The following is a 70,788-nucleotide window of genomic DNA, read 5'->3' on the forward strand; positions in this document are numbered from 1 at the left end:
TTCTTTTTTTTCTTCTTCTTTTTTTCCTTTTTTTATTTTTTCCTTTTTTTTTATTTTTTCCTTTTTTTCTTCTTTTTTTTTTTTTTCTTCTTCTTTTTTTCCCTTTTTTTTTTCTTTTTCTTCTTTCCCCATTCTTTTTTTTTCCTTTTTCTTCTTTCCCCCTTCTTTTTTCCCCCCTCCTCTCCTCCTTGCCACCAGACTGACAAACGTGGCCCCGTTTCAAGGGGCAGAAACAGAAGAGTCAGTTGGAGACGTAGCCAAGACATGCACTGCAAAGCTGAGGACCAGCCCTGCCAGGGCTTGTGGTTAGAAGCTCTTAACGACTATTGTAAGCCCTTAAACATAATCAGCTGTGTTTCACCTCCACCTAATGCACTTCATGTGTAGCATGTTTATCTGCTCGCCCAGGCCTTTCATGGGACTCAACAAACAGCCCTGTTTGCAGGAGCAAAAGCCAGAGGGTCCCCCCAGCTCTCCTCAATGAATGAGGCTTCTATCACAAGTGCCACGCCGGTGCCAACGTGGGGAAGGGAAATGGCTCCAAATTAGCCAGGGCAAAGGCAAAAAACAACCAACAAGAGAAAAAGAATCTCTTTGCCAGAAGTGGAAATTACGTGGTAATATCAAAAGGCAACTTTACTTAGACATAATTCCAGGTTTCTCTGCGAGTGTTTTCCTTGGAAGGAAGTCAGGGAAGGTTCAATCTTCTGCCGCTGTTTTGCTGCTGCTGCTCCCCTGTGCCCTTGCCGTGGAGGGGACTAGGGCCCCTTCCTCTCGTGGGCACCCTGCACCTTGGAGTCACTTTGCTGTCTCAAAGGGTGACTGAAAAGGTGTCATAATTGGCCCAGGAGGAAGAAATCCTTGTGAGCGTGAGAGAAGTTTTTTTTTCCTTTTGGGAGTGGGCAGGAACACCCAGAAAGTGCTGAGCCCGTAGGGAAGGAGCACAGGAGGGTCATGATCCCCCCTGGAGTGTCTCTGCGCTGATGTCTATTCGGGGCTTGTACCAGCTGGGAAACTGTGCCCCTCCTCTGCTCTACAACACCCCCCCCCCACCATTTCTGATGGGGTCAGCAGCCGCTCTGGAGGCTGCAGGATTTGCAACCAAAAGGTGCCAGGCTCCGCCAGCAAAACCTGGGGGAGAAACCTGGGGGTGGGCATGGGGACCGCCGAGGTTCAGGCACCCTCCAGCCCTCCCAGACACCTTTCACCGCAAGGAAACGCTGACTGGGGAATGTAAATAGGGCTTTTAGCCTGGAACGTTTTCCTTTTATTAGTTCAGCAGGGCAATAGTGGTTTCCTCAGGCTGCAGATCAGAAGCTGACAGGTCCTGCGAAGCCGCAGAGTCTGCACAGTAGCCTCCAGTCAGGAGCTGCTGCTGCCGCCTCTGCTATTTGCTCCATGGCTTTGCCACGGCTTCGCCTGAAACTTAAAACTGGGAAGGGAAAACTCGAGCTTGGAAAGTAAATAGGCACAGTCCTCTCTGTTAGGATGCAGCACCTGTTTCTTGTCCCCTGTCTTCTTGCTAGCGCTGGCAGCTGAAATGTATTTGCAGTGAAAGCTGTGGTGAGTAAATCGCTGCCCTTAGGTCAGACCTGCTGCCGCTGGGAGCCAGGGCAGAGGTGCCACTGGTGGTGCCAGGAACACCTCGGCTGGTATCACAGTCTCAGCTGTTTAGAAATCAAGGCCCCTCAATTCAGGAGAGATGTTGAGGTGCTGGAAGGTGTTTGGAGCAGGGCAGCAAGGCTGGGGAGGGGCCTGGAGCACAGCCCTGTGAGGAGAGGCTGAGGGAGCTGGGGGGGTGCAGCCTGCAGCAGAAGAGGCTCAGGGCAGAGCTCATTGCTGTCTGCAGCTGCCTGCAGGGAGGCTGTAGCCAGGTGGGGTTGGGCTCCTCTTCTGCCAGGCAAGCAGCAACAGAACAAGGGGACACAGTCTCAAGCTGTGCCAGGGCAGGTCTAGGCTGGATGCTGGGGGGAAGTTGTTGTCAGAGAGAGTGATTGGCATTGGAATGGGCTGCCCAGGGAGGTGGTGGAGTGGCTGTGCCTGGAGGTGTTGAAGCCAAGCCTGGCTGGGGCACTTAGTGTCATGGTCTGGTTGGTTGGCCAGGGCTGGGTGCTAAGTCTCCCCTCAGCCTCCTTTTCCTCAGACTGAAGACTCCCAGCTCTCTCAGCTGCTCCTCCCCAGCCCTGTTCTCCAACCCTTTCACCACCTGTGTTGTCCTTCTCCAGCAAATCATTTCTTATAAAGGCAAATGAGACCCATGTCCACAAGCACCTCAACCAACCCACTCTGGATTCGTTTGCATTCCACTTTACAGACCTCCTGGAGAAGTGGCAGTGCAGGGTTGTTTGGAAATGACATCCAGGTAGTGCCTGTTGCAGTGGTGAATTCACTTTTGCAGAAGAAATGATTTAGTTTTGCTTGTTAAATTATTAATTCCAGTAGAATCTTCAGAAACACCTAAAAAGGGGGAAAAATGAAAGAGTTTGGTTTATTTAAATCATAGAATCAGTCAGGGTTGGAAGGGATCACAAGGATCAGCCAGTTCCAACCCTCCTGCCATGGGCAGGGACACCTCACTCTAGATCAGGCTGTCCAGAGCCTCATCCAGCCTGGCCTTAAACACCTCCAGGGAAGAGGCTTCCACCACCTCCCTGGGCAACCCCTCCCAGGCTCTCACCACCCTCATGCTGAACAACTTCTTCCTAAGAATCACAGAATGGTAGAGGTAGGAAGTGACCTCAAAAGATCACAGAATCACAATGTCAGGGGCTGGAAGGGATCTTGAAAGATCATCTGGTCCTGCTCCCCTGCCAGAGCAGGATCACCCAGAGCAGGTCACAGAGGAAATAAATGGATATACCATAAATAAAAGGCACAGACAGATATATTCTTACAGATTCTTGTAGTTTATTATGTATTAGTGTATTTCCCAGAGGAAATAAATGGATACACAATAACTAAAAGGTACAGACAGACTTGTTCTTAGATATTCTTGTACTTTCTTATATATTAGTGTATTTCCTGCCTTCTGCCTTCATTTTTGAGGGGTTCAGGCCACTTGATATTATATATCTGCTGAAGACTGGCCCTCTTCTCTGCCTCCCAGAGCAAATCCCTCATCTTAGACTGATAGAATCACAGAATGTCAGAGGCTGGAAGGGACCTCAAAAGATCATCTGGTTCTGCTCCCCTGCCAGAGCAGGATCACCCAGAGCAGGTCACAGAGGAAATAAATGGATATACCATAAATAAAAGGCACAGACAGACATATTCTTAGATATTCTTGTAGTTTATTATGTATTAGTGTATTTCTTGCCTTCTGCCTTCATTTTTGAGGGGTTCAGGCCACTTGATACTATATATTTGCTGAAGACTGGCCCTATTCTCTGCCTCCCAGAGCAAATCTCTCACCTTAGATTCACAGAATGACAGAATGTCAGGGGCTGGAAGGGGTCTCGAAAGATCATCTGGTCCAGCCCACCTGCCAGAGCAGGATCACCCAGAGCAGGTCACACTGGAATGCATCCAGACAGCTCTTGAATATCTGCAGAGAGGGAGAGATGTGAGTGCTGGAGGGGGCCAAGCGAGTGCAGACTGCTGCCTGCAGATGTAAGCATTTGGATAAATATCTTGCTGAACTGGAATCTTTCTGGGAAGGGCTGGATGGAAGCACTGAAGTGCAGTGGGGGTTGTAGAACCCTTTTTTCTCTCATTGTTGTTCCTTTACAGAGCCCTTTCCCATCCAAGAGAAAAGCTGTAATGAGAAATGAATGCAGGCAGGCGATGAGCTGGGAAGAAATCGAGGTGAGGTTAGCAGAGGAGCTGGGGGAGAGCTCTCACTTCTGGTTGGGGCTTGGCTGAGCACAGACAGATTCTTAAGCAGGGATGACAATGTCAGTTTATTTTGCTAGCTCCTAATGAGATGTTGCCATCCACAGTGGTAGAGGAAAAAAAGTCCTGCAATAATTATGAAAGCTACACAGAAGTTTTCCTTTCAAGAAATTTTGGCTTTCCCCCCACCCCCTTTTCTCTTTTCTTCCTCTTTCTCTCTTCTCCTCCCTCCCTTTTTCTCTTTTTTTCTCCCTTTCTCTTCCCCCCTTCTGTATTTTTCTCCCCCTTTCTCTTTTCTCCCCCTTTCTCTTTCCTCCCCTTCTCTTTTCTCCCCCTCTTTCCTCCCCCTTTCTCTTTTCTCCCCCTTTCTCTTTCTCCCCTTTCTCTTTCTCCCCTTTCTCTTTTCTCACCCTTTCTCTTTTCCCCCTTTCTCTTTTCCTCCCTTTCTCTGCTTTTTCCTTTCTCTTTTCCCCCATTTTTTATCCCTTTCTCTTCCCCCTCCTTCTCTCCCCTCCCCTTTCTCTTTTCCCCTCTTTCTCTGTTTTTCCCCTCCCTTTTTCTTTCCCCTCCTTTCTCTTTTCCCCTCCTTTCTCTTCCTCCCTTTCTTCCCCCCCCTTTCTCTTCTCCTCCTTTCTCTGTTTCCCCCCCTTTTTTCCCTGTTTTTATCATTTTCTCTTTTTTTCTCCTTCTCTTCCCCCTTCTCTTTTCCCCCTTTATCTTTTTCTTTCTCTGTTTTTTCCCTTTTTCTTTTCTCTCTTTCTCCTCCTCTTTCTCCTTCACTTTCTCTCTCCTCCTCTTTCTCTCCCCCCTTTTCTCTTTTTCCCCTTTCTCTCTTCTCCCCCTTTCTCTTTTCCTCTTCTTTTTTCCCCCATTCTTTCCCCCCTTTTTGTTCCCCCCCTTTTCTCTTCTCTTCCCCTTTATCTTTTCCCCCTTCTTTTCCCCCCTTTCTTATTCCCCTTTCCTTTCCCTCCCTTTCTCTTTTCTCCCCTTTCTCTTCTCCCCTTTCTCTTTCCCCCCTCTTTCTCTCTTTTCCCCCCTCTTTCCCTCTCTTTTTCCCCTCTTTCCCTCTCTTTTTTCTTTCCTCTTTCCCTCTCTTTTTTCTTTCTTTCTCTCTCTCTCTTTTTTCTTTCTTTTCCCGAAGAAAGACCTTTCCAAGGCAATTTACTCAGACAATAACAGAAGAGTATTTGTGTAGCTGAAAAGATTAGCAACTCTCTCGGGAGAAAACAAGACATTCCTTCTCCCCATCAGGGAATGACTGCAGCTGGAGAGAGCCTTGTGCTGAGAAGAGCCCAGCTCGGCCCAGCTCAGCAGAGTGTCTTCTCCTGGCAGCTCCACTGCTAACCTTGCCTTGCCCATGTGATAGGCTAAGGCAAAGCCTTTGCACTGCAGAGGTGTTCAGTCAGCAGCCCATAAACTCATCAAGTGCTCTCCAAACAGGCGGAGGGGGCTTGGGGAAGTTTTCATCCCCAGTTGTTCCAAAGCCCCAGCCAAAAAATCCCAGTGGGATTTCCCAGAGGGATTGCAGATCAAGCACCAGGCAGCTGCAGCCAAACGCCAAGCCTGGGGGTTTGTGTGTTCTTCTTCTCTGGGCTCCTGGGATGGACTCTGCTTGTCATGGCTTAGCTGAGATCGTCACCAACCCTGATCAGCTGCTCTCACCTTAGCCTCCACATGGATCTGCTCCCCACTCTTTGCTGCCTTGGTGCATATTGCATTGCCTGGAAGTGATCCTCTAAAGGGTATTTTTTAAAAGCTCTGTGCCTCAGAGCCACTTAAATCATAGAATCATAGAATCCTAGAGCCATAGAATCCTAGAGTCACAGAATCCTAGAGCCATAGAATCCTAGAGTCACAGAATCATAGAGTCATAGAGCCATAGAATCCTGGAGTCACAGAATCATAGAGTCATAGAGCCATAGAATCCTTGAGTCACAGAATCATAGTCACAGAACCATAGAATCATAGACTCATAGAATCCTAGAGTCATAGAATCATACAATCATGCAATCATACAATCAGTCAGTGTTGGAAGGGACCACAAGGATCAGCCAGTTCCAACTCCCTCTGCCATGGGCAGGGACACCTCACTCTAGATCAGGCTGACCAAAGCATCATCCAGCCTGGCCTTAAACACCTCCAGGGATGAGTCTTCCACCACCTCCCTGAGCAACCCTTTCCAGGCTCTCACCACCCTCATGCTGAACAACTTCTTCTTAACATCCAGTCTGAGTCTCCCCATTTCCAGCTTTGCTCCATTCCCCCCAGTCCTATCACTACCTGACAGCCTAAAGAGTCCCTCCCCAGCTTTTTCGTAGGCTCCTTTCAGATCCTGGGAGGCCACAAGAAGGTCACCTGGGAGCCTTCTCCTGTCCAGACTGACATAGCCCCAACTCCCTCAGTCTCTCCTCACAGCAGAGCAGCTCAAGCCCTCTGATTATCCTGGTGGTTCTTCTCTGGACACCTTCCAGCACTTCCACATCCCTCTTGTCCCAGGGGCTCCAGAACTGGATGCAGTACTGCAGTTGGGGTCTCACCAATGTGGAGCAGAGGGGGGAGGATCACTTTGCTCACCCTGCTGCCCACACTGCTCTTGTCCTTGGCAGCTCAGCTTTTGTTTGAAAAGAGCTGCAGCAGGCCCTGGTGCTGGCAGGGAGTGGACTGCACCTTTGAACCTCTGGGGCTCCTAGAGGCCACATAAAAAGTCCCTAGTGCACACAGCTTGGATTTCAAGGTCTGGAGGGTGGAAGGCTAACGGTGCCACAAGGCTGGCAGCAGCCTAGGCGGTTTCCAGCTGAGCTAAGGAAGCATTTTAAAAGCACAGTTCCAACAGGACTGACTTTTCTCCTTCTGGCCCTTTCTCTGTGGAGCTTGATGTGCTTGTGGCTTGGCAAAGGAGCCTCTCTGGACCATCGCAATGCTTTAGCGGTGCCTATGCAACTGGGAGCCACAAACCAGGAGGCAGTTCTGATCTTCTCTCCCTTTCCTCCCCTGGCATGGGAGGCATTAGAGCCTTGGTATTTTCTGAAGAGGCAACAGAAAGGCTGACATTGCCTGGTATGAAAAATATGGCTAGAGAAAACAAACACCTCCAATCTGCTGCCTTTGGAGCTTAATGGCCCTTCCTAGGGTGGATGCCTTAATACCTTCCTGTGCTTGCTTTCTGAATCTCACTCTGAATGTAGAGGTCATATTAGGCCAAAGATGATTGTCCTCAGCCTGATTTTGATCTGCTTTCTGTGGTAGGAGAACAGGCTTCCAAGAGCTCCACTGGGAGGGTTCACCAATTTTCTGCAGCTTTCTCAGATTTGGGGCTTGTGGTTTTGTGTTTTTCTTTCTCCTCCCCCCTCTCCCCCCCTCTGTTTCCAGTGCTTTTAGAGGGTGACAGAAGGGTTTTTTTTGTCACTGACACAGGCAAAACGCCAACAGGCATGCAAAGGTGCTGAGGAGGGAGACAGGGAGAGGCTGACTGGCTTGAGAGCAGCCTTGAGGAGAGGGACTTGGTAGTGCTGGTGGATGAGAAGCTCAACCTGAGCTGTCAGTGTTGCTCTTGCAGCTCAGAATCAACGTGGTTGATTCTATGATTCCATGTATCTAGCATACCATGGAAAGATTACTAAACCACCCTGCAGGAGGGTTTTAGTTCACAGGCTCAGCACAGTTAATTCTGAAACGAATGCCTGAATCCCAGCTGTGAAGCTTAGTGAGGGCAGCTGCAGGATCCAGCCCTAGAACTGCCATGGGATTTCAGGGCTGGTCTCTCTGATGGGGTTACCCTGCTCTTGTTCCCCCTTCACAGACAAAACTCTTTGAGATCAACAGCTGTTGACTTCAACAGAACCTTAACAAGTCCCCAGCCAGAGCTGAAGGGTGGTAGAGCCCCTGCCAGCATGGCCCACACCCTGAGCTGCTCCTCAGCCCTGCTGCCACACTCCACAGGGAGCTCAGGATGTGCCTGCTGGGCTAGGATGAGACCCCCTGGTTAGAAGGGCTGTGGGCAGATAAACCCTCCCCAGCTCTGAGCAGCAGGAAGCAGCAACTCACCTGTGCTGAGGAGAACCCAAAACAGAAGGGCAGATGTTCATCCCAGATGCCTGCAGCAGCCCTTGCTAGGAAGAGCAGGCTCGTGGCTGTCGCAGCACTCTGGAGCTCCAAAGACTTCAGTTCCTCTCCTAACGTTTGGCCTTTGGGAAGTTGCTTCCTCCTCAAATCAAACTCCCCTCTCTGCAAATGGAAGAGAATTATTTCCCTGAGGAATAAGAGCAAAGCCTGGGGTGAAGCTCAGTTCCTCTGATAACAACTTCTGGTTTAAAGCCAAACAGAGAAACCAAACCTCCAGTGCAAACCTATAAAAGTCTTCTGAGTTTAAACCTGACTTTTGGTTTCCATACTTCTTGCTTGGAGCTAGAACTCCATGGAGAAGCCAGCCAGGGTGGTCCTAATGTGATAATTTTGGGTTTCTGGTGGCAAAAGGTTCCTTTTCTTTCCCAGAGAACAAGTATTTTTCCTAATGCAATGCAAACCAGCCACACCAAGACCAACCTTCCCCTGTGCTTGCCTCGAGAATGAAAAGAGTTGTGCTCATAAAAGGCAGATGATGGGCAGCTGCCCTCTGGCCACAAGTCAGCAGATCCAAAGCACTAACATATGTTATTTGAAGCAAACACCTACGTTCAGATCAGCTCTGGCTCAGGACTGCTTTTCTTAGCCATTGAGAACACAGCACCTTGTGCATGAGCCCTCAGCTCTAACTGCAGGCAGCTTCACAGCTGCCACAAGACCTCTGTGTCCCTTCTGACTTGATTTCCCTCCCACGTTCAGCTTCTCCTCTAGCTGAGATTGGCTGTTGTGATTTCCTTTCCTTTCCTTTCCTTTCCTTTCCTTTCCTTTCCTTTCCTTTCCTTTCCTTTCCTTTCCTTTCCTTTCCTTTCCTTTCCTTTCCTTTCCTTTCCTTTCCTTTCCTTTCCTTTCCTTTCCTTTCCTTTCCTTTCCTTTCCTTTCCTTTCCTTTCCTTTCCTTTCCTTTCCTTTCCTTTCCTTTCCTTTCCTTTCCTTTCCTTTCCTTTCCTTTCCTTTCCTTTCCTTTCCTCGCCTCTTTCTCTTTCTTTCTTTCTTTCTTTCTTTCTTTCTTTCTTTCTTTCTTTCTTTCTTTCTTTCTTTCTTTCTTTCTTTCTTTCTTTCTTTCTTTCTTTCTTTCTTTTCCTTCCTTCCTTCCTTCCTTCCTTCCTTCCTTCCTTCCTTCCTTCCTTCCTTCCTTCCTTCCTTCCTTCCTTCCTTCCTTCCTTCCTTCCTTCCTTCCTTCCTTCCTTCCTTCCTTCTTTTCTTTTTCTCTTTTTTCTTTCCTTCTTTCCTTCTCTATTTATTTTTCTCTTTCTCTCTTTCTTTTTCTCTCTTTCTTTTTCTCTCTTTCTTTTTCTTTCTCCTCTCTTTATGCCCACATTCTGTGGCTGCCAGTGACCAAGATGATTGTTCTTTTTTTGCCTACCAGGTGAGTCCCATTGTAATTGCTTGTTTTGTGTCAACAGAATTCACAGCCCCTGGAATGGGCTTCCATCCATCCACACATCCACCCATCCACCCATTCACCCATTCACTCATCCACCCATTCACCCATCCACCCATATATCCACTCAACTATCCACCCATCCATCCATCCACCCATTCACCCATCCAACTATTCACCCATTCACCCATCCACCCATTCACCCATCCATCCATCCACCCATTCACCCATCCAACTATTCACCCATTCACCCATCCACCCATTCACCCATCCATCCATCCACCCATTCACCCATCCAACTATTCACCCATTCACCCATCCACCCATTCACCCATCCACCCATTCACCCATCCAACTATTCACCCATTCACCCATCCACCCATTCACCCATCCAACTATTCACCCATTCACCCATCCACCCATTCACCCATCCATCCATCCACCCATTCACCCATCCAACTATTCACCCATCCACCCATTCACCCATCCAACTATTCACCCATTCACCCATCCACCCATTCACTCATCCAACTATTCACCCATTCACCCATCCACCCATTCACCCATCCATCCATCCACCCATTCACCCATCCATCCATCCACCCATTCACCCATCCAACTATTCACCCATTCACCCGTCCACCCATTCATCCATCCACCCACCCATTCACCCATCCACCCATTCACCCATCCACCCATTCATCCACCCACCCACCCACCCATTCACCCATCCACCCATTCACCCATCCACCTATTCATCCACCCATCCACCCATCCACCCACCCATCCACCCATCCACCCACCCACCCATCCATTCACCCAGCACTGCTCAGGCCCACATCCTTTAGGCTTCCAACACCAGGCAGAGGTGGAGCCGTTACAGCCAGCAATGCTAAGGCACAAATAAGATTAAGGTAATAAATATCAGATATCAAAGCAGCTTCCACACAGCCTATATCAAGAGCCATGGAAAGAAAGGATTTTTTGTTGTTGTTCTGATTCAGCAGCAGCCCCAAAGAATAATAACAACCCAAAAAAAAAAGAAACAAAAAAGCCTTTCTGACCACTTAAAGGAAATGTTTTGTTTGATCCCCCCCCAGGAACTGTTTGAGTTTGAAACTGAGAGTTTGGGGGGAAAAAATGGTTTCAGTTTGATTTCAAAGAAAATTGGAAGGCATCTGACAGGCAAAAGAAAAACATGAGTTGTTTTGTAGAGAATCATTGAGTCAGGCAGAGTTGGAAGGGACCACAAGGATCAGCCAGTTCCAACCTCCCTGCCATGCCCAGGGACACCCTACCCTAGAGCAGGCTGCACACAGCCTCAGCCAGCCTGGCCTCAAACACCTCCAGCCATGGGGCCTCAACCACCTCCCTGGGCAACCCCTGCCAGCCTCTCACCACTCTCATGATCAACAGCTTCCTCCTCACCTCCACTCTGACTCTCCCCACCTCCAGCTTTGCTCCATTCCCCCCAGTCCTGGCACTCCCTGATAGCCTAAGAAGTCCCTCCCCAGCTTTTTTGTAGCCCCTTTCAGATCCTGGAAGGCCACAAGAAGGTCACCTGGGAGCCTCCTCTGCTCCAGCCTCCACTCTTTCAGTCAGAAGCACTGACCAAAAGGTGAAATGAGGCGTTCCTGGGAAGTTTCAGTGCTGACAAAGATGCATTTTTCATCCCTCAGCATACTGATTTTGGGATGTGAACTGCTTGCAAGGATCTAGCATTGATAGGAAGCTGTTGTGTTGTTTTAAACTCTGTGGCATCATTCCCATGGAGTGCTCTGGTCCCAGTCCCCTGAGATGATTTAGGTGCCCCAGAGAGCTGTGAATCTGAAACTTGTCAGGTTGAGCAAGCTCCACTGTTGAGGTCTTTCTCTTCCTGAATGAACAGTAGGATGATGCTATCAGCATTTCCTCCTCCTCTCTTGTCATCAAAACAGACCTGTGTACAGCAGCCAAGTTGCTCTGCCTCATTCCTCAATCAGGCAGCAGTAGAGGAGCCACCTGAGAGCTGCATCTTGTGGCTCTCTGGGAGAAGGACACTGTTCAGAGGTGCTGACCTTTGGCAGCTCCAGATGCCCTTCCAGCGATTTGCCATTGGAATGGGCTGCCCAGGGAGGTGGTGGAGTCACCATGCCTGAAGGTGTTCAAAAGAAGCCTGGCTGGGGCACTTAGTGCCATGGCCTGGTTGATTGGCCAGGGCTGGGTGCTAGGTTGGACTGGCTGAGCTTGGAGGTCTCTTCCAACCTGTCTGATTGTATGACTCCATGAAACCAAACACCACTAACAATTGGTCAGACAGGATTATGTGACTGACAATTCCACCTGATAACAGTTTAAATGATCTGGTTCCAACCACATGGCATCTTCACACAGCAGGTCTCTGAGTGAATAACCTGTCACATCATGGGGTTTGATGGATGCTGTCAGCAGCCTTTTTGAAGGCTACAGACACCTTCAGAAATCAGTGGAGACTACTGACTGCATCCTGAACTGAACCTGTTTGCATGCACCTGAGTGTCCTGCTTCTGACTGCTCAGTAACCTGAAATTCTTGGTTTGCTGGATGATGAGATGCATGCAGAGAGAGTGTCCAGCTGCTTACTTCTAGCTGCAGATTGGCCAGGGCTGGGTGCTAGGTTGGGCTGGATGAGCTTGGAGGTCTCTTCCAACCTGCTTGATTCTATGCTTCTATGCTTCTATGATTTCCAGGACTGAAGCTGCAATCTGTCAATCATGCCCAGCTTCTAGGTGTGTAAAAAGTGAGAAGGAAGGACAGAGTGAGCCTCCCCAAATCCCCGTGCCCATGTGTCACCCTTTCATCACCCAGCAGCAAAGCACTCACAGTTAATCCCACAAACAAGCCTCTGAGTCAGTTGTGCACACAGCAGAGAACCTCTTTCCCCTCCGAAGCAGGGAGGTGTTTTTGGAGCACAGGCATCCAGCAACCCACTGGAAGCAGAGAACAATGGCAGGGGCTAGAGATTTTTACTTTTGTTAGGTTGCCTTTTGCCTCTTTGGCAAGGGGGAGGGTGGGTGGGGACAGACACTTTGGCTCCACGCTCACCTAAAAGCCCTTTCAAACGTTGAGCAACAAGGAGGCAACAGTTTCTGCTTTCGTTTCTGCCTGCTGACAGGGAGAGAGGGGAATCCGGACTGGATCAGCTCGTTTCCCCGTGGCCGGGCACGGTTCACATGGGTGCAGCAGTAGCGAAGTGGATGCCCAGCCGTGAGCCGGGGCTGCGGCGGCGGCGGCGGCGGCGCAGGGATGCGGCAGCGATCCCGGGACGCGTTCGCATCTGGACGAGCTCCCAGCTGACGCTCCGCATCCCGAGCTGGCTCCAAACCTGAGGCTGCCACATCAAAGGAAGGTGGAGGTTCCAAGCCTGGCTCGCAGCACCCTGCGAGGCACGAGTGGCGAGGCGTGGGAGCTCCAAGCCACAAGGAGGAGGGCTGCTGGCGGAGATTCCAGCCAAAACCACTTCCACGCAGCGCCTCTCGGCGAGCTCTGTGCCACCATGGCCTGCCCACCTCTGAGCTTCCCACCAGTTCTCAGCTGCAAAGGTCACAGAGTGCTGGAACAGGCTGGCAGGTGAATAAAACAGAGCCTGCTACGGTCTGGGGGGCTGAGCGTGATGCAGCCTCAGCTACTGACTCAGCCTGGCTGAGGAAGGGCTGGGGGGCAAGGAAGGGCTGGGGACAGCCTCTGCTCACTTGTGCCCTTCAGTAGGACATGAGGCAATGGATAGAAACTGCAGCACAGGAGGTTCCACCTCAACGTGAGGAAGAAATGCTGTAAGGGTGACAGAGCACTGGCACAGGCTGCCCAGAGAGGCTGTGGAGCCTTCTTCTCTGCAGACTTTCAAGCCCCGTCTGGATGTGCTCCTGTGTGACCTGCACTGGATTCTCTGGTCCTGCTTTGGCAGGGGGAGTTGGACTTGATGATCTATGGATCCAGACCCTTACATCCTGTGATCTTGTGAAGGAAAAGTTGTGTTACTTGTCTCTCAAAGTCGACTTTGATGAGTGTCCTGCCCAGCTGAAAAGTCAACTCCAGGATGCTGATGTGGTCCAAAGGAAAGAGAAGGAAAAAACTGTCCCCTGAGTGGAAAGCTGCAGCTTACTGCTTTCTTCAAAGACCAGTTTGCCACGATGGAAATGTTCTGGAGGCAAAGGGATTACACCAGACATGAACCTGTCCTGCTGTGTGCTGTAAAAAACTGGGTGTGTAGAGCAGGGCTGCCTCCAGGCACGTTCAGCCTGCAGAACCTGTTCACCTCAGTAGAAAATAGGATTTACTGCCCTCAACTGCATCACCAGAGCTCTGCTGCCGTGCAGGGGTCGGGTTGGTGTTGTCAAAAAGAGGATTTCCAGCCCTGCTTTAAAGTGTATGCAAAGTGGGAAGAAATGCTTTGGCCTGCCTGGGAAAGGATGGAAGAAAATCCTGAGCAGAGAGAGGTGTGAGATGGGACCTAGTTTCTTACACAAAACTCACACAGGATCACAGCACCATGCAGGTTGGCAAAGCCCCTCAGGAGCACCAAGGCCAACCTGGAACTCCACTCTACAGGATTCACCTGAAACCACAGCCCTAAGCACCACATCCAAACCACCCTGAAACACAGCCAGGCTGGGTGACTCCATCCCCTCCCTGGGCAGCTCATTCCAGTCCCTGACCACTCTCTCTGTGAAAAACTTCTTCCTAGTGTCCAATCTAAACCTCCCCAGACTCAGCTTGAGGCCATTCCCCTTTGTTCTGTCTCCAAATCCCTGTGAGCAGAGCCCAGGAGCATCCTCTCCACAATGTCCCTTCAGGTAGCTGTAAACAGCAATGAGCCTTCTCTTTTTCACACTACCCATCCCCAGCTCCCTCAACAGCTCCTTTTGCACTCCAAACACATCCAGTTGCCTAACCAAGGAAGAAGGTTTCCAACACTCATGCTATCTCCTTCCTAAAATCCCTGTGGAGAAGCTCTCTGCTGAGGTGAAGCTCACACTCTAAAGCTTTGAGCTGTTCTCTCTCCAGTTACCTGTGAGCAGAGCCCAGCAGCAGCCTCTGCACAATGTCCCTTCAGGTAGCTGTAGCCACTGGTGTGTGAGGCACAGTGTGAGCATTCCTTGCAAGCAGAGCATCTGCTACTGCCCATTTAAAGGCATAGAGCTGTGGAACTGTGGGATGGGTTGGGTTGGAAGGGACCTTAAAGATCATCTATCTCAAATCCCCCCTGCTGTGGGCAGGGACACCTACTAAATCAGGTCTTGCCCAGCCTGGCCTTGGACACCATCTTTCTGCTGCTGCCCTGTGAGGTCCTGAGACAGCAGTGCCCTCACAGTCCCTGCACAGCCTTGCCCCTGAGATGCTGAGGCACAGCTGAGCTCCCCATGGCACCGCCACCCATCTCCTCCTGGTGTCCATCAGCTGCTCAGCACAGGTCACCTCTCCCCTTCCAAGGCCATGTGGCTGCTATGGTGACTCACAGCCCCTGCCCTGTGCCAAGGGCCAAGCAGAGTCAGCCAAGGGTGGGAAGGGGTTGCAGGTGAGAGCACAGAGCACAGGAAGAAGGTTTGGGGCTGAGGTGTCCAGAGAAGGGCTGAGGGCTCAGGGCTGCCTTTGAGGGCTGCATCTCAGGCCAAGGCTGAGGAGAGGCTTTGGTGTCCTGCTGAGGGTGCTAGGCAGGGCTTGGGCTCAGGCCAGCTATGAGGCACAGGGCTTGGGCTGGGTCTAGTCTGAGGGCTTGAGTTAAGGCACCATCAGTGCATCCATCTGCATGCATCCACACATAGGCACTGTTGGGAATGATGACAGTTCCAATTTTATTCCACAACTGAGTTTTTCTGTCCCTTTTTAAGGGGCCAACAGCACCACCAGCAAAAGCTGCTGCTCAGTGACCATGTCACAGTTCTCTGTTTCACAGAAGCTGGAAAAGACCTCTGAGATCCCCAAGTCCAACCATCAACCCAATGCCACCATGGCCACCAAACCATATCCTGAAGCACTGAGCCCACACATCCCCAGGGATGGCTACTCCACCACCTCCCAGGGCAGCCCATTCCACTCCTGACCACCCTGACCACCAATTTCAGTTGATGCCAGATACACCTGCAGATTGAAAGCAACTTTTAAGCTGCACCTTCTCCACATCTCTTAAGACAAGCCAGTCATGGAATCATAGGATCATAGGATCAGTCAGGGTTGGAAGGGACCACAAGGATCAGCCAGTTCCAACCCCCCTGCCATGGGCAGGGACACCTCACTCTAGATCAGGCTGTCCAGAGCCTCATCCAGCCTGGCCTTAAACACTTCCAGGGATGAGGCTTCCACCACCTCCCTGGGCAACCTCTTCCAGGCTCTCACCACCCTCATGCCAAAGATTTTCTTCCTAACATCCAGGCTGAATCTCCCCATTTCCAGCTTGGTTCCATTCCCCCCAGTCCTATCCTTACCTGACAGCCTAAAAAGTCCCTCCCCAGCTCTCTTGTAGGCCCTTTAAGATACTGAAAGACCACAATAAGGTCACCTGGGAGCCTTTTCCTCTCCAAACAGAACAGCCCCAACTCCCCCAGTCTCTCCTTGCAGGAGAGTGCACTTTGCTCACTCAGACACAGCACACAACCAGCACAGATGTAAATCCTCATGTGCCACTTGCAGATCAGATTTGTCTATCAAACTCAGGCAAGCTTCTGTGGCTTGGAAAAGACACTAAAAATGAATAAGCTTCCCTCAGATGAGTATTTGAACGGTCAGGATCTTGTTTGCTCAGCCTCCAGCTCTCACAAGAGGTTGCTTTGCGATGCTTTGTGTTTGGTGAGCTTCCCCTGGTGACTCATGGATGCGTTTGGAGGCGAGGGGAGGAGGTGAGAGAGGAGGAGGGCGGTGTGTGGGTGCATGCAGCACGCAATGCCAGGCACTGCAGGTGATGAAGCAAGGCAGGCAGGGCTGTCTTGCACAGCCTTCAGTCCCTATGGCTTCTGCATCATAGAATCAACCACATTGGAAGAGACCTTCAAGCTCAGCCAGCCCAAACCAGCCCTGTCCAATCAACCAGACCACGGCACTAAGGGCCTCATCCAGACTTCTTTTGAACACCTCCAGGGACTGTGACTCCACCACCTCCCTGGGCAGCCCATTCCAATGCCAATCACTCTCTCTGCCAACAACTTCCTCCTAGCATCCAGCCTGAACCTGCCCTGGCACAGCTTGAAACTGTGTCCTCTTGTTCTATTGCTGCTTGCCTGGCAGCAGAGCCCAACCCCACCTGGCTACAGCCTCCCTCCAGGTAGCTGCAGACAGCAATGAGCTCTGCCCTGAGCCTCCTCTGCTGCAGGCTTCACACCCCCAGCTCCCTCAGCCTCTCCTCATAGGGTTTGTGTTCCAGGCCCCTCCTCAGCCTTGCTGCCCTTCTCTGGACACCTCACAGCACCTCAACATCTCTCTTGAATTGAGGAGCCCAGAACTGGACACAGCACTCAAGGGGTGGCCTGAGCAGTGCTGAGTATAGAGGCAGAATAACTTCCATTGTCCTGCTGCCCACACTGCTCCTGAGCCAGCCCAGGATGCCATTGTCTCTCCTGGCCACCTGGGCACACTGCTGCCTCATGGGGTTGGAACTAGATGATCCTTGTTGTCCCTTGAAACCCTGACTGATTCTATGATTTTTATATCCTACTTGTCTGGACTGCATGGGGGAGGGTCTGGGGCCAAGCTCAGACGTTTGGTCTCCCTCCCACTGAGTACTTCAGGAACAACTTCACCCTATGGACTTCAGGGCTTGCACCTCAGGTAGTCCCTGCAACACAGGGATGCTCTTTCCTGCAGCCAGCCAGTCCCACGTGTGCAGAGCAGCCTCCAGGAGCCTCCACCCAGCATTTTTTGACTTCCCTGCACCACTGTACAGTCATGGCCACAGCTGCCTCTGCAGTGGTGGGGAGAGGCTTGTGTAAATAGGTCTTCAGCCTTCCTGTTCTTGTGTCACCTTATGTGAACCAGGACATGCCATGCTCCCAGGGGCAGCAGCAGCCCCTGCTGCTGGTGCTGGAACGTTAGTAAGCATGGAACAATCCAAGGGGGAAGGCTGGAGGGCAGCCTCCTGAGATTCCTTCTCTGGATGCTTTCCCAGAACAAGACCCAGCAGTTTCACAACGTTCAGTGGCCTGTTCCTCACCCAGCCCAAAGGTGAGGTCAGAGGAGCTGTAGGCAGGCACCGCTGGCGCAGCGTCACATGCTGCCAGAAGGTGTGAGGGAATGGAAACACAGAGGGCTGTGATGCTATCAGAGAAACCTGTGGCTGTAACAGCTGTTAGTGCAGTTTCTGGAGATGACAACATCCACCATGAGCTGCAGGGCCAAAGAGAAACATGTGGAGGCTGCAAATCTTTCCGAGGGCAGGCGGTGCAGACCCTCGCTAAGCTGTACCACAGAGCAGGACAAACATCAGACATCACAGACATCTTTTTTACTGTTCCTGGCCTCATCTCTTCTCCAATGAGCAGGCTGAAGCCAAATAAGGCTTCCCTTCTTGCTTCTCACTCTGCTACTTCCCTTCAGCAGGTTCCAAGTCTTTTTGGATCCCAACAGGAAAGGCACAAACATTTCCATGACAGGTAACTGTCAGGGAGTCAGAATCTTAGAGTCATAGAATCAGTCAGGGTTGGAAGGGACCACAAGGATCAGCCAGTTCCAACTCCTCTGCCATGCCCAGGGACACCCTACCCTAGAGCAGGCTGCCCACAACCTCAGCCAGCCTGGCCTCAAACACCTCCAGCCATGGGGCCTCAACCACCTCCCTGGGCAACCCAGTCCAGCCTCTCACCACTCTCAGGCTCAACAACTTCCTCCTCACCTCCACTCTGACTCTCCCCATCTCCAGCTTTGCTCCATTCCCCCCAGTCCTGCCACTCCCTCACAGCCTAAAAAGTCCCTCCCCAGATTTTTTGCAGCCCCCTTCAGATCCTGGAAGGCCACAAGAAGGTCACCTGGGAGCCTCCTCTGCTCCAGCCTGCACAGCCCCAACTCTTTCAGTCTGCCCTCACAGCAGAGCTGCTGCAGCCCTCTGAGCATCCTCCTGGCCCTGCTCTGGACACACTCCAGCATCTCCACAGCCCTCTTGTCCCAGGGGCTCCAGAGCTGGATGCAGTACTCCAGGTGGGGTCTCAGCAGAGCACAGCAGAGGGGGAGAATCCCCTCCCTGGCCCTGCTGGCCACACTTCTGCTGCTGCAGCCCAGGCTCTGCTTGGCTCTCTGGGCTGCAAGTGCACACTGCTGGCTCCTGCTGAGCTTCTCCTCCAGCAGCACCCCCAAGTCCCTCTCCTCAGGGCTGCTCTCCAGCCACTCACTGCCCAGTCTGCATTTGTGCTTGGCATCGCCTCGACCCAGATTCAGGATCATCTGGTCCAGCTCCCCTGCCAGAGCAGGATCACCTAGAGCAGATCACACTGGAAGGCAGGAGAGAATCCTGCTCTCCAAAACCCCAAAAGGAAATATTTCAGCACAGAGACAGCCTTCAGTGGTTAACCTGTCATGAAACGCAGACGAAGTCGGCAGGGTTGATTTGCTCTCGCTGTGCCTTGACGCAGCTGTGGCTTGGATGAGGCAGAACTGGTTATGAGTCAATCAGACTCGGATGGGATCACTCTAGAGGTCAGAGGAAGCAGCTAGTTAGAGGAGCACAGATGGTTACTTTCCCCTTCAGGTTTTCTTTCTTTCAGAGCTGGTGATTTGTGCTACTGAAGGAAGCGAGGAAGGCTGTGCCCCCACCGCAGTCCCCAACCTCATGGGCTGCTGTTACTCAGCACAGTACTGCAAGGACCCAGCACCTCCAACCCTCACTCTCAGCAGGGCTAAGGCAAGGCTCTGATGGAGCTTTTCAGGAAAACAGAAAAAAAAAACAACCTGCAAGAGTGGTCAGGGACTGGAACAGGCTGCCCAGGGAGGCAGAGGAGTCATTGTCCCTGGAAGTGTTCAAGAAACTTGTGGACATGGCACTTTGGGATGTGGTTTAGTGGGCATGGTGATGCTGGGCTGGTGGTTGGACTTGATGATCTTGGAGGTCTTTTCCAATCTCCATAGTTCTGTGATTCTATATTAATTAGATTTCAGAGTTGCCTGTACATGAGGCATGGAGATCAGCTTTGCATTTAACACCCTCCTAAGCTATCTCTGTCTCTTCTCCAAGCTTCTTCTCTTCCCTCCTGTTAGTTGGTTTCCCTTCAGTGTTTCTTCACCATGATCATAGAATCATAGAATCAGTCAGGGTTGAAAGGGACAACAAGGATCATCTAGTTCCAACCCTGCTGCCATGGGCAGGGACACCTCACTCTAGATCAGGCTGACCAAAGCATCATCCAGCCTGGCCACTTCCAGGGATGAGGCTTCCACCACCTTCATGGGCAACCCCTTGCAGTCTCTCACCACCTGCATGCTGAAGAACTTCTTCCTATCATCCAGTCTGAGTCTCCCCATTTCCAGCTTTGTTCCATTCCCCCCAGTCCTATCACTACCTGACAGCCTAAAAAGTCCCTCCCCAGCTTTCTTGTAGGTCCCCTTCAAATACTGAAAAGCCACCAGAAGGTCACCTGGGAGTCTTCTCCTCTCCAGACTGAACAGCCCAAATGGACAAAATGATGTCCTGGCAACATGCCTGTGATGCACTGCATGAAGATGTGCCTGGCTGGTAAATGGCCACACTGCAGTGCTGGCTAAAGTTGTAGGCAAATGATGTCCTGGCAACATGCCTGTGATGCACTGCATGAAGATGTGCCTGGCTGGTAAATGGCCACACTGCAGTGCTGGCTAAAGTTGTAGGGAACTTTCTTCTGGCAAATGAAGTTTCTCTTTAAAGAAGCCCCCAAGCACTTGGAATAATTGCTGACAAGAACCTGGACTGCAGTGCTTCAGCTGTAGAGTTCAGGAACATTAAACCTCTTAACCTTTGAGTTGCCTACTTGATTTTAAGTGAATGTGGCACTCAAGATGATAACAACTGTGCTGCTGCATTCTTTTTTTCCCCCCCTTCTTGTTAAGGACACAGCTGATTTCTCCCCTGCACATTAATGCTGTCATTATAATAATAAAGAATGGCAAAAATACAGGTATCAGAAGATTATTAGTACCTTCCAGACACAGCCTTTTCACAGTTCCTCTTTCTAGAACTACACCACTCTAATTAGCCTAACAAGTATTGCTACATTCAGAGTGTCAACAATAACATTTGATGACACAGAAACCTTTACAGAGACTCATTTCATCCTTTGTTCTGTCTGGAATTTGTTTGAAGGGGGGGGGGAGGAACCCAACCCCACAACCCTCTGTTTCATGTCTGCTCTTCCCCTCCCTTTCTTCTATGGTGTGCAGAGGAGAAGCAACAACAATAGCACCCATTTTTTTTGGGGGGGAAGGGAGGTGGGGGTTGAGGTGAATCAATCTGTACATCACAGGGAAGAAAGCTGCTTTCTTGCAGAACATCCTTGCACAAACACACAGCCTGCAACACAAACCCTTCTGCTGAGGTGGAGGTGCATTTGCATGCTAAAAAGATCTTTCTCCACATCAAGCTGGAGATGCCACACAAAAGAAAAGACAGGGCAGGAAGGCAAAAAAAACCCCAACCTAACAAACCAAACCCACAACGTGTTTTGCTACCGACAACAAAGGCAGCTAGGCTTTTAGTACAGGGTAAGATAAAGGCTCTTGCCTGAATTCAGCTAACTCTGAAGCACAACATTCCTGCCAGGGGGCTTAAAATAGATGCTGGCTGAAGAAACTGACATTCAAAGGACCTTTGGGAAGGGTGTGCAGCTTGACTGCCCTCAGCCTCAGCAGTGGGGATGGACAGGACTGGAGGGAATGGATCCAAGCTAGAGGAGGGGAGATTTAGGTTAGATGTCAGGAAGAAGAACTACCTGAAGGGAGGCTGTAGCCAGGTGGGGTTGGGCTCTGCTGCCAGGCACCCAGCAACAGGAGAAGGGGACACAGCCTCAAGCTGTGCCAGGGGAGGTCTAGGCTGGATGTTAGGAGGAAGTTGTTGTCAGAGAGAGTGATTGGCATTGGAATGGGCTGCCCAGGGAGGTGGTGGAGTCGGCGTGCCTGGAGGTGTTCAAATCCTCCTGGATAACCCCAACCCTTGAAGCACAAGGCCATTTTCCCTCCCAAAGCAAACAATTTTCACTTAACACGACTAGAAGCACTCTCACCACAAGAAAAGGTTTGAGGAGCAGGCACAGACCAGATTAATTAGCCTGCCTGCAACTCCCAGCACTCCTGTACATCAAGGCTGGAGGGAGGCAAAGCAGCGCTTGTGTTTTCACATAAACACTCTGCAAGACTTCAGCCCACCCACGGGACGTGGTCGGGTCTGCCAGTCACATCCTGGCCACCCTTTGCTGCAGCTCAAGGTAAGCTGCAAGTGCAGAGGGTCTGATATTTAACAGAGAATTAATTATTGCTCTACAAGCCTCCTAAGAGAGAATTAATTCTTGCTCTGCAAGCCTCGGCGGACGAGCTGACTCGATGGAATTTTTCTCTTCCATTAGGTGTCTCCTGGTTTTGTTCACCTCCTCCTTTCCCAGTCCACACCTCCTTCAGATCATCATTTCAAATGTTCTCCTCCTTTCCATGCAGTGGAAGCCCCAGGTTTGCTCACCTAGCAGCACTTAACCTGCCCCTGCACTTCCCAGCATCACCATTCGCCTTCCCATTCAGCTGCTGCATGCACCCAGAGGTGTCTATCTCCCTGCCAGCAAAAATTCCTAAATATGGGCCCAGAACTTGCCAAGGTCATAACAGTTTGAGCCTCCAAGCATCTCAATCCCATCTAAGCTCTTCTGGCATTTGCAAGCCAAGTGTTTATCCCCCTCTTGCCAGGCCTGACTTGACATGCGTCTTCAGAGCTCACCTTCTGGAGCAGGCACCATGAAAACTTCAGGAAGAAAAATGGTGCTGAGTCTTCAGGGTTGATTGTCCTCCTGGACTCAATACTGGTGAAGTCACATTTGGAGTCTTCATTTTTGGGGTCTCTTTTATAAGAAAGGCATTGAGGTGCTGGAGTGGGTCCAGAGAAGGGCAAGGAAGCAGGTGAAGGATCTGGAGAACAGGGCTGGGGAGGAGCAGCTGAAGGAGCTGGGAGGTTTTAGCCTGGAGAAAAGGAGGTTGAGAGGAGACCTTCTGGCTCTTTACAACTCTCTGAAGGGAGGTTGTAGAGAGGTGGATGTTGGTCTCCTCTCAAAAGTCACAACTGATGTGATGAGAGGAAATCATCATAGAGCAGGATATCACCATAGAATCAAGCAGATTGAAAAGAGACCTCCAAGCTCATCCAGCCCAACCTATTAACTCTTCTGCCTGACCCTGCACATTGTCCAGCTAATCATTCTGCTTCTAACACCCCTTGCTGACCTTTTCAGCTCACCCTGCACGTAAGAGAGATTCTGAGATAAAGGAGAGGGTGGAAAGAAGGTGGAAGGGTGGTTGGAAGCCCCTTTTGGGCAGTCTGGCTGCTGGGAGGGGTTTTGTTGTTTGGCATTACTTTTAACTTGTGTATTGCTGTCTATAATTGTAAACATCTGTAATACATTGCATCTATCTGCTTGTAAATTGTGCTAAGCTGTAAATATAAAGCTTCATTCCTTAATTTCCAACCAGCTGAGTTAGTCTGGTTCATGGTGTGTGTGTGTGTGTGTAATTCCAGAACCACTACAGACTTTAAGTGCTCCATCTCCTGCCACAGCATCCTATGCTTGTGCTAAAAACCAGTAGAGCCATTCTGTGTCCTCCAGTGGTGAGGGCAGCTGTACCAGCACTGGCAGTCCTAGCTTGTAGAGCAGAGGCAAGAGAGACAATGCCTGACAGCTGCAGAAGTCTGGCAGAGGACAGAAGGAGACGTTTGGCCTCCAGTCTATTATGAAGAGGGAGAAAGGAGGGGAAAACCTTGCCTCTGTCACTTCAGGACAGCCATGTATGTTGCTGGGTGCTGTCTGAAAGCATTCTCCAGTGTCTGAAGGCTAACTCAAATTGCATTCCAAGCAGAATGAAGCAACTTTCCAGGAGCTTAAAACCATCCTGGGGCAGATCAAAGAGCCTGTTGTGACTTCCCTACTCTTTTGACTGGGTAACTGTCCCCAGCTTCTCCGCTCGATTGGTTGGGTTTATTGTGCTGTGAAAGATTCAAAGACCCAGGCTGTACAAGAGTAGATTTCTGGAATTCAACTCATAATTACCTTAATATTTCTTAAAAGCCATTCCAAGGCAGCTCAGTTATGCAGCCAACCCTAGCGTAAAACTAACTGGCACAGCCACTGCGGGTTTCATAATGCCCTATGGACACAACTGACTGGGAGGAGAAGGCTTTGGAAAGCATTTCCAGCCACATGAAAGGCAGTGCCATTTGCAAAGGGGTGATGTGTGTCTGATGTGCCTGGGGAAGATGTCCATTGCTGCACCTCATTACAGAACCTAGGGCCCTGCTGATGTAGGACTCGAGATGGAGAAGAGCCAGAGAACAGCTAGGGAGGCACTGTAGTGCTTCTAGGCAGCACCCACCTCAGCCCCTCAGTTAATTCACCCAGACTAGACTCAGCTGGCTCAAAGTTAAGGAATGAAGCTTTATATTCACAGCTGAGCACAATATACAAGCAGGCTGGATGGGTGGGCAGAGGCAAACAGGATGAATCATAGAATCAACCAGGCTGGAAGAGACCTCCAAGATCATCCAGCCCAACCCATGAGATTGAACAAGGCCAAGTGCAGGGTTCTAAGCTTTGGCCACAACAACCCAAGCAGCACTACAGGGTGGGGACAGAGTGGCTGAGAGCAGCCAGGCAGACAGGGACCTGGGGGTGCTGGGAGAGAGGAGCTGAAGATGAGGCAGCAGTGCCCAGGTGGGCAGCAGAGCCAATGGCATCCTGGGCTGGCTCAGGAGCAGTGTGGGCATCAGGACAAGGGAGGTTCTTCTGCCCCTGTGCTCAGCACTGCTCAGGCCACCCCTTGAGTGCTGTGTCCAGTTCTGGGCTCCTGAATTCAAGAGAGATGTTGAGGTGCTGGAAGGTGTTTGGAGAAGGGCAGCAAGGCTGGGGAGGGGCCTGGAGCACAGCCCTGTGAGGAGAGGCTGAGGGAGCTGGGGGTGTGCAGCCTGCAGAAGGGAGGCTCAGGATAGAGCTCATTGCTGTCTACAACTACCTGAAGGGAGGCTGTAGCCAGGTGGGGTTGGGCTCTTCTCCCAGGCACCCAGCAACAGAACAAGAGGACATAGCCTTAAGCTGCACCAGAACAGGTCTAGGCTGGATGTTAGGAGGAAGTTGTTGTCAGAGAGAATGATTGGCATTGGAATGGGCTGCCCAGGGAGGTGGTGGAGTCACCATCCCTGGGGGTGTTTAAGAGGAGGCTGGCTGAGGCACTTAGTGCCATGGTTTAGTCAATTAGGAGGTGCTGGGTGATAGATTGGACTGGATGATCTTGAAGGTCTTTCCCAACCTGGTTAATTCTGTGATACTTTGTTTCTGATTCTGCATAAGTGAATGGAAAACCTCTTTAGAATCACTAAACCCATATATAGCTGCTGGGGATCTCTGGAGATCACAGAGCCATAGTTGGAAACAACCTCTAAGACTCCAGGATGTTAGGGGTTGGAAGGGACCTCCATAGAACACTGAGTCCAACCACCGTTACAGAGCAGGACCATGGAAGGAAGGGAGGGAGGGTGGAAGGAAGGGAGGGAGGAAGGAAGGGAGGGAGGGAGGAAGGAAGCAAGGAAGGAAGGAAGGAAGGGTAAAGAAGCTTCACATGCAGGCATCCCATCCTTCCAGAACCTTCCCTGGCCATCTGAAAGCCACATCTCCACACATACAAGAGTCCAGACACTCTGGCATCCCATATCTCCCCTGATAGAGCCTGATCTGGGTGGAGGACAAGAAGAGGACAGCATGGGGGTCCTGGGCAGTGCCACAAGCTGGGTGCATGCTGTCACATCAGCAACAGTAGGAGGCATCTGGCAGGAGGCAGGGCATTTTGGTTTGCTCCTGGGATGTCAGGTCTGCACTCAGTCCCCTTAATGCCTTTCTATATTAAACTCTGGAATAAAGGAGGACACAAATTCAGCACCTAGCAGCTGGGATGAATCAAGAGCAGATTGAGTCAATCCACAGGAAAGACCTTGGATTTCAGAAGTACCCACACATGGCATGTTATTAAAAAAGAACTACTTGGAAATAGCTGTTCTGGCTCCAGACAGAGGCAACCCAACAGGTCCTGTGGTAAAATTACAAATGCAGCTTAGAAAATCAGACAGAGGAAACCACATTGAGGTCCTGGAGTGGGTCCAGAGAAGGGTAGCAAAGCTGATGAAGGGTCTGGAGAACAGGTCTGGTGAGGAGCAGCCAAGGGGACTAGGAAGATGGGGGAGAGGAGGGGAGACTTCACTCTCTGCAGCTCTCTTTAGGGAGGGAGTAGTGAGGTGAGGGTTGGTCCCTCCTCCCAAGGAAAAAGTGATAGGACAAGAGAAAATGGGGAAGGACAAGGGGAAGTTTAGATTGGATATTAGGAAGGGCTTCTTCACAGAGAGAGCAGTCAGACACTAGAATGAGCTCCCCAGGGAGGTGGTTGAATCCCCATCCCTGGAGGTGCTTCAAAGAGTCAGAGGTGTTGAGGGACAACAGCTACCTGAAGGGACATTGTGCAGAGGCTGCTGCTGGGCTCTGCTCACAGGTAACTGGAGGCAGAACAAGGGGGAATGGCCTCAAGCTGAGGCTGGGGAGGTTTAGATTGGACACTAGGAAGAAGTTTTTCACAGAGAGAGTGGTCAGGGGCTGGAATGAGCTGCCCAGGGAGGGGATGGAGTCACCCAGCCTGGATGTGTTTAAGGGTGGTTTGGATGTGGTGCTTGGGGATATGGTTTCAGGTGAATCTTGTAGAGTAGGGTTCTAGGTTGGACTTGGTGATCCTTTGCCAGCCTGCATGGTGCTGTGATTCTGTGACATGGACATGATGGAAAGGGTCCAAAGGAGGGCTGTGAAAGTGATCAGGGGGTTAGAGCACCTCTGCTATGAGGACAGGCTGAAGGAGCTGAGGTTGTTCAGCCTGGAGAAGACTCCAGGGAGACCTAACAGCAGCCTGCTAGTACCTGCCAGTGGCTACAAGAAGGCTGCAGAGGGACTGTTTGCAAAGGCCTGCAGGCTAGGACAAGGGGCAGTGGCTTGAAATGAGAGAAGAGCAGACTTAGATTGGATGTTAGGAACAAGTTCTGCTCCATGAGGGTGGTAGAACACTGCAGCAAGTTGCCCAAGCAGAGAGTTTAGGCTCCATTCCTGAAGATATTCAGGGTGAGGCTTGACAAGGCACTGGGCAACCTGATGTGGTGGATGATGTCCTTGCTGACTGCAAAGGTGGTTGGACAAGAGGACCTTTGGAGGTCCCTTCCAACCCATTCTATGGTTGAGCTCCAGCTTTGGTCGAGAGTTAGGTAATGGTTGGACCTGATGATCTTAAAGGTCTTTTCCAACCCAAAGGATTCCATGAGTCTATGTTAACTGGTGAAACCACCACCACACTCTCCCCAACCTCAACACCAAAGCTAGAAGCTCCCTCTTTAGTTTGGTGTGGCTGCAGCCCACAGGGATGGGTGCTGTGAGAGTTTATCATCACAGGTGCTGTGACTGATAGGACCTGCCAGGTCCTCCAGCCTCTTCTCCCAAATACTAAATCATTTGCTCCTTAACCATCTGAGAAAAAGAATTACAGCTCATACCCAATTCAATTATCTGCCTAAAAAGGCAATGAGAATCTAAGGACTTGCAGGCAACCTTTATCATCTTATTTATTCCCCAGTGATTTCCTGAAAGTAGGCACAGCTTGATGCTTTTGTGAGGTCCCAGAACTCCCTTCTCAGAGAAGATGTATTTAAAGTAATCATCCATTTATGCCATTTATATCTGGCAGGTAACTGAACACTAAGCCCCTCTGTAGATTTGCCTGATGAAGAAAAAAAAAGATAATAATAATAATAATAATAATAATAAAAGTGGAGAGAAATTTCAATGAAAATAGGATTTCTATGATATTTTGGGGGAAACACTCTGCTTATGCCAGTTCTCTAATTTAGCTGATCGATTTCATGGAATCATAGAATGCTTTGGGTTGGAAGAGACCTCCAAAGGTCATCTCAGTCCAAATCTCCCCCCTGCTGCAGTCAGCAGGGATACCCTCAATTAGATCAGGTTGACCAAAGCCTTGTTGAGCTTCACTTTGATTATCTCCAGGGATGAGGCTTCAACCACCTCCCTGGGCAACCTACAACAGAGTTCCACTACTCTCATGGTGCAGAACTTGTTCCTAACATCCAATCTCAAAGTGATTTTCTCTAGTATGAAGCCATTGCTCCTCACAAGCCCTGTGAGGAGAGACTGAGGGAGCTTGGAGTGTGCAGCCTGCAGAAGAGGAGGCTCAGGGCAGAGCTCATTGCTCTCTACAGCTACCTGGAGGGAGGTTGTAGCCAGGTGGGGTTGGTCTCTGCTGCCAGGCAACCAGCAAAAGAATGAGGGGACACAGTCCCAAGTTGTGGCAGGGGAGGTCTAGGCTGGATGTTAGGAGGAAGTTGTTGTCAGAGAGAGTGATTGGCATTGGAATGGGCTGCCCAGGGAGGTGGTGGAGTCACTGTCCCTGGAGGTGTTGAAGCCAAGCCTGGCTGGGGCACTTAGTGCCATGGTCTCGTTGATTGGCCAGGGCTGGGTGCTAGGTTGAGCTGGGTGCTAGGTTGGACTGGAAGAGATTAGAGGTCTTTTCCAACCTGCTTGATTCTGTGACTCTAAGATTCTCATCTTGTCCCTGCAGCCCTTTGCAAACAGTTTCTCTGCAGCCTTCTTGTGGCCCCCCTCAGGTTCTGGCAGGCTGCTATTAGCCTCCCCAGAGCCTTCTCTTCTCCGAGCTGAACCACTCCAGCCTGTCCTCACAGCAGAGGTGTGCCAGCCCCCAGCTCATTTTCATGGCTCTCCTCTGGCCTCTCTCCATCAGCTCCATGTTCTCCTTGCACTGAGGGCTCCAGACCTGGATGCAGTACTCCAGGTACTAGCGGACCACAGAGGAGAGTAATGTGTGAGGCTTTGGTGTGCCACAGCCAACTCTAGAGATGAAGAGGGTGTGGGGGGTGTCAGTGAAGAAAAAGATTTGCTTTCATTTTGCCCCCCAAAATTCCTGCTATTGCATGGGAATCAAGGGGGTCAGAGTGGCCCAACCAGGAGAGGTGCAGCAGTGGATCAGAACCTGGAGTGCAGAGCCTAGTTTAAAGTACTCCAAGTACTAGAGGACCACGGAGGAGAGTAATGTGTGAGGCTTTGGTGTGCCACAGCCAACTTTAGAGATGAAGAGGGTGTGGGGGTGTCAGTGAAGAAAAAGATTTGCTTTCATTTTGCCCCCCAAAATTCCTGCTATTGCATGGGAATCAAGGGGGTCAGAGTGGCCCAACCAGGAGAGGTGCAGCAGTGGATCAGAACCTGGAGTGCAGAGCCTAGTTTAAAGTACTCCAAGTACTAGAGGACCACAGAGGAGAGTAATGTGTGAGGCTTTGGTGTGCCACAGCCAACTTTACAGATGAAAGGGGTGTCAATGGAAAAAAGGAAGCCTTGCTTTCATTTTGCCCCCCAAAATTCCTGCTATTCCATGGGAATCAAGAGGGTCAGAGTGGCCCAACCAGGAGAGGTGCAGCGGTGGATCAGAACCCGGAGCACAGAGCCTGGCTTAAAGTTGTGTTCAAACTGTGTTAACTGGCAGGAGATAAAACACCCAACCCTGTTTGTTTTGCTGCTGTAAGGAGCTTGTGCTGAAAACCATGGCTAAACAATAATTACCAGGCTCCAAGTGATCAATCAATAGCATTTCATGGAAAGAAAATGTCATCTAGACTCTCAGACTCAGCTTTAAACTTTGGGGTTTGTTTCTTCTTTCTTTTTTCCCCCCTCCCCTTCTTTTAGATGCAAAGCTGAAGCTAAACCAAGGCTTGCCCTCGATTTGCAAATCCTTATTGTGGTTTTACAATGTGAAATTTGTACCAACAGATTTAAGGGTAGTGTGTGTGTGTGTGTGTGTGTTTCTCTCTCCTAAATAGCCTGGGAGCTAGGAATTAAGCCCTGATTCTCCCCAGCCCCTCCAAACCCCAACACACCCTTCTCCAAAGCCAACACCTGCTGTTAAAAATACACCACACAATGGCTCTGATCTTATAGACCAGCAGATGTGAAGATGCCCAGAGGTTCTCTCAGATGTTTGTGTTCCTGGGTCACGTGAGGGCACCAGGAAAGGGGAGGGAAAATTACTCTGGAATTCTGGAGGTCACTGCTGGACCAAAAATAGTGAAAATTGCACACATGTTGAGCAAAGAAAAGAAAGCCAAACAAGAACAACAACCCCCAAAAGCTTCGGAGGGCTGGAAGCTGGGCCAAGAAGCTTTACTGAGGGCAGTGTTTCATGCCTGAATTAGAAGAAAAGGAAGGGGGACCAGAGAAAAGAAGTGAAGGGAATGTCAGCAGGAGAAAGAAAGAAAGAAAGAAAGAAAGAAAGAAAGAAAGAAAGAAAGAAAGAAAGAAAGAAAGAAAGAAAGAAAGAAAGAAAGAAAGAAAGAAAGAAAGAAAGAAAGAAAGAAAGAAAGAAAGAAAGAAAGAAAGAAAGAAAGAGAGAAAGAGAGAGAGAAAGAGAGGAAGAAAGAAAGGGAGGAAGAAAGAAAGGGAGGAAGAAAGAAAGGGAGGAAGAAAGAAAGAAAGGGAAAGAAAGGAAGAAAGGAGGAAAGGAGGAAAGGAAGAAAGGAGGAAAGGAGGAAAGGAGGAAAGGAGGAAAGGAGGAAAGGAGGAAAGGAGGAAAGGAGGAAAGGAGGAAAGGAGGAAAGGAGGAAAGGAGGAAAGGAGGAAAGGAGGAAAGGAGGAAAGGAGGAAAGGAGGAAAGGAGGAAAGGAGGAAAGGAAGAAAGGAAGAAAGAAAGAAAGAAAGAAAGAAAGAAAGAAAGAAAGAAAGAAAGAAAGAAAGAAAGAAAGAAAGAAAGAAAGAAAGAAAGAAAGAAAGAAAGAAAGAAAGAAAGAAAGAAAGGGAGGAAGAAAGAAAAGGAGGAAGAAAGAAAGGGAAGAACAAAGAGAGAAAGGGAAAGAAAGGAGGAAAGGAGGAAAGGAGGAAAGGAGGAAAGGAGGAAAGGAGGAAAGGAGGAAAGGAGGAAAGGAGGAAAGGAGGAAAGGAAGAAAGAAAGAAAGGAAGAAAGAAAGAAAGAGAGAGAGAAAGAGAGAGAGAAAGAAAGAAAGAAAGAAAGAAAGAAAGAAAGAAAGAAAGAAAGAAAGAAAGAAAGAAAGAAAGAAAGAAAGAAAGAAAGAAAGAAAGAAAGAAAGAAAGAAAGAAAGAAAGAAAGAAAGAAAGAAAGAAAGAAAGAAAGAAAGAAAGAGAGAGAAAGAAAAAGAAAGAAAGAAAGAAAGAAAGGATGGACTTTAGGTTGGTCTCTAGCCTCAAGCTGCAAGTAATTAAAACGTCTTAGGCAAGAAAAGGGAAGGTGATCCTCTCTCACAAGGCTTCCCTGGGTGAGCTTTTGAATGCTCCTCCTGCAGCTTGAATATTCCTCCTTGCAGCCTGAACATTCCTCCTGCAGCTCGAACATTCCTCCTTCCACCAGCTGCTACACCTTCAGCTTACAAACACTAAAGACCTGCTCTGTGTGTTTGTATCCAGGAGAATTTGATTTCCAAGGCACCTGCTTGGTTTGGTTCTTTTTTTTATCTGTATGTTTGTAGCCAAGGGGAAAAAAAAAGCCTAGAATTTGGCCTCATGATTTTCCTTCTGTGCTTACCCACATGCTAAGGCTGATTTTGGGGAGATGATTTGCACCAGCAATGATTTAAATCAGAGAAAGCTTTCCAGCTCAGCTCACCTCACTTTTCTTTTGTATTTCTTCCTCTCTTTTGTATTTCTTCCTCTCTTTTGCATTTCTTTCTTTCTTTTGCATTCATTTGCCATCTGTGGCTCTGCAGCCCTTTCCCCCTTGTGCTGAGGAAAGTCTCACTGCAGCCCTCGCTGGAGGAAAGGATCTGGTACACACGTGGAGGGGGTAAGGGGTGGGGGGGATGAAAGCCCAGGCGACGCATGCACAACACATGGCAGCACTAACCAGTGCTCAGAGCTTCTCAAAATAATCAACTGAGCTGCAGTGACACAGCAAAATACATCATAATCACATCAATTATGCAATCACTATTTTGTGAAAACAAGCCTCTGGGATTTCTTTTTAAGTAATCAAAGAAATATCAGATGGGAAAACAATGAACCTTCCTATTGCAAACGAGCAAGTCTCCACTGGGGAAGGGAAAAAAAGTGCAAGAGAGAGAGCAAACTAGCCCCAGAGAGGCCATAAAAGTGTCTAATTCTGACCCCTGCCTTCAGCCCTGGGAGAGGGCAGAGCTGCTCAGCATCAGCTTGTTCCTACCCCCTCCCCACCTATGGGTGCTGCACAGCCTTGGCCATAGAGTCAGAGAATCATTACAGTTGGAAAAGACCTTAGAATCACAGAATCACAGAATCCCAGGATCCTAGAATCAAGCAGGTTGGAAGAGAGCTCCAAGCTCATCCAGCCCAACCTAGCACCCAGCCCTGGCCAATCAACCAGACCATGGCACTAAGTGCCCCAGCCAGGCTTTCAGCCCTGGCAGTGCTGCGACCCTGTGCAAACCTTTGCAAAACCCCTTCACGAAGTGCTCCCAGCACTGCGAGCACAGAGGCTGCAGAGAATCCCAAGCTCTTCTCCCCACCAGCCTTATGCAAGTGCTCTCAGGCACTCCTGCCGAGCTGCTCCCAGGCCAGGGGTGTGCGAGCCTTGGGGGATGGGTTACAGCTGCTGCAACCGCAGCCTGAATTTGGCAGCAGCAGGCGTTGGAAGCAACTCCAAAGAAACACTTTGCCTTGCAGCTAAGAAGTGCGATAAAAATCTGTGAGCTTGTGAATGGTGAGGGGATAAAAGGGTCAATTCAGTCCTCTCCCTTCCCTCTCTTCTTCCTCTGTGGATTTTTGGAGCGCTCCTCTGTGCTTCTGAGCTGCTCAGTGGGGTAGTTGGCTGTGCCCCCTCTTCACAGAATCCATCACAGAATTCACCAGGTTGGAAAAGACCTTCCAGATCATCGAGTCCAACCCAGCACCTAATCCCTCTAAGTAACTAACCCATGGCACTAAGTGTCCCATCCAGCCTCCTCTTAAACACCTCCAGGGATGGTGACTCCACCACCTCCCCGTGCAGCCCATTCCAATGCCAATCACTCTTGCTGTGAAGAACTTCTTCCTAACATCCAGCCTGAACCTGCCCTGGCACAGCTTGAAGCTGTGTCCTCTTGCTCTGTCCCTGGGTGCCTGACAGAAGAGCCCAACCCCACCTGGCTACAACCTCTCTTCAGGTAGCTGTAGGTTGCAATGAGGTCTGCCCTGAGCCTCCTCTTCTCCAGGCTGAACGATAGCTTGTGCAAGAGATATTAAGTCTAGTACTGCTGTCTGTGTTTGCAGGAGGCACTGGCAGAGCACCACTTTGTTGGGCAGCAGAAAATAAACTTGAATGGCATAGTATTATATCTGAATCATACATCTGAGGGTGGTGAGACACTGGCACAGGTTGCCCAGGGAGGTTGTGGAGCACAGAATCACCCAATGTGATCGAAGATCACATTGGGTGATTCTGTGCTCCACAACCTCCCTGGAGATGTTCAATGTCCAGGCTGGATGAGGCCTTGAGCAACCTGTTCTAGTGGGAGCAGGTTGGAAGTTGGAACTGGATGAGCTCTGAGGTCCCTTTCTACTTAAACCATTCTATGGTTCTATTCTATGATTCTAATTGGAACAAAAAAGGTACAGAAGGGAAATGTTTCTTTGACACTTTGACTCTGCTGGTGTGACCAATGAACCCCTGCGTGCTGAGTGGCACCCAGGGACCCTACCCACCCCATGCCTGCCCATCACCCCAGGGACTCTACCCACCCCATGTCCATCACCCCAGGGACCCTACCCACCCCATGCCCATCACCCCAGGGACCTCACGGGTGGGAATAACGACTTTAGGTGGCAACAACCACTTCTGGACATCCAAACTCGTCCCTTAAAAGCTGATGCTGGAGCTGCTTTGTGGGGCAGATGAAGCAGGCAGCACATGGGGCTGAGGGATGCCAGCCCTGGGCTCTCACCTGCCCGGGCACCCCATGAACTCCACCCCAAATAGGCTGGTGCACGCCGAGGTAATCTGGCCCCCGAGGGAAGGGATCTGGGAGCAGCAGGTAGCGGAGCCCTGCCTGGCTGACATCAAGCGTGAATAATCAGGCTTTAATGTGGCTGGGAGGTGGGAGGGGTGAAGGTGGCAAACGAACCACCTTTGTGCCCCGGGCTAGGGCATGGAAGCTTGCCGGGTCCTACCCCTTCCCTCCAGCCCTCCTTTCAACCTGGGGCCGGGGAGGCAGCTGCTCCACGCCCCTTGCAAAACGCTTTGAGCTCAAAGGAGCCTTACGAACCTGATCCCTGGGTGCTACTCAGGTCTCCCCCACCTCTGCGTGGCCTCTGCTGCATCGGCTCTGCAAGGTGGTCAGGCTCCCACAGTTATGGCCACCCCATCCCACTTCAACCCCACCCCTCCTATCCCACCTCACTACACTTCATCCCACTCCTCCCATCCCACCCCACTCTGCTCCATCCCACCCCACTCTGCTCCACTCCATCCAACTCCACTCCATTCCATCCCACCTCTCCCACCTCATCCCACCCCACTCCATCCCAGCCCATCCCATCCCATTCCATCCCATCCCAGGGCAATGCTCTTCTTGAGCTCCTTGAAGGCATGACCCGAAAAGGTTAGAAGGACTCAGGCACCTCCTGCTCGTTGCATTTGCTTATGGCTTACATCTGCTTGGGGCTATGGTTTAAGGTGAACCTTGCAGAGTAGGGTTCTAGGTTGGACTTGGTGATCCTGAGGGGCTTTGCCAGCCTGCATGGTGCTGTGATTCTGTGATGTCTTTGGGGGTGGTGGGTTGGTGTTTAAACCCCTTGGATGCTTCTGGATTCCCAACCCCAAGAGTCATCCTCTGCCCTTCCCTTTGCTGAGCAGAGGGAAATTGCTACCCAGCTGCTGAGAGTACTTGTGGTTTCTCTGGTGGCACAAGGGATGCTTCTCTTCAATGTCCCCTAGCACCACAGCCTTCAGCACCTCCAGACCGCTCTCCCTGCTGAGGTGCTTGTGCTCAGCAGGGCAAGTAATATTAAGAACTGTGAAAGTGAAGAGATCCAAGGTAGAACTTTTCCTTAGCTCTAATCATTTAATTGAGGTGGTACAAACCTCTTAAATCAGCCTTGCCAGGGATGGAAATGACTGCATGCATCTACGCCTTTTGGTACCAGCTTGTAACTGTAAAACACAAGGCTGGTGACATGAATGTCTAAGCCAGTGCCTTGTCTGGCTTCATATGAAATGTCTCACCTGAAAAAGTCTCCATTTTCAAGCACAAAGAAAGGATTTCCTAATGCACCCCCACTGCTGCTTCCTCTCCTTCCAACCTGCCTGTTTCTGTTCCTTACTTCCATTCTTCTTCACCCCCTTCAATTTCTTCCAACTGGTGTGTTGCCAGAGGTGCTTATTTCCCTTTCCCACAACCAAACTAGAGATTCCAGTGCTAGCCAAAAGCAGGCAAACCCTTTTATCTTGGAGTTAAATCTTCCCTTTACACTTCCCAACAAATCTAATTACAGGATTGCTTCTGCTGTGAAATCCTTTTGCCCTGCCTGTTTCCCCCAGCTCTGAAAGTTGGGAGGTATTGTATGGAACCAGGCAGGTTGTGGATGTTCCCTCCCTGGAGGTGTTCAAGATTAGGCTGGATGAGGCCTTGAGCAACCTGTTCTAGTGGGAGGTGTCCCTGCCTATGGCAGAGGGTTGGAAATGGATGATCCTTGAGGTCCCTTCCAACCTAAACCATTCTGTGTGAAGAGATGGGTGACTGTGTTGAGGTTTCTTGTGTTTGAGCTTCAGGGCTCTTCAGCTTTGCTGTGCAAAGAAATCTCTCAGTAATTCTTTCTTTAGGCTGTGCTTAAACATATCCTGAGAGCATTCAGCTTGGTTCTGCACTGGGACTGAGAGCTTCAACAGGACCACGTGGAAAGCTTTGGATACTCAGGTCTAGAATCAATCCTTAGAAGACTCCTGAATAGTCATTGAACATTGAATAGTCATTGAATATTGAATCAGAATACAATCAGTCAGGGGTAGAAGGGACCAGAAGGATTATCCAGTTCCACCCTCCCTGCCATGGGCAAGGACACTCTACCCTAGATCAGGCTGCCCACAGCCTCATCCAGCCTGGCCTTAAACACTTCCAGGCATGGGGCCTCAACCACCTCCCTGGGCAACCCCTTCCAGCCTCTCACCACTCTCATGCTGAAGAACTTCCTCCTCCTATTGAATAGTCTTTGAACAGTTTGGGTTGAAAGGGACCAGAAAGATCATCTAGTTCCAACCCCCCACCATGGGCAGGGACATCTCCCACTAGATCAGCTTGCTCCAGACCCTTGAACACTTGCAGGGAGAGGGCATCCACAACCTTCCTGGGCAACCTGTTCCAGTATTTCACCATCCTCACTGTCAAGGATTTCCTCCTAATATCCAGCCTAAATCTGCCCTCTTCCAGCTTAAAGCCATATGGCAAATATTCTAATCATACATAAAGTCATGGAATAAAATCATTAAGGTTGGAAGAGACCTCCAAGATCATCAGGTCCAAATAAACAGATGCAAGGGAGATGCTTCTTCCTGAGCATTTCCTGTAACAAAATGATCAAAACACCAACTCAAATGAACCTTTGACTAATGCACAATAGCAATCCAAAGCTTTTGAGTTATAGTTTTGAAGCAGAAAATAGAGAGGAAGCTAATTTGATGGAGGGAAGGCAGTAAGAGACATTGTATTGTACAGATGAAGGGCAGATATGGATTGAGATAGCTTGAAAGGAAAGGAAAATTAGTGTCTTATGTACAGATGCTTCTCATTGTCATTTCATTTGCTCTCATTCTGCACATGTACAGACATAGTTCTTCAGCTGAAATTTATTGTGACTCTAAAGAAAGCAATAAGAAGACAGTTATTAAAAGAAGGACTGGATCTACAGCTTGCAGTCAGTAGTGCTCTGAAGTACCTAGATAGAGCCAAAGAAGTGTGTGTGGGGAGGAACTATAATAAGCTTGAGAGAATCAATCTTGAAATGATCTGGGAACTTTCAGTCTATTGGAAATTCTGCTTTTGGTTCCCATGAGACCTGGAGAGGTTGAGATTAGGTCTTAGTTTTTCACAGAGAGAGTGGTCAGGGACTGGAATGAGCTGCCCAGGGAGGGGATGGAGTCACCCAGCTTGGCTGTGTTTCAGGGTGGCTTGGATGTGGTGCTTAGGGCTATGGTTTCAGGTGAATCTTGTAGAGTAGGGTCCTAGGTTGGACTTGGTGACCCTGAGGGGCTTTGCCAGCCTGCATGGTGCTGTGATTTTGTGAAAAGGGACCTAATGATCATCTAGTTCTAACCCCCACCCTGCCATAGCCAGGAACACTTTTTACTAGAGCACGTTGCTCAGGGCACCATCCAGCCTGGCTGGTTGGAGTCTCCACAACTAATGGTAACAGGAAAGGAACACATATGGAGAAGTTTTGGAGTTCAGAGATTCAGAAGGGAAGGATCTGATGCATATCTGGGTATAGTTCTAGGCTGCTCAATTCAAGAGAGATGTTGAGGTGCTGGAGCATGTCCAGAGAAGGACAGCAAGGCTGGGGAGAAGCCTCGAGCACAGCCCTGTGAGGAGAGGCTGAGGGAGCTGGGGGTGTGCAGCCTGCAGAAGAGGAGGCTCAGGGCAGACCTCATTGACGTCTGCAGCTACCTAAAGGGAGGCTGTAGCCAGGTGGGGTTGGGCTCTGCTGCCAGCAACCAGCAACAGAAGAATGGGACACAGTCTCAAGCTGTGCCAGGGCAGGTCTAGGCTGGATGTTAGGATGAAGTTGTTGTCAGAGAGAGTGATTGGCATTGGAATGGGCTGCCCAGGGAGGTGGTGGAGTGGCTGTCCCTGCAGGTGTTGAAGCCAAGCCTGGCTGGTTGCTTGGGCAGGGCTGGGTGCTAGGTTGGGCTGGCTGATCTTGGAGGTCTCTTCCAACCTGCGTGATTCTATGATATGATTCTAGCTGCAGAGAAAGGTTGAAGTAGCAGGAAGGGCATTGGCTTATGAATCAGAGTACCCAGGAGGAAGAAGACCTTGAGAAATAACATCTAATGGAAGGTGTCCCTGCCCATGGCAGGAGGGGCTTGGATGAGCTTTAAGGTCCCTTCCAACCTAAAAAGTTCTATGGATCTATGAAAGGCCCAGGAGGAAGAAGACCTAGGAAGAAATTCAGCTCTGTACCAAACTTTTTGGATGACAGTGAAGAAAGCTTTCAACCCATCTCTGTCTCACATCTACATCAGTAACAGTCAGGACTGCAGAATGTCTGTGCTGACCTCTTTTGCTTGCCTATTTCCCCTCCATATGCACTAAGCACCACCCAGAGCAGCGAGGACAGCCCAGCTTACACAGGCACAAAGGTCTGGCATCAAAGAAGGGCAGAGGTAGAGAAGCAGACACTGGGGCTCAGGTCCCATTGCACTGCTGCCATGCGATTGCCACCTCCTCCCCTCAGACTCAGCCTGAAAAAGAAGGTTTCATGCTCAGTGTAAAGAGAGTGTTAATGCTTTTATCTAACACAGGTAAAGGCACAGGGTAGAGTCTTAACCAACACCTTCACAGGCTCACAGGATGTTAGGGGTTGGAAGGGACCCAAGGAGATCATCGAGTCCAACTCCCCTGCCAGAGCAGGACCAGACAATCTAACACAGATCACAGAGGAACACATCCAGACAGGTCTTGAAAGGCTCCAGAGAAGGAGACTCCACAGCCTCTCTGGGCAGCCTGTGCCAGGGCTCTGGGACCCTTCCAGGAAAGAAGTTCCCCTTGCAAACACAAAGGAAAAATAAAGGCAGAAGTGCCTCAGATTGAACTGTGGGTTGGTTGGTTTGGTTTTTTCTTTTCCTTGTGCTCTCTTTAAGAGAAGCAAAGGGCATGAGAGGGAGAAAGAGAGGTCCGAGTTGAAGAAATGTAAATGTATGAAGGAGACACTTCTAAGCACAGCCAGGTGTCTTGCCAGCTCGATGCAGAGAGGTCACAGAGAAGGAGAATGTCTAATCATTGGCATAAACACAGCTGTGCATACTTACATTTTCCATGCCTATTTGGCTAGTGGGGGAAAAAAAACAATCACTCCTCAGGAGATCTTTTCCAGCCACTTCTTGCTGCTTTAGTTTCTTACTAAAGATTTTCTTTCTCTTCACAACTCTGAGAGAGTTTCTTTGAGTTTTCTTTTTTTTCTATTTATCCTTCTTCCTTTTTTTCCTCATTTCCTTTTTTCTTTTCTCTTTATTATATTTTTCTTTTTTCTTTTCTGATTTTCCTTTTCCCTTTTTTTTCTTGTTTCCTTTTTTCCTATTTCTTTTCTTTTTCCTTTTCTTTTCATTTTTTCTTATTTCTTTTCTCTTGTTTCCTTTTTTCTTTTATATTTTTCCTTTTTATTTTTTCCTTTTTCCTTTTTCTTTTTTCTTTTCTCTTTTTTTCTTTTTTCTTTGATATTTTCCCTTTTTTCTTTCTTTTTTTTCCTTTCTCTTGTTTCCTTTTCCCCCTTTTTCTTTTCTCTTTTTTTATTCTTTCCTCTTTTTCTTTTGTTCTCTTTTCTTTTCTTGTTTCCATTTTTCTTTTTTCCTGTTTTCCTTTTTTTTTCTTTTTTATTCTTTCCTTTTTTCTTTCATTCTCGTTTCTTTTCTCGTTTCCTTTCTTCTTTCTTCCCCTTTTCTCTTTTTTTATTCTTTCCTTTTTTGCTCTCTTTTCTCTTGTTTCCTTTTTTCTTTTTTCTTGTTTCCTTCTTTTTTCTTTTTCCCTTTTTCTTTTCTCTTTTTATTCTTTCATTTTTTCCTTTGTTCTCTTTTCTTTTCTCGTTTCCTTTTTTCTTTTCTCTTTTTTATTCTTTCCTTTTTTCCTTTTGCTCTCTTTTCTTTTCTCATTTCTTTTTTTCTTTTTTTTTTTCTTTTCTCTTTTTTATTCTTTCCTTTTTTCCTTTTGTTCTCTTTTCTTGTTTCCTTTTTCCTTTTTTCTTTTTTTCATTTTTTGATTAATTTTTCCTTTTTTTCCACTTTTCCTGTTATCTTTTTTCTTTTTTTCCTTTTTTTTTTTTTCTTTTTTCTTTTTCCCTTTTATTTTTTTCCCATTTTTTAATGGGCTGCCCAGGGAGGTGGTGGAGTTGCTGTGCCTGGAAGTGTTGAAGCCAAGCCTGGCTGGGGCACTTAGTGCCATGGTCTGGTTGCTTGGCCAGGGCTGGGTGCTAAGTTGGGCTGGGTGAGCTTGGAGCTCTCTTCCAACCTGCTTGATTCTATGAAAAAGAGGTCTGTTGTTTTCTTAAAATAATCTTGAGTCTGTTGCAGCCCCAAAAGGCATTTTATAAGGTGAGGTTTTACTGCTGTTCTAAGACTGTGATGTGTTTGCTGCTTTGGAGGCTGAGAAACAAGCAAACTCATTGATGGTTGTCTGAAGTGCCATCATTTTCAGCTGTTTTGTTTGCAGTAGGCAAATGCCCTTTGGGACACTGCCCCTGTCCAGTTGAGAAATCCTCACCCCTTTCCCCAGCCCACTGGATCAGAATGTCAGGGGCTGGAGTGGACCTCAAAAACTCATCCTGCCAAAGCAGGATCACCTAGAGCAGATCACACAGGAACACATCCAGGCAAAGCTTGAATATCTACAGAAAGGGAGATTCCACAACTGCCCTGGGCAGCCTGTGCCAGGCTTCTGTCACCCTCATAGGGAAAAAAATCCTCCTCATGTTTAAATGAAACTTCCTATGCCTCAGCTTCCATCCATTGCCCCTTGTGCTGTCACTGAGCACCAGCCAGCAGAGCCTGGCTCCAGCCTCCTGCCACTCACCTGCACATCTTTATAAACATTGAAGAGGTCAAAGCAGGCTGCAGAGAAGCCACTGAATACCAGAGGAAAGAGGCATGCTCAGCTCCCCTAGAAGCTGGCTGACTTGCTGTCTCTTTTGGGATAGCAAACACTGATGGAGATGGCAGGACTAGATGGGAAGGATTCCATTGATGTGGCTTCTATCTCTGTGCTTGCCCTTAGAACAGATGAGTTTGGCTCTGGGGCTCTGAGCAACCTGGTCCAGTGTGAGGCATCCCTGTCCATGGCAGAGGGGTTGGAAGTGGATGAATTTTAAGGTCCCTTCCAACCTAAACTGTTCTATGAATCTATGAAAGGCCCAGGAGGAAGAAGACCTAGGAAGAAATTCAGCTCTGTACCAAACTTTTTGGATGACAGTGAAGAAAGCTTTCAACCCATCTCTGTCTCACATCTACATCAGTAACAGTCAGGACTGCAGAATGTCTGTGCTGACCTCTTTTGCTTGCCTATTTCCCCTCCATATGCACTAAGCACCACCCAGAGCAGCGAGGACAGCCCAGCTTACACAGGCACAAAGGTTTGGCATCAAAGAAGGGCACAGGTAGAGAAGCAGACACTGGGGCTCAGCTCCCATTGCACTGCTGCCATGCGATTGCCACCTCCTCCCCTCAGACTCAGCCTGATGATCTTTGAGGTCCCTTTCAACCCTGACAGTTCTGTGATTCTGTGACATGGGAGATGGAGGCAGAAACTCTCACTGAACTCTACTGACAAACCAAACTCTCTCTTTAATTTTTGTGTCCCCTCTGGGAAAAGCAGGAACAAAAGGGAAAGCGACAGAGTGAGATCATTATGGCTAATTCTCTTTTAAATACCCAGGCCAATTCAGATAATGTTATAGCAAGGGCCATACTGAAGCAATTTCTACATAACCTTTCCTGCCTGCTTCTGCACAACCTTATCACTGTTTTGCCTACAGAGAGAGAAGCAGAACTCCCACTCAGGCTTCAAGCAGTGCACAGAGCTTGCAATGTCTCACAACGAAGCTGGTGAAAGGCCTGGAACACAAACCCTATGAGGAGAGGCTGAGGGAGCTGGGGGTGTGCAGCCTGCAGAAGAGGAGGCTCAGGGCAGAGCTCATTGCTGCCTGCAGCTACCTGAAGGGAGGCTGTAGCCAGGTGGGGTTGGGCTCTGCTGCCAGGCAACCAGCAACAGAACAAGGGGACACAGCCTCAAGTTGTGGCAGGGGAGGTCTAGGCTGGATGTTAGGAGGAAGTTGTTGGCAGAGAGAGTGATTGGCATTGGAATGGGCTGCCCAGGGAGGTGGTGGAATGGCTGTGCCTGGAGGTGTTGAAGCCAAGCCTGGATGAGGCACTTAGTGCCATGGTCTGGTTGATTGGCTAGAGCTGGGTGCTAGGTTGGACTGGATGATCTTGGAGGTCTCTTCCAACCTGCTTGATTCTATGATTCTGTGGTTGCCTGGCAGCAGAGCCCAACCCCACCTGGCTACAGCCTCCCTTCAGGTAGCTGTAGACAGCAATGAGGTTTGCCCTGAGCCTCCTCTTCTCCAGGCTAAACAACCTCAGCTCCCTCAGCCTCTCCTTGTAGGGCCCAGGGGGGTTGTGGAGTCTCCCTATCTGGAGATACCCAAAACCTGCCTGGATGCATTCAAGTGTGACCTGCTCTTGGTGATCCTGCTCAGGGGTTGGACTGGATGAGGCAGGTTGGACTGGATGAGATTTCAAGATCCCTTCCAGCTCCTGACATTCTGTGATTCTGTGATTCCAGAATTTCCCAAACTATGCTTCTGCTCCCCACCCAGCAGGCTCACAGCCCTGGGAACAGCATTCACTACACAGCAGAGGAGCAACCCCAAATCAATGAGATTTCTCTGGTGGTGGTGGTGCTGGAGGGAAAGAGGTGATCAATGAAACAGTTTCTTCTGCAGTACAGCTGCTTGATCCTGCAGAGTATCGATGAAAAGCCCTTTGTGGATGGGTAGAAAGAAGCAGCACTGCTGTGTTACCAAGATAAAACCATTCAGGTGTGAATTTCCCATCCCTTTAAGACACAAAACCCAACCCCTCTCTCCCCTCCCCTTCTCAGACAGCAACTTCTGAGCACATCCTATTCTTCTTCCCTCCTCAGAACCGCGCTGGGAGGAAAAAAAAACCCAACCAGTTTATTGATCTCTGCTAAGAACCCCAAACGTCCCTGACAGCTCAGAAGGGTGTCCAGTTACAGAGAAAATCGAGGGCAATCGGAAGCTCTGCACGGACCTGGCGTGACCCTGCTCATTCCGGCACAGAGCTGCCAAAGCAACCAGACAAAGCCTGCGAGGTTACCTCTAAGCCTGACACCACTCTCCCAGCTGCCATATGCTGGGAACACGTCTGCTTGCCTACCTACACTACGTACCCCAAGGACTTCTGCTGCAGCCCTGATATTTGGCATAGCTGAAGCCTATTTAGAACATCAACACCATCAATCACTTGCTTTTGGTGAGGAGGGGGAGGCTGAGCAGCTGGATGAACCTTGGCTATCATGCCAAGGTTATTTGTCATCTGGGCAAGCTTGTGTGGTGCGTTAACAACTCTGGTCCCAGAACAATTTCCACCCCTCTCCCCTCCAAAAATAGTCTCTTTGATTCAGGCCAACACGTGATTAATAACCAACAAGGGCTCAGAGATGGGGGTCAAGGCTGAAATCTTAACCAAACAAGTGCCTCCCTGGCTGAGCTTTTGCGTCAGCCTTCAGATATTCCCTTGAAGAGCAGCACCCTCGGTGGGGAAGGGGAAGGCAGAGCTCTTTGAGCTGGAGGGAAATAGGCTTTGACTGTAGATGAGAAAGGAATTCTTTACAGCCAGGGTGGTGAGGCACTGGAAGAGGCTGTGGATGTCTCCTCATTGGTGGTGTTTGAGGCTAGGTTGGATGAAACCTGGAGCAAGGTGGGCTAGGGGAAGGTGTCCCTGCCTGAGGCAGGGGGGTTGAGCTGGATGAGCTTTCAAGATCTCTTCCACCAGCCCCTGACATTCTGAGGTTCTGTGATCCCAGAATTTCATAGAATCATAGAATCAGTCAGGGCTGGAAGGGACCACAAGGATCAGCCAGTTCCAACCCCCCTGCCATGGCCAGGGACACCCTACCCTAGATCAGGCTGCCCACAGCCTCAGCCAGCCTGGCCTTAAACACCTCCAGCCATGGGGCCTCAACCACCTCCCTGGGCAACCCATTCCAGCCTCTCACCACTCTCCTGCTCAACAGCTTCCTCCTCACATCCACTCTGACTCTCCCCACCTCCAGCTTTGCTCCATTCCCCCCAGTCCTGGCACTCCCTGAGAGCCTAGAAAGTCCCTCCCCAGATTTTTTGTAGGCTCCCTTCAGATCCTGGAAGGCCACAAGAAGGTCACCTGAGAGCCTCCTCTTCTCCAGACTGCACAGCCCCAACTCTTTCAGTCTGTTCTCACAGCAGAGGTCAGACTGAAAGAGTTTGGGCTGTTCAGCTCTGAGCAGGCACAGCAGTGGAGATCTCCAGGGCAAACCCAGAATTTCCACCAGTGATGTAATCATATACCAGGATAATTAACCCACTTCCCACTCAACTAGACCCCAGCTCCCTCAGCCTCTCCTCACAGGGCTGTGCTCCAGGCTCCTCCCCAGCCTTGCTGCCCTTCTCTCAACACCTTCCAGCACCTCAACATCTCTCTTGAATTGAGGAGCCCAGAACTGGACACAGCACTCAAGGGGTGGCCTGAGCAGTGCTGAGCACAGGGGCTGAAGAACCTCCCTTGTCCTGCTGCCCACACTGCTCCTGAGCCAGCCCAGGATGCCATTGGTTCTGCTGCCCACCTGGGCACTGCTGCCTCAGCTTCAGCTCCTCTCTCCCAGCACCCCCAGGTCCCTGTCTGCCTGGCTGCTCTCAGCCACTCTGTCCCCAGCCTGTAGTGCTGCTTGGGGTTGTTGTGTCAAAATATGGAAGGCTCCAGGAATTTGGGTGTCACTAGTTCAGGTTGCTCAAATACACATCCAACTTGGCCTTGATGAGCTGTGCCCACATTGCATTCCTCTTGTCTCCAAGCCAACTCAACACTTGTGACATGTAGGCAATTAGCCCTCCCTTTTAAACTAAGAACTGTTAGCTGAGGTAGCTTAACCAGCTGCGTGAGCCAAAATAGGAGCCAGGGAGTTTACATAAAGAGCCTCAGCAGGCTTAACAAGCATGCAGCTAATGATTTATTTTTGTAAGCCTCAACAATAGAGGCTACTGGATATAAGCAAGCACTTCATCATTTGTGTCTCTGTGCTGTTAATGAAAGACTGGTAATTAGTGGGTGACTAAACTTCAAAAGTACACGTTGCTTCAGTACTGGCTGTTGTGAAAGACAGATTCTCCCCCAGCCATCTGCAGAGCCAGAAGGGAAAGGGAGGAGAAAAAGCTTTTGAGAGTTTGCCTTATCAATGGAAGTATTTTTCCTCCTATCTTCAGCCCAGCTCCTTAACCTCACTTCACAGCTTATCTCTCCCCATCTTCCCCCTGCTTGTTAGGTGCCTTAAGCTTGTTTAGAGTGTAAATAGGGCAGGGAAGCTGCTTGTCACTGTGTTTTCATAAGCAGATCCCAACACGAGGCAGTGTAATCTAACATCTGCCTCACTGGGAGGTGTGCTGGGTACAAGGCAGAGGCGATGCTTGTGGGTCACAGGCACGGCTCTGTTAAGCAATGACAACGCTTTGCAAGCCCCAAATGTGTCAGCACTCACTGTTAGCAAGGCAGGGCAGAAGACCTAGAATCAGTCAGGGTTGGAAGGGACCACAAGGATCAGCCAGTTCCAACCCCCCTGCCATAGGCAGGGACACCCTACCCTAGAGCAGGCTGCACACAGCCTCAGTCAGCCTGGCCTTAAACACCTCCAGCCATGGGGCCTCAACCACCTCCCTGGGCAACCCAGTCCAGCCTCTCACCACTCTCCTGCTCAACAACTTCCTCCTCACCTCCACTCTGAATCTCCCCACCTCCAGCTTTGCTCCATTCCCCCCAGTCCTGGCATTCCCTGACAGCCTAAAAAGTCCCTCCTCAGCTTTTTTGTAGCCCCCATCAGATCCTGGCAGGCCACAAGAAGGTCACCTGGGAGCCTCCTCTTCTGCAGCCTGCACAGCCCCAACTCTTTCAGTCTGTGCTCACAGCAGAGGTCAGACTGAAAGGGTTTGGGCTGTTCAGCTCTGAGCAGGCACAGCAGTGGAGATCTCCAGGGTAAACCCAGAATTTCCACCAGTGATGTAGTCATATACCAGGATAATTAACCCACTTCCAACTGCTTGAGTAACTGCACTGCCCAGCTGGCAAAGAACTGGCACTTGGAACCTGTGCGGCCACTGTTTGTACAGACAAGTCCTCTAGGTGATGCCTGATGCCAGGCCAAGGGGCAATGGGGGGAAGCTGAGGCATAGGAAGCTTCATGTAAATATTAGGAGGATTTTTTTTCCCTGTGAGGGTGACAGAGCACTGGCACAGGCTGCCCAGGGGGGTTCTGGAGTCTCCCTCTCTGGAGATACTCAAAACCCACCCAGATGTGTTCCTGTGTGACCTGCTCTAGGTGATCCTGCTGTGCCAGGGGGGTTGGACTGGATGAGCTTTGGAGGTCCCTTCCAGCCCCTGACATTCTGTGATGCTGTGAAACAAAAACCAGAAAGAAAAGTCCTAAGTGGTCTGCCTCATCTCCAGACAAATGCAGCACTCAGAATCACAAAGTCACAGAATCACAGCACCATGCAGGCTGGCAAAGCCCCTCAGGAGCACCAAGTCCAACCTAGAACCCTGCTCTACAAGATTACCTGAAACCATAACCCCAAGCACCACATCCAAACCACCCTCAAACACAGCCAGGCTGGGTGACTCCATCCCCTCCCTGGGCAGCTCATTCCAGTCCCTGACCATTCTCTCTGTGAAAAACTTCTTCCTAGTGTCCAATCTAAACCTCCCCAGCCTCAGCTTGAGGCCATTCCCCTTTGTTCTGTCTCCAGATACCTGTGAACAGAGCCCAGCAGCAGCCTCTCCACAATCCCCTTCAGGTAGCTGTAAACAGCAATGAGATCTCTCCCAAGCCTCCTCATTTTCACACTACCCATCCCCAGCTGCCTCAGTTGTTCCTCATCAGATTTATCCTCCAGGCCCTTCCCCAGCTTCATTGCCCTCCTCTGGACCTGCTCCAGCACCTCCATATCGCTCTTGTATTGCAGTGCCCAAAACAACACTCAAGCTGTGGCCTCAGCAGAGCCAAGTCCAAGGGGACAATCACCTCCCTGTTCCTGGTGGCCACAGTACTTTTAATACAAGCCAGGATGCCACTGAGACAGCAAAGTGCTCCTCGCCTAGCACGGACACCACCACCACCTCCTTCTCTCAACGCTGCTGGAGGAGCAGCAGCAGCCATGAACAAAAGGGTAGAAGAAATGGCCAGGAGCAAGCCAAGGAGATGGCAAAAGAAGGACATTTTAAACAGAGCTGCAAAGCCAAGGGACTGACGAATGAAATCCCTTGTTTACAGCTGAATTCCTGCTCCAGGTAGCTAAGCAACATGGCACTATGGCTCCAGAAAATGGAAGCAAAGTTAATTTTTTAACAATGCCACATTACCTTTGTACATCTTGTTCCTACTCTCCCTCAGGGTCTTACATGAATGAATCAGAAAATTGCTCCCTTATGTTAGGTTTGTGTCTGCACCTGCATTAAATTCATGTCAGAGAGGGGTGGAGGAAGGCAGTGCTGGGAGCACCAATAGGATGGTACCTCTGGAGTTCAGCTCCCAGTCTGCTCAGCATGACAATTGTCTTTAATAGCTTTTTGAAGCACTACAAGAAAACAGCCTGGCACCAGTGGTGGTCCCTTCAGATTGAAAAACACCCACAACCCAAACAACCCAACAAAGCAAACCCAAACACCCCCCAGATGCCATCCTGGGGGGGATCAGAAGGGCTGTGCTTAGTAGGTCAAGAGACGTTCTCCTGGCCCTCTACTCTGCCCTACTGAGGACACATCTGGAGTACTGTGTCCAGTTCTGGGCCCCCCAGTTCAAGAGGGACATGGAACTGCTTGAGAGAGGCCAGCACAGAGCCACAAAGATGATGAAGGGAACAGAACAGCTCTGTTACAGGGAGAGCCTGAGGGAGCTGGGCTGTGCTGCTTGGAGGAGACTGAGAGGTGACCTCAGCAATGCTTATCAAGATGTGCAGGTGAGTGGCAGGAGGCTGGAGCCAGGCTCTGCTGGGTGATGCCCAATGCCAGCACAAGGGGCAATGGTGGAAGCTGAGGCATAGGAAGTTTCATCTAAACATAAGGTGGATTTTTTATCCTGTGAGTGTGACAGAACCCTGCCACAGGCTGCTCAGGGGGGTTGTGGAGTCTTCCTCTCTGGAGATATTCAAGCTCTGCCTGGATGTGCTCCTGTGTGATCTGCTCTAGGTGATCTTGCTCTGACAGGGAGGTTGGACTGGGTGAGCTTTTGAGGTCCCTTCCAGCCCCTGACATTCTGTGATTCTATGATAAATAAACAGGAAAAAAACAACAAAACCAAACCAAACCTCCTCCCCCCCAAAAAAAAAACCACAACACAACCCAAAAAAACAACCCTCAAACCCAAACCACTCTGGGGGCTTGTTTAGTTTAATGCCTGTCTCCCACCTGTCTGATCACCTCCCTGCAAGCAGTCAGAGTTCCACACAGATTCAGATGCACAGACTCACAGATAGCATCAGGTTGGAAGAAACCCTCCAAAGGTCATCTTGGCCAACTCCCCTGCAAGCAGCAAGGGACACCTCCAAGTCAATCAGGCTGCCCAGGAGCACATTAAGTCAGATCTTGAGCATCTCCAGGATCCTCAACCACATCCTTGAGCAACCTCTTCCAATATTTCACCACTCTCTCTTGCTCCCACTTCAATTTGTTGCCCCTCATCCTATCCCTACAAACCCTTCCAGACAGTCCTGCCCCAGCTTTCTTGTAGATCCCCTTCAGACACTGGTGTACTGGAGCAGGCTGCCCAGACAGAGGTTGTCAAGTCTCCTTCTCTGAAGCCTTTCAGAGCCCACCTGGATGTGTTCCTGTGTGAACTACCCTGAGTGATCCTGCCTTGGCAGGGAGGTTGGGCTGGATGATCTCTGGTTGGGCTGGATGATCTCTGGAGGTCCCTTCCAACTCCATACATCCTGTGATCCTGTGACCTCTGGAGGTCCCTTCCAACCTCTAAGGTCCTGTGATTCTTTGATGGGAATGAGGTCCTCACACTCACAACCTTTTGGGAAATAGAAGTACTTTCTTTTTTTGCACCAGGTTAACATTTTTGGCCAGTAGAGAAGTGGAGTTTCCAAAGGCTGACTTTGAGCCTTGTGGCTGTCTCAGTGCTGGATACCTGGCCCAATGCCCACAACCCCGCTCTGGCTTTGAGCCAAATCCTGAGCTGAAAGCTCTCTCTTTCTGCTTTTGGATGTCTGATTTTGGCACAGGCCAGCTCAGCCTTCAACCCCAGCATTAAACTAAACCTAATCCGAAGCTTCAGCCTGCTTCACATTATTCCTGCTGCTTAATTCCAGCTGTTAAACTTCTCTCTCTCCCTCCTCCACCTCCCCAACTACTGAGCCAGAAGAGTGTTTTGTTGACAAATTTGCCATGCATTTCAAGGAAAGCAAGATCTGGCCAAGGCTTTTGAGGGTGATAGATATATGTATGTATAGTTCTTTTTTTTCCACTGTAGGAAATGGAAGTGTTGGCAAAAATATTTCCCCCTTGTTTAGGATAAGAGAGAGTGTTTGGATATATCCAGCTTCAAGCAGTCTGCTTAATTCTGATACTCTTGATATATGAGACAGCAAAGAAATATGCCTAGGAGTCTTGGAATGAAGCATCTTCCCCCCCCCCCCCCCCCCCCCCCCCCCCCCCATAAGATGAGTGAAATACACACAAGGCTGAAATATTGCTCACATATTACCACTGAAGCTGGTTAAAATTCACTCAATTGACTCCAGATGTGGGTTCCTGCAGCAATTTTGAAGTTAGCACTACTGGAACTAGGTGTGAGGCCAAGGCAAACTACTCTGCTGCTTTATAGCACTTGGAAGCTACAGTAGTCAAATCAAAATATGTTAGAGGAGAATCAGTTTCTTTAAGCTTAGCAGCAGGAAGGATTTAATATACTGAATGCAGCCAAACCATCTTCATTTGAAAGAACAGAAAGTAAATCCTTACCACATTTGTGACTTGGTGTTTGCAGGAAGGGGCCTGGTTCAAGAGGCAGCTCCCTGGCATGGCTCATGCAAGCAGGGCCACACAACCCCACATTGCTTTGAACTTCAGTTATTTCCTTTCCAGGAGATTGTGTGAGGTGAGAATGAACCTCCACGCTTTGATGAGGCAGGTCCCTTGTCTGGATTCTTTACAGTGAGGGTGGTGAGACACTGGCACAGGTTGCCCAGGGAGGTTGTGGAGCACAGAATCACCCAATGTGATCAAAGATCACATTGGGTGATTCTGTGCTCCACAACCTCCCTGAAGATGTTCAAGGCCAGGTTGAATGAGGCCTTGAGTGACCTGTTCTAGTGGGAGGTGTCCCTGCCTATGGCAATGGGTTAGAACTGGATGAGCTTTGAGGTTTCTTCCAACCTAAATCATTCTATGATTCCATGGTTCTTTGATTCCATGGTTCTATGGTTCTATTGTTCTATGATTCTATGTCCAAAGCTGCTTTTTAACACTCAGTAAGCACTTAATGGAAGATAATAGAAGAACAGGAGCCAGCAGTGTGCACTTGCAGCCCAAAAAGCCAAGCAGAGCCTGGGCTGCAGCAGCAGAAGTGTGGCCAGCAGGGCCAGGGAGGGGATTCTACCCCTCTGCTCTGCTCTGCTGAGACCCCACCTGGAGTACTGCATCCAGTTCTGGAGCCCCTGGGACAAGAGGGATGTGGAGATGCTGGAGAGTGTCCAGAGCAGGGCCAGGAGGATGCTCAGAGGGCTGCAGCAGCTCTGCTGTGAGCACAGACTGAAAGAGTTGGGGCTTTGCAGGCTGCAGAAGAAGAGGCTCTCAGGTGACCTTCTTGTGGCCTTCCAGGATCTGATGGGGGCTACAAAAAAGCTGGGGAGGGACTTTTTAGGATATCAGGGAGCGCCAGGACTGGGGGCAATGGAGCAAAGCTGGAGGTGGGGAGAGTCAGGCTGGGTGTGAAGAGAAAGTTGCTCATCATGAGAGTGGTGAGAGGCTGGAATGGGTTGCCCAGGGAGGTGGTTGAGGCCCCATGGCTGGAGGTGTTTCAGGCCAGGCTGGATGAGGCTGTGGGCAGCCTGCTCTAGGGTAGAGTGTCCCTGGCCATGCAGAGGGGTTGGAACTGGCTGCTCCTTGTGGTCCCTTCCAACTCTGACTGATTCTATGAAGTTTTTCAGTACGTGGATGGTGAGACTCTGGAACAGGTCATCCAGAGAGGCTGTGGATGCCTCCTCCCTGGGGCTGTTCAAAGCCAAGCTGGACAAGACCTTGAGCAACCAAGTGTAATTGAGAGGCATCTCTGCCCATAGCAGGCAGCTTGAAGCAGAAGATCTCTTCCAACCTAAGCCATTCTATGATGTTCTATCAAAAGTTTCCAAGAGATAAAAGCATCAGAGAAAAAAGTGACAGTAAAAAAAAAAAAAAAAAAAAAAAAAAGCCAAAACCAAACAAAACAACAACAAAAAAAAAAAAACCCAGGAGAAAATATCTTACACTTTAGCACCTTTGGCAAGGTCAGCAGCCCTGCCTGAAATGAAGCTGCGATACAAAGACAAGGATTAATCACAGCAAAGGAGCAGCCTAGTTAATTGCAAAAGCTAAGGGGAGAGTTTCCAGGAAGAATGCATCCTTTCAGTCCCCTTAGAAAAACACAGTTAGTAATTATTACTGATTTCCTGGAGAAAGTCCAGAGCAGAATCAAAAATATCTGGAGTCACAGAGAAGTTCATTGGCCCCCGTGGGGGACAGCCAGGCTGGGCTGCGGGGAGCTTGGGTCTGCTTGGCCAACTTCTCGTTTTGAGAAGTGATCTCTGATGAATTCCTGTCCTGGCAGGTTAATAGGCTTATTAGATGTCCTGGCTGATGGGGGAAGCAAGGGCAGGAGGAAAACAAAGGCTTGGATCGTTATGTCCCCTCTCAAAGTGATAAACAGGTGCCCGCAGGTGTTTAGGTACCTGTTGGTGTCTTGCTCTTCCTAACATGCAGTCTGAATCTACCCATTTCTAGCTTGGCTCCATTCCCCCCAGTCCTATCACTACCTGACACCCTAAAAAGTCCTTCACCAGCTTTCCTGTAGCCCACTTCAGATACTGGAAGGGCACAATTAGGTCTCCTCAGAGCCTTCTCCTCTCCAGGCTGAACATCCCCAATGGACCTGGCGGAGGCTGTAAAGGCTTCTTAGCAAAGCACCATGCCAAGTGGCACTGCTGAGAAGAGAAACTCCTGAGCAGGGAACTGTGTTGTGTAGAAACCACGAGGGAGATGCCTGTGTTTGCAGGGAGCTGAACTGAGTTGTTCTCTCTCATAGGCCTTTTCCACCTCAGCTCTTTATCACTGTGATTCATGCTAATTATCAGTGGGAAATCACTTCGTGTCCCTAATAACGACAACAGGCTCATCTCTTTGTAGTCACTGCAGGGGTATTGCATTGGAGGTGAAAGAAAAAGGGTTTATTCCTCCTCTCCTTCCCCCCAGAAGTGTGTTTGGATTCCATGCATAAACAGTCTTTCTCCCCTTAATCTGCTTCACATGACAGTATATTCATTTGCATGAAGCTTCTTCTTGGGAAACCATTCAGAGCTTTATCAAGAGACACTCAACATGTCTCAGAATTAAGTCCTGCTTTACCAGACAGCTTTTTCTTCCCCCCCCTCCCCCTCACTTCTTTTTCTCCTGATGCATTATTTGTTATCATATGCTAATTCATGATAATGGTTATTAAGAGCACCAGGCCTTGCCTTTCAGCATCCCACATTTCCCCAGGCATGCCCTAACTCTCTTTTCAGCTGCGCTCATCTTCTGCTGTCAGGAAGTAAAGAGCAATTAATACACACTGCAGGTAAAAATGTTCACACCAACCCACTCCTTATTTGTTGTGGCTACAGCTCCAGTGTGCTCTTGTGCTTTCTAGACATCCAGACTGGATCTTCCCCAGCAAGAGCATGAATGGTGATGTGCCATAAGGCTGCTTATTTTTACCACACCACCTGTGGCTGGCCAGAGGGACAGTACTTTTAACCTGAAAAACAAACTCTGGGTCCAATAAAGCTCAGAGTCAGAGCTGGGACTTTAAATTCTCCATGTCCCTGCTTCAGAGGTGTTCATTAGTTGAGAGGAGGTGAGGAATGAAGATGGCAACTGTCCTCACTGGCTTTCTGCCACTTTGAGCTACAACCTTACCCCTAGTAGCTTCTCTATTCAGGACAAGCAGCCCTGTGGAGCAGGACTGAAGAATCACAGAGTCACAGAATCACAGCAACATGCAGGTTGGCAAAGCCCCTCAAGGATCACCAAGCCCCACCTAGAACCCTACTCTACAAGATTCACCTTAAACCACAGCCCTAAGCACCACATCCAAACCACCCTGAAACACAGCCAGGCTGGGTGACTCCATCCCCTCCCTGGGAGCTCATTCCAGCCCCTGACCACTCTCTCTGTGAAAAACCTTTTCCTAATATCCAATCTAAACCTCCCCAGCCTCAGCCTGAGGCCATTCCCCCTTGTTCTGTCTCCAATTCCCTGTGAGCAGAGCCCAGAAGCAGCCTCTCCACAATGTCCCTTCAGGTAGCTGTAGACAGCAATGAGGTCTCCCCTCAGCCTTCTCTTTTTCAAACTAACCATCTCCAGCTCCCTCAACAGCTCCTTTTGCACCCCAACACATCCAGCTCCCTAACCCAGAAAGGTTTCAAACACCCATTCTACCTCCTTCCTGAATTCCCTGTGGAGAAGCTCTCCCCTGAGAGCTTTGAGCTGTTACTCCTCAGCCAACAGAGTCACACTGGGCTAAAGCTAAGCCCTGCTTCTACCCCTGGCTTCCACTCTGGCCCCTTCCTAGCTCTTGGATTCATCCTAACTCTGACAAAATGTAATACATGGGATAACTTTTTTTTTCTTGTGGCTGTGGAACTGAAGAAAGAGAGATCCAGTTTTGGAAAAGCCTACAATTCATAATGTAACAGCAAGCCTGGATATACTTTATGGCTTTTAATGAACAATAAAATTGCTCTGGACATCACTGAAGTCAAGCTCCTTTTTGTCCCAGTCCTGAAATAAGAGTCTGAGCTGAGCCAGCATCAATATTTTCCCTCTTGATAACACATTGCATGTTTCAGAAAGCCAAAATCTATATAAACTTCACTGAAATGTTACTTCTCTCTGGAGTCATGATGTCTCCAGCTGATACAATCCTCACCATCATCATTCTTCTGGAGAGAAAGAAGTGTAGATAGATTTTGTCAATAGAAGAATAGATTAGCATCCACGCTGCAGAGAGCTAGAGCTATGTCAAGGGGTTGGGTGACACCAGAAACTAGGAAAGAACAAGGGAATTAGCCTCTAACATGGAAAGTTTGCATTTCCAGCTCAGCTGACATGGCAGCCAATGAACTAAATTGGTGCTAAAGGTGGCAATGCATCCCTGTGGGCAGCCTTAGCTAACCAAGCTGGTGCTAAAGGTGGCAATGCATCACTGTGAGTACCCTTAGCTAACCAAACTGGTGCTAAAGGTGGCAATGCATCCCTGTGTGCAGCCTTAGCTAACCAAGCTGGTGCTAAAGGTGGCAATGCATCACTGTGAGTATCCTTAGCTAACCAAACTGGTGCTAAAGGTGGCAATGCATCCCTGTGTGCAGCCTTAGCTAACCAAACTGGTGCTAAAGGTGGCAATGCATCTCTGTGTGCAGCTTTAGATACCCACCCAAAACAAAGCAGTCAGAGGGATGCAGGTAAGCATGGGTGAAAGGAAGGAAGGTGAAATTCTAAATCCAGTCATCTACAGATTTAAAATCACAGCTGGAAGGTGTCCAGAGAAGGACCATGAGGATGATCAGAGGGCTGGAGCTGCTCTCCTATGAGGACAGACTGAGAGAGCTGGGGTTGTTCAGTTTGGAGAACAGAAGCCTCTGAGGTGACCTTATTGTGGCCTTCCAGTATATGAAGTGGGCTACAAGAAAGCTAAGGGGGGGAACTTTTTAGGGTAGTGATAGGATTAGGGGGAGTGGAGCAGAACTAGAAGTGAGTTGATTCAGATTGGATGTTAGGAAGAAACTCTTCACCATGAGGGTGGTGAGACACTGGAACAGGTTGCCCAGGGAAGTGGTGGAAACCTCATGCCTGCAAGTTTTTAAGGCCAGGTTGGATGTGGCTTTGGGCAACATGACCTAGTGTGAGGTGTTCCTGCCTGTGGCAGTGGGGGTTGGAATTAGATGGGACAAACAGAGAATTATCTTGGTTGGAAAAGAGTGGAAAAGGAGAATTAATCACAGAATGGTTTAAGTTGGAAGGGACCTCAAAGATCATCTAGGTCCAACACCTAGATGATCTTTGAGGACACCTCCCACTAGATAGGTCATAGAATCATAGAATCAAGCAGGTTGGAAGAGACTTTCAAGCTCATCTGGCCCAACCTAGCACCCAGCCCTGGCCAATCAACCAGACCATGGCACTAAGTGCCCCAGCCAGGCTTTGCTTCAACACCTCCAGGGATGGTGACTCCATCACCTCCCTGGGCAGCCCATTCCTTGGGTCCCTTAGGTCCTTTCCAACCCTGACAAATCTGTGATTCTGTAGTGCCAGTGGTCAAAGTGAGGCCTGAGGCTTCTGAGGTGAGGAATTGAAGCTTTTTTTCTTGCTAAGATCAGTAACAGCTGAAGAAATCCCTCAACTTTTTTCTTGTTTCTTCTTTTTTTGGGGGGGGCTTTCTTTTATGACCCCCTCTTAGAGCCTGTAAAATACTATTAGCTATTATCATAGCTAATATTGCCTGATGTGGAAACACAAACCTGGGAAAAGAGAGCACTGAATCATTTGTGTGAATCTGACTCCTGACACTTCTATTTATTCATTTGCTTTTGAGCAGTTTTCCATAGAAAGAAAAGGGAACAGGGAAGGGGGGGGGGGGGAAGAGATTGATTACTCTGAACATGGAAAATACCACCTTGTCACTAATAGATTTTATTTGATCACCCAACAAAAAAAAAAGCAACAGGCAGGGAAACAAATAATAATAATAAAGGTTTTTAATACAATTCTGATGCAGTTTGCTAGTTGTGTTTTGTGGGGTATTTTTCACCCCCCCCTCACATCTAAGACACACACACACACTTGACAAGAAACAGATCTGTTGAAAGACATCAATAAATGTACTGATTAAGAGTTTGAGACACTTTGCTTTAAAAATCTGGAGCAAAGGATGACTATTCTAATTACCTGAGACATGTGAAGTCAATTGTCCTTAATACTTTAAGAATGACAGATTACAAATGAATAGATATTAGGGCTTTCTGCTCTGCTGCTTGCTGGAGAAGCTGTTGAAGGACAAGTACTTGGATATGTCACCTTGTGTCTGGGGAGGAGGGGGGGGCAAGTGTGTGAAGAAGAATGAAAGGATGATGATGGGAAAAGGAAGATTACCTTAGAGTGTTGCATTCTTTCCTAAAGCCAAAGTGGGCACTGATTCTTCAAGAGAAAACAATGCTTTGTGGTTTGCAATTAGGAGGGCTTCAAGGTGTGTGCAGCTTAAGCTCTGAGTGGTTTAGGCTCTCTTCATAGCTCTGAGGAGGGCTAAGAGATTGCACAGCCTGTGGTTCACATTTATATATATGTATAGACACACACACACATATATAAGAAGGCATTAATTGTCTTTAGAGCTGGAATGGCACAGCCCTCTGAACAAGCTGCTTTCGAAAGGCTCCAAAACCCCACCTCAGCTCCTCATGACCTTTGTGCAAACCCTCAGCTAAAAGATTTGGTCTTTGTTCCAAGTAAACCTGTGAGCACCTTTCCTTTTAGACAGAAAAAACCCACTCCTGGGATGCTAACCTGCTCCTCTACAGGTTAGGAAGTGTGTGGATTGAGGTTAGTGAGTGTGGCATCTCCTTCAAGGGATGATTTTTGCATGGGAGCTGCCTGTGAGAAACAGAGTGAGGCTGGAGCTGGCACAGTCACCTCCTTTCCACCTGCACAAAAGAAGCCACCGGTTGCTGCTTCCAGCACTAAAGCCTGTTGGGGACCCTTTGCCATTGCATTTGGACATGAAATCCAACAGCAGCCACACAGCAACAGAGCTTATGGGCCACGATGAGGTCCTCCTAGGGCAGCTCCCACAACCAACCACATACAGTGACAGGATCCCACGCGGAAGGTCCCTTGGTGATGGGGCTGGCGTGGAGCTAAACAAGACAGCCAGAAGCAGTCTACATTGTCCCAGTGACTGATGCTCATGCATTAATACCTTCCTGCCCCTCTTGACACAAGCCCCATTGAAACTGCTGACCTCGCCGTGGAGGTATTTATGACATGTTCATTACTCGGCATCTGAACACCTGGAAGAGAAAAGGCTCTGGATTCTGTTACCAATCCTCTGAGCTGTGCTGTTCCACTAATTACTTTTAATTCTCATCATAAAATAAGCCAGCTTTTTCTCTGCCCCATCTTTCAAAGTGCCTGCCATGTAGAGCTACAATTTACTCCTTGCTAAGTCACCGACTGAGGCTGTGTGTCTTTCCAGAGCCCCAAGAAAGAAAATCACTCTTAACAAAACATGCTCTATGCACAAAATAATCAGGCTCCTTTGTGTAAATAAGCATGGGCATCCATTCCTCCTCCACTGCCCCCATCCCCAACACAATTAACATTCCATTTCCAGGCTCTAATCCATGGGGCAGCGACTGAACTCAAAATGCAGCCTTTGGGAAGGAAGATTTCAACCAACACATAGAGACGCTCACCTAAATACATCCTAATGGGCAAGGGACAGCAAAAGAATTCAGGGAATCACTGATTTGGCAGCAGATCTGTTAGTGCTGTGGTCCTCTAGACACAAGAGATACTCACCCTGCCTGGAGTTTAGCAACACAACCTCCCTTGTGGATGCAAAATGCCACTGACATAGGTTTGCCTATGGCTTTTCCAGACTTTAAGCCAAGATGAGCTCTAGGTAATATATCTGTGCTGCTACCTGCTCCAAGTAGCCCCAAGCAGCACTACAGGCTGGAGACAGAGTGGCTGAGAGCAGCCAGGAAGAATGGGTCCTGGGGGTGCTGGTAGAAAGTAGGCTGAACATGAGCCAGCAGTGTGCTCAGGTAGGCAGGAAAACCAATGGCATCTTGGCCTGGCTCAGGAGCAGTGTGGGCAGCAGGACAAGGGAGGTTCTTCTGTCCCTGTGCTCAGCACTGCTCAGGCCACACCTTGAGTGCTGTGTCCAGTTCTGGGCTCCTCAATTAAAGAGAGATGTTGAGATACTGGCACATGTCCAGAGAAGGGCAGCAAGGCTGTGGAGGGGCCTGGAGCACAGCCCTGTGAGGAGAGGCTGAGGGAGCTGGGGGTGTGCAGCCTGCAGCAGAGGAGGCTCAGGGCAGAGCTCATTGCTGTCTACAACTACCTGAAGGGAGGCTGTAGCCAGGTGGGGTTGGGCCCTTCTGCCAGCAACCAGCAACAGAATGAGGGGACACAGTCTCAAGTTGTGCCAGGGCAGGTCTAGGCTGGATGTTAGGAGGAAGTTGTTGGCAGAGAGAGTGATTGGCATTGGAATGGGCTGCCCAGGGAGGTGTTGAAGCCAAGCCTGGCTGGGGCACTTAGTGCCATGGTCTGGTTGATTGGCCAGGGCTGGGTGCTAGGTTGGGATGGATGAGCTTGGAGCTCTCTTCCAACCTGCCTGATTTGATGATACACATAGAGATGTGAAATGTTTCTGAATTCTTCTTCTTTGCCCTGTGATAGGCTTCAAAACCCCAAACCCCACAAAGGTGGGTAGCAGCAGAGCCCAAAATTCATAGTGCAAGTTTTAAGTGAGTGTATTTGCTTAGGGATGTTAAAAAGTACTCAAGAAAACAGGGGCTCAATATCACTTGGTGATGTTCACCCCAAAAAGCACAAGATAAAGAGGGAGAGGTGGAACTTAAAGGCAACAGAACAGCACCCATCTGCCAGCAGCAGAGACTAAAACCAGAGCAGTCCTATAAATCACTTATTAAGACAAAGTGAGCGAGGAGGTAGAAGTTGAACTGGAGAATTGTCTTCTCATCCTCCCACTTTACTCCCTACTTGAGAACAATCATAAAAATTCAAATTAATTTGGAGCAAGGGCCCCTTTCTCCTGTTAGGCTCTTTAATGCATTTAATTCCTTCTAGTTATCCTTAAGAGCTTCATTAGGCAAACAATTATATGATTCATGCACATCTAGGACAGAAAATATTTTCCTGGAGTATTGCAGTGCTTGACTCTCCATCCTTACGGTCAAAACCACAGGGAGAAAAGAGGAATTTACCTCTGTAACCACACGAGCCTGTTGCATTTTCCCCAAGGTATAACAGTTAGGTTTAATTACAATTAAAGACCTTTACTTTCGTGCAAACCTTTCCGTGTCACTTGCGTCTGGGTGCGACAAACTCGTCCGCATTTCAAGGACTCGGTGACAAAGGAAAAGACTTCTGAACACAAACGAAAGACTTTAAGAGGCTGAAAGACTTTTTACACAAGCTGAGGTAATTTCCGACGACGACAACAGAAAAAAAAAAGGCATGAGAATGTGGATTTCAGCAAAGAAAAATCCCAGCTGGAAGATGCGCTCCGAAGCGCATCCGCTCCCAAGGGTGTTTGTTGGAGGGAGGGAAACACAAAAGGAAGAACGCTGCAGAAGGGAAGAAAATCCACCTAAACTCTAACCAGAGCCATTTTCTTGTCTGATAAGTCCAGAGCCAGGTGGCTGGAATAAAAGATTGGTGTTTATCTGGAGGAAGATCAGTGCTGATTCATTCTCATTACAGCTAGCTCACCTGTGAGGCTTTATAGATGCCTTGGAGGGGAAAAGAGCTCAGCAGGGGTTAACTTTTTGTTGAGGAGGGAAAAGAATGGCGAGGTGAGATTTGGGGGGTTTAATTGCTGCGAGGGGAACTCCCCTCTCTTTTATACACCTCAGCTCAGAGAAAAAACACAGGTAATAATAATAAAGAGTCTTAGGACAAGAGGGGTTTTGCTAAGCAGCATTTCCAGGTCAGCTTGGAGGTGGTGGTGGGGGGAGAAGTGAGTTATCATTATAAAAGCTTCCCCTGAGGTTCAGTAAGGGAGCTCGGCTGGCAGATTTGCAGGAAGCTTTAGCCCGTGTGAAATCTGGGAGTTTATTGCTTGAATTAACTCCAAGCTGAGGAATAAAGTGTGCTTAATGCACTTTTAAAGCACCTGTGCTTTTCTTCCCCCGTTTGTTTCTATAAAAAGGATGCTTTTCCAAGCTGATCTGTGCAGTATATTTGTCCCTCTGGGTTTTACCTTAATTTGCTTGGTTGACTCGAATATCTGGTCCCCAAAGTTGTTCTTTTTCTGATCTGAACCACTGTCATTTCTTCCTGCCTTTCCACTTAAAAGGCTTCAGCTTGGCAAGATTGCAGTTTCTCAGGTGGTGCAAACCTAAAAGCTGTGCCAGCACTTCTCTCTAGTGTAGTCACTGCAAAGATAAAAGAAATCAGTTAAAAAACCCCCAAACCAGTTGCTTTAGCCCATTTTGCAGGTGAGGTGGAATAAAGCATCAGGCTGGTTAAAACTAAAAGCTAGAACAACAACAAAAAAAACCCCACCCCAAATCAGCTTTTGCATATGGCTGGGGGGCACTTTATTGTGAACAAAAGCCCTCTAAAGTGCTTCCAAAAGGACTTGCTTGTAGAGGCAAAGGCTTTCCATAGCAGCAAAGCATGTTGAGATGTGTTGCCCTCTGCGGGGTAAGCAGATCTGCTCCCACCAGTCACCTCACAGGATGTCAGGGGCTGGAAGGGACCCAAAGAGATCTTCCAGTCCAACCCCCCTGCCAGAGCAGGACCATGCAATCTAGCTCAGGGCACACAGGAACACATCCAGACAGGCCTGGAAAGGCTCCAGACAAGGAGACTCCACAACCTCTCTGGGCAGCCTGTGCCAGGGCTCTGGGACCCTTACAGGAAAGAAGTTCCCCCTTGTGTTGAGCTGGAACCTCCTGTGCTGCAGCTTCCATCTATTGCTCCTTGTCCTATCCCAGGGAGCAGTGAGCAGAGCCTGTCCACCACATCCTGACCCCCAGCCCTCAGATAGTTATAAACATTGATTAAACCCCTCTTGGTCTTCTCTTTTCCAGACTAAGCAGCCCCAGGTCCCTCAGCCTCTCGTCATCAGGCAGTGCCCCAGTCTCCTGCTCATCCTCCTAGCCCTCCACTGGACCTCCTCCAGCAGATCCCTGTCCCTCTTCAACTGGGGAGCCCAAAACTGAAGGCAGTACTCAAGATGAGGTCTCACCAGGGCAGAGGAGAGGGGGAGAACTTCCTTGGTCTGCTGGACACACTCTTCTTATTGCACCTCACGACCCCCTTGGCCCTCTTGGCCCCCAGGGCACATTGCCGTGCCATGGATGTTCTCCCCCAGCACTCCCAGGTCCCTCTCCATAGGGCTGCTCTCCAGCAGTCATCTCCCAGCCTGGACTGCTGCAGTTTATTATTCCTCCCCAGGTGCAGGACTCTGCACTTGTCCTTGTTGGACCTCATTTGGTTCCTCTGCACCCACCTCACTCCACCTGCTGCCACCTCAAATGGCAGGGCAGCAGGAGACGTTGCCTGGCTGTAGCACTTTTATGCCATCCAGAAAGACTTTCCCATGTCCTCCCCTCATGAATTTCCTCATTCTCTGATAAAATCCTGGAAGAATTGTATTCACTTCTCTGGCTAATCTGACCAGGAAACACTTCTGGCAAATTATTGTGTCTTATATTTGCAAATCCCTTTTTCTTTGGGGGGGTGCATCGAGCTCCGTGTTAGAGTAAGCAGCTGCCTGCTTTGCCTACCCTTAAAGCTGGCCCTGCCAAATGCTGTGTTGTATTCCCACTGAGGCTATGAAGTTTACAGATTAACAGGGGCTGCTTTCATGTGGAGAGCAGAGAGGCTACAGATAGGTCAAAACGGCTCTGATGTGAAAAAGCAACCAGCATCTTGAGCTTTACACTTCCACAGCTAAGGGAAGGGGTTTAACACCAGGCTTGGCAGAGTTAGATAATGGTTGGAGGAGATGATCTGAAAGATCTTTTCCAACTGAAACAGTTCTGTGATTAGTGCTGGAGTTGAAAAACATTAAATAATGAAATAAAGCTTTACAGCTTCCTGTTAAGTCTATCTGTTTCATACTGTGTAATTAATTGTGCCCTTGCTCTTTCCAGCCTCTCAAACTGAAATTAATAACCTCGTGGGAAGCAAGGAGGTGTGGTTTGAAACCTGGGAAGAAAAATACTGATTCAAAGAACAACAACCAAAAAAATAAGCTAGAGGAACATAACAAACATTCTGTCTAGGGCAGAAGTGAGCCTGTTTCTTCTCTTTGTCAGCTGGAGGCTCTGAATTTCCCCCACACTTCGATACAGCTCATGAAGGGAGTAATTGGGAGGAGATGAGAGTGGATGTGCAGTGTGGTAGCAGAGAAATCTTCTGGCTCCACGACACTTGTCTCATGGAAATGTGAGGAGGAATTTTTTTCCCTGTGAGGGTGACAGAACACTGGAATAGGCTGCTCAGGGGGGTTGTGGAGTTTTTATCTCTGGATAAATTCCAGTTTTTATCTCTGGAGATATTCCAGTCTGCCACTGGATGCATTCCTGAGTGACTTGCTCTGGCAGGGGGATTGGACTGGATGAGCTTTCAAGGTCCCTTCCAGCCCCTGACATTCTCTGACTCTCTACTTTCATCTCTGTTATGCTTTGTCTTCTGCACACAACTTCAGAGGATGTTCTTTACTGAGTTAGGCACTGAAACAGGCTGCCCAGGGAGGTGGTGGAGTTGCCATCCCTGGAGGTGTTTAAAAGAAGAGTGGATGTGGCACTATGGTCTAGTGCTGAAGGATGCTGGGATGAAGGTTGGACTGGATGCTTCTGGTGGTCCTTCCCAACCATAGTGATTCATAGTGATCACATGTGCTGAGGGGTTTGGGTTAGACCACAGTTTGGACTATGGACTAGTGCTGAAGGATGCTGGGATGAAGGTTGGATGCTCCTGGTGGTCCTTTCCAGCCATAGCGATTCACAGTGATTAGATGTTGGATGCTGTGCTGAGGGGTTTGGTTCAGTCAAGGACTTGTCAGTGTGAAACTAATGATTGGACTTGATGGTCCTGAAGGTCTTTTCCAATCTAAGGAATTCTGTGATTCTGTGACTGAAAAATAATAGCCAGTTTACCTTCCAATCCCATTTAATATCCATCAACAAGTGAAGAAAAAAAAAGGAGAGACTGAAGTTCCTTGTCCTTAGCCCATCTATTTGCTTCACAGAGTGAAACAAGCACCACCACTTGGTTGATTATTTCTGAGCTCAGAAAGGAAACATTGCTGTAATTTCTTTTGGTTTTTTCCTTACTGTTTTCCTACAGCCTGGCATTGCCCTGAGCCACAGGACTGCTGGCAAAAGCAGGAGGGCAAGCAGTGGGATAAAACACAGCTGGCAAAATTCCTGCTGCCGCTTCCCACGCAGATCCAACTGGTGGCCTCTGCCCCCCTCACCTGAGGCTCTTTCTGTTCTACTGCCCTGCTGATAAAGGAAACAAAGTTCAACACTGCCATTCCAGATCAAAATCACTGTGAACCTTGATGGGCAGAAGGGTGATGGCTCCCCTGTCTGTCTATCACACCAGTGCAATGCTTTTTTAAATCATAGAATCAGCCAGGTTGGAAGAGATCTCCAAGCTCAGCCAGCCCAACCTAGCACCCAGCCCTGGCCAATCAACCAGACCATGGCACTAACTGCCCCAGCCAGGCTTGGCTTCAACACCTCCAGGCACAGCAACTCCACCACCTCCCTGGGCAGCCCATTCCAATGCCAATCACTCTCTCTGCCAACAACTTCCTCCTAACATCCAGCCTAGACCTCCCCTGGCACAACTTGATACTGTGTCCCCTTGTTCTGTTGCTGGTTCTATTGCTGGTTCCAATCCTGACTGATTCTATTCAGGCTGTTCTAGTGGGAAGAGTCTCTGCCTATGGCAGGGGAGTTGGAACTGGATGATCTTTGAGGTCCTTTCCAACCTAAACCATTCTATGAGCCTGTGATTCTAGGAGAAGATGTAATTGCTTTTGTCCCACAAGGATGTAGACTCCTACCAGCTTCGTCTAAGGAGAGCTGCACCCAGTGCTTCCCACCAAAAGGACTGGCAAATGGCCACTGACTTCAAGGTCATTCAGCCTGGAGAAGGCTCCAGGGAGCCTCCAATGTTTAAAGGGGGCCTTCAGGAGAGCTGGAAAAGGACTTTTGATGAAGGAATGTAAGGACACGATGAGGGGCAACTGCTTCAGACTGGAAGAAGGTTGACTGAGCTCAGACATGAGGAAGAAATTCTTCCCCACAAGGGTGTTGAAGCACAGGAGCAAGTTGCTGGGAGAAGATGTGGAGGCTCCAAGCCTGGAAGTGCTCAGAGGCAGGTTGGCTGGCTCTTGGGTAGAAGATGTCCCTGCCCATGACAGGAGGGTGGAACTAGATGATCTTTAAGGTCTCTTCCAACCCAAACCATCCTATGATTCTGAGACAGGCATGGGGGTCTTTAGTCTTGGTGGCTCCTGTGCTGGTGCCAGTGAATTACCATGGTGACAGATGAGGTCTCCTGTCACTACCTTGGGCTCTGCACCTGACAGAAGAGATATCTACCTGTGTGCTGAGTAAAAAGTAGAGAAATGTAGCCAATAAAAAAAAAGAGAAAGAGATTGGAGGGCAGGAAGGAGGAATCATTGTAATAGGAACAACAGGAGAAGGAAGAAAGGTTTGGTGTGAGTCTCTGCAAAAGAGATGGGAGGGGAATATTTGCCATGCCTGAGTTTACTACTGTCAGTTAGGTCTGTACAGAGAGGAAGGGCTTAGTTTCCCAGGAAAACTAAAGCAGTTAAAATCAGCAGCTCAGCATCTTAGAAATGCGAGTCCTAAAAGCCAAGAGCCGGGGGAGGGAACTGCCCAATAACCTAAACTAGGTTAGGGTCAGTGTTTCTAACTAGCAAAGGGAACATTGTGAGGCCAGAGCAATTTCCCCTCCTTTCTTCATCTGCTAGACACCTCCCACTGATGCGTGTGTGTGTGCCTAAGGAGTGTGGGAACTTGGATTTAACCAAAGCTGCTCCCAAACTCTAGGCAAAAGGGAGCACAGAAAGCAATGTTGATTTGCCTCCTCCAGTTTGTTGTTCTTTAAATGAGGTTAATGAGCCTGCTGCTAATGAGTGACTCCAGAGACAAAAGAAGTGGGAGGCAGGAAAAGAGGAGGCACTTAGCTTAGGTGGGAGCTTCCCAGGTGTTCAGGAGCAAAATCCTGCTTTTCAGCCAGGTGAAACTAGTTTCTGATTATATATTTTTTCACCCCAAGACAGTGCAACTCAAGACATCAAAAGCCTGTCTCGCTTAGGGAAGGAAATCACTTGCTACAGCTCCTGGAGCAATTAATTCCTGAAACAAAAGGCATTTCAGTCTTTTCACTTCTGGTGTTTTAAAGAAAAGGTTAAGGTAGTCACCACGGATGCAATGCTGAGGGAATTCGTCTTTGTACCAGCAGGGAGAACAGAGTGAGAGCCAAAGCAGCCCAGGTGCTAACATACAGGAACACAAAACCTCAGATACTTTTGGACCAAAAAGAAAAAAGCAAAAAGAGAGCTGACCCACTGACTGGCTTCACAGGCACCTCCAACTCCTCCATGCACCGAGAGGCAATTCAGACACTACATCAGCTTTTGCCTTTTCTTTCCCCCTCCCTCCTTATTTATCTTAATTCCCACCCTTCTTTTGTGAAAGGAATGCTGAAGGAATCACAGAACCATAGAATCAAGCAGATTGGAAGAGACCTCCAAGCTCAGTCAGTCCAACCCAGCACCCAGCCCTGGCCAATCGACCAGACCATGGCACTAAGTGCCTAAGGCTTTGCTTCAACACCTCCAGAGACAGCCACTCCACCACCTCCCTGGGCAGCCCATTCCAATGCCAATCACTCTCTCTGGCAACAACTTCCTTCTAACATCCTGAAACCTGAAAACCTTTTCCAGGGGAGAACTGGTTCAGGCTGAAACTCATGCATCTGCTATTCACAGGGCTTGTTGGAAACTTTCTCCCTTTCCTCCTTCCAGCCTGTCTCAGACCATGGCTTGAAAAAAAACCCAAACCCTCACTGTTCTGAAGTCAGTCTCCAAATGACAATATAATGCAATGAAACAGAAAAAAAACAACCAATCCCTCCAGGGCTATTATATTATATTAAAATATTTTTTAGAACTGCAGGGGAAAATGATGTTTCACCCAAGAAGAAAATGGTGAAGTTGTTTCACAGGGCCATAATCTCATATTGACTTCAGGAGGGAAAAAAAAAACCCTGCCATCGAGTCCTCATCGATTAGACAATTTAAAAGCCTTTAATGAGTTAAAGATGTGGTTGCTTTGTGGTTGCATTAGGGTGGGGAGATTGATTTCTTGCAGACAAGACAGCAAATGCTTAACCTGGCTTATCATGATGCATCTCCTCTAAGGAGATTGAGGTTTTAGTGCAATTTTTACTGGTTTGGGTTTTTTTTTTTTGCTGTGTTGTTACTTAGGCATGAGCAGCACAGAATCACACAACCTTACAGGTTGGAAGGGACCTCCAGAGATGATTTTTAAGGTCCCTTCCAGCCCAAAGCAGTGATTCTATGTCCCTAGGTAACATGAGAGACCTGTGTGGCCTTGGCCATAACAGAGCTTTTCCTGAACTGTGAATTGTCTCAGGATCACACAACCTTACAGGTTGGAAGGGACCTCCAGAGATGATTTTTAAGGTCCCCTCCAGCCCAAACCAGTGATTCTATCTCCCAAGGTAACATGAGAGATTCGAGCCACTTTCTTCTTTTTCTGTGGAATGGGCTGGCTGGTAGGGTTGGTGTCATCTGTCAGGCACCCAGGGACAGAATAAGAGGAGCAGCCTGAAGCCATTGTAGGGCAAGTTCAGGCTGGATGTTAGGAAGAAGTTCTCCACAGCAAGAGTGATTTGCATTGGAATGGGCTGCCCAGGGAGGTGATGGAGTCCCCAAAGAATTCTAGAATCAGCCAGGTTGGAAGAGACCTCCAAGCTCAGCCAGACCAACCTAGCACCCAGCCCTGGCCAAGCAACCAGACCATGGCACTAACTGCCCCAGCCAGGCTTTGCTTCAACACCTCCAGGCACAGCAACTCCACCACCTCCCTGGGCAGCCCATTCCAATGCCAATCACTCTCTCTGCCAACAACTTCCTCCTAACATCCAGCCTAGACCTGCCCTGGCACAGCTTGAGACTGTGTCCCCTTGTTCTGTTGCTAACCTGCTTAACATGAATGCTGCCTCTATAGCCCAGTGTAGGCTTGGTACTGGTAATAAGAGCCAAAACCAGTCTGGATTTCATTTTGTCCCTGCTGATAGCACTTATCAGCAAAATTTGGGTTTAAAAAAAACCAAACCACGACAACCCCTCCAAAATATGCCATTTTAAGCCTCATCAGAACTGGGATTTGCTGAGGAGGAAAAGTGAGGGGATTATCTGGGGGTCTGGAAGCAGGAATCTGAGGGTGTATTGTCAGCCTGGGCCAAGCAGCTTTCGGCGAGGGGCAGCGTAAGCTGCGGCTGACAGGGCTTGTCGTGGCTGACAGGCAAAAATAGCAACCTTAAATTCTTCATGACAGATACCTCTGCTGAATGAAGAGGCCAGGGGACAGTGCTGGAGTTTGGAGAGGGGGGGTGTGTGTGATAAATACAGGCCCTGTGTTTGTCTGCAGCGTGGGGCAGCTCTCGGCGACTCACACACTACTACTTTCTCCTTAAGGCTGTCCTGCTTTGCCAAGCAAACTCTTACAGCAGGCTGGGTTGTCTTCCCCTTCCCCCCCTCCTTTTCCTTTCTTTCTCTCTGTTTTTTTTTCCCTCTAGCAGATGAATGTCTTAAAAGGCAGGGAGTGGTAGATTAAATTTAATATGCAGGCATGAAAGATGTTTCCTGGATGCTTCTCCGTTGTACCTTTCTGCCCAATCTAACACACCGCTATTGTAGGAAGGTTTTTTGTCTCACTGGATTCTGAACTGTGCTTAATCCTCAGTGATGGTTCTATGATTCTGTGGCTAGCTTTGTGAAAAAGTTCTGCAATAAAAAGGGGTTTGGGAATCATAGAATTAACCAGGTTGGAAGAGACTTCCAACATCATCCAGTTCAACCTAGCACCCAGCCCTGGCCAATCACCTAGATCATAGAATCATAGAATGGTTTAGGTTGGAAGGGACCTCAAAGCTCAGCCAGTTCCAGCCCCCTGCCATAGGCAGGGACACCTCCCACTAGAACAGGTTGCCCAAGGCCTCATCCAACCTGGCCTTCAACACCTCCAGGGAGGGAGCAGCCACAACCTCCCTGGGCAACCTGTGCCAGTGTCTCACCGCCCTCACTGGAAAAAGGTTCCTAACGTCTAGTTTGAATCTCCCCTCTGCCAATTTAATCCCATTCCTCCTCATCCTGTCACTACAAGACCTTGTCAATAGTCCCTCCCCAGCCTTCCTGTAGGTTCCCTTAAATACTGGGAGGCCACTATAAGGTCTCCTTGGAGTCTTCTCTTCTCCAGCCTGCAGAGCCCCAACTTTTATAACCTGTCCTCAAAGCAGAGCTGCTGCAGTGCTCTGAGCATCTTGGTGGCCTCCTCTGGACTGGCTACAACAGTTCCATGTCCTTCTTGTGTTGGGAGCTTCAGAACTCCACACAGTACTCCAGGCATTAAGTGCCCCATCCAATCTTTGCTTGAACACTTCCAGGGACAGTGACTCCACCAACTCCCTGGGCAGCCCATTCCAATGCCAATCACTCTCTCTGACAACAACTTCCTCATCACACCCAGCCTAGACCTCCCATGGCACAGCTTGAAACTGTGTCCCCTCATTCTGTTGCTGGTTGCCTGGCAGAAGAGCCCAACCCCACCTGGCTACATCCTCCTTTCAGGTTGCTCCTTTCTGTCAGCATCCCATCCCTCCAAGCCCTGCCTGCTCACAGAGCTGCGCGCCCAACAAGGATGCCCCTTGGTGCAGGATGGGGCTCCTGGTGTGAGATGGAGGTGCTGGGAGCAGAGCCCAGCACATCCCCTGCCTCCAGGTGTGGTTTTGGGATAGCAGGGAAAGTGTAACTTCCACACCTGCAGATCTGTGCAGTCTGAGGATGGCAGAGGGAGAGGGCTTTGCTTGTGGTGTCACTCCCAGCCCTGGGAGCTCTGCTTAGCTCTGCAATCTTCTGGGGCCCTCGAAACCCTGTGAGAGTGCATCGGCACTCTATGGCCATGCACTTCCTGTGCCCACCACTACCTAAGTCTGTCAGCACCAGTTTCCAAGCCAGCTCCCTTCCAGCCATGCTCCATCCAAGACACAGCCAGTGCAGGAAAACTTTCCTGGCAAGAAAGCTCCCTAAAGGGCATCACACCAGGTGATGACAAAGGTCTCCTCTGGCTTTTGAGTCTAGGAAAAAGAAGAAAACATCCAAGTGGGCTTGGTTTGTTTGCTTCTCCTTTGCAAAGGGAAGGGCAATGCTCTGGAGCTGTTATGGTCACCCGTGTGCTTTCCTTACTGTGCTGTAAAAAAGGGAGACAGGAGCCAAGAGTAACAACACATAGTATGGCTTCTGGCCAAGCCTGGAGTCATTACCTCCACAGAATTCCCTCTGAAATCAATGGACTTTAGGATCCAGCTCTTAATATTTTTTTTCATGCAGTTTGTAATTATCAATACAAAAAAAAACCCAACCCCAAAACCCCACCCCAAACCCCAGAAAACTCTAAGGTAACATATTAATTCTTACCAGATGTACCATACATATCCTCACATGCTAGAAGCCTGGCAGGACTGCAATGTCACAACAGACATTTACTGCAGCACCTGGGGAAATGGAACAAAAAGTGTTAGTGGAAAAATGGTCTTTCAGCTAAATTACCTAATATATTTGCTAATGGTATCTGATTTAAAAGCCATAAAAATACTAAGTTAAAAGCACATTAGAAGATGTGGTATATTTATAAGTGTTTGTCACCTTGGCAACTAAAGCGAAATACCAAATCTAACACCAGCTTCCATGGGCCAAGACCTTTGAAAATTGATAAATGCCTTCTCTTTAGAGCAATGATCTGCTTTCAGGGAGGAAACACTGCACTGGAAAAGGAAGTCCTTGGTTGCATAACAGGATTTCTATTAACTTTCAGCTATGGTTTTGCCCTCTCTGTCCACTGGAGTGTATACATATATAGAATTATTAAATCAACCAGGTTGGAAGAGACCTCCAAGCTCATCCAGCCCAATCTAGCATCCAGCCCTGGCCAATCAACCAGACAATGGCAGTAGAATCATAGAATCAACCAGGTTGGAAGAGATCTCCAAGCTCAGCCAGACCAACCTAGCACCCAACTCTAGACAATCAACCAGACCATGGCACTAAGTGCCTCATCCAGGCTTGGCTTGAACTCCTCCAGGGACAGTGACTCTGCCACCTCCCTGGGCAGCCCATTCCAATGCCAATCACTCTCTCTGCCAACAGCTTCCTCCTAACATCCAGCCTAGACGTCCCCTGGCACAGCTTGAGCCTGTGTCTCCTTGTTCTGTTGCTGGTTGACTGGGAGAAGAGCCCAACCCCACCTGGCCACAGCCTCCCTTCAGGTAGTTGGAGATAGCAATGAGGTCACCCCTGAGCCTCCTCTTCTGCAGGCTGCAAATCCCCAGCTCCCTCAGCCTCTCCTCAAAATGCCTGTGTTCTTGTTTCTTGTTTAATTTTGGACTCAATGATCTCTGGAACATATTGGTAGTATTGGAAGGTACTGGTAGTGTTGGATGGTATTGGTAGTGTTGGAAGGTACTGGTAGTGTGGTAGTGTTGGAAGGTACTGGTAGTGTTGGATAGTATTGGTAGTGTTGGATAGTATTGGTAGTGTTGGATGGTATTGGTAGTGTTGGATAGTATTGGTAGTGTTGGATGGTATTGGTAGTGTTGGAAGGTATTGGTAGTGTTGGATAGTATTGGTAGTGTTGGATGGTATTGGTAGTGTTGGAAGGTATTGGTAGTGTTGGATAGTATTGGTAGTGTTGGATGGTATTGGTAGTGTTGGAAGGTATTGGTAGTGTTGGATAGTATTGGTAGTGTTGGATGGTATTGGTAGTGTTGGATAGTATTGGTAGTGTTGGATGGTATTGGTAGTGTTGGAAGGTATTGGTAGTGTTGGATAGTATTGGTAGTGTTGGATAGTATTGGTAGTGTTGGATGGTATTG

The 70,788-nt window shown here is 49.1% G+C and overlaps 1 long non-coding RNA gene across 1 annotated transcript; it reads right to left on the reverse strand.

The window, feature by feature from the left end:
• Positions 1 to 2,984: 2,984 nt before the first annotated feature.
• Positions 2,985 to 59,987, reverse strand: LOC135187874 (uncharacterized). The gene is made up of 3 exons (XR_010307478.1): positions 59,816 to 59,987; positions 7,876 to 8,055; positions 2,985 to 3,544 (listed from the first exon to the last, which is right to left on the reverse strand). It is a non-coding gene; the product is annotated as an uncharacterized LOC135187874 (long non-coding RNA).
• Between the last annotated feature and the right edge of the window lie 10,801 nt (positions 59,988 to 70,788).

This window comes from Pogoniulus pusillus, chromosome 28, assembly GCF_015220805.1.
Source record: "Pogoniulus pusillus isolate bPogPus1 chromosome 28, bPogPus1.pri, whole genome shotgun sequence".
Lineage (NCBI taxonomy): Eukaryota > Metazoa > Chordata > Aves > Piciformes > Lybiidae > Pogoniulus > Pogoniulus pusillus.